This window comes from Dasypus novemcinctus, chromosome 13, assembly GCF_030445035.2.
Source record: "Dasypus novemcinctus isolate mDasNov1 chromosome 13, mDasNov1.1.hap2, whole genome shotgun sequence".
Classification (NCBI taxonomy): domain Eukaryota; kingdom Metazoa; phylum Chordata; class Mammalia; order Cingulata; family Dasypodidae; genus Dasypus; species Dasypus novemcinctus.
In genome coordinates, this window is record NC_080685.1 from 106,188,573 (window position 1) to 106,260,661 (window position 72,089).

At 39.4% G+C, this 72,089-nt stretch overlaps 1 long non-coding RNA gene across 1 annotated transcript; it reads right to left on the bottom strand.

Annotated features, from left to right (window-relative positions):
* Positions 1 to 30,612: 30,612 nt before the first annotated feature.
* Positions 30,613 to 59,734, bottom strand: LOC131273101 (uncharacterized). The gene is made up of 4 exons (XR_009180251.2): positions 58,601 to 59,734; positions 51,247 to 54,506; positions 32,886 to 32,969; positions 30,613 to 31,266 (listed from the first exon to the last, which is right to left on the bottom strand). It is a non-coding gene; the product is annotated as an uncharacterized lncRNA (long non-coding RNA).
* Positions 59,735 to 72,089: the final 12,355 nt, after the last annotated feature.

Consider the following 72,089-nt stretch of genomic DNA (forward strand, 5'->3'; position numbering starts at 1 on the left):
ACCTCTGCTGATCTCGGTGGCTTACCTGGCAGCATGAGCCAGACCCTCATCTCTGAGGGATCTGAGTACCACGTCACCATGTTCTTCTCAGGTTAGGGTTGCTTCACTTGTCCATTTTCCATCACAGTTGAGCAAGGGAGTTACAAAAAGCATCCAAGGGGAATCTCCAGATGTCATACTATTCCTGACCGCCCCCATTGTGTAACTAAAGCCCTTCCTCCTCCTGCTGGTCAAGGTCAGTTACCCCTGCCAAGATGATGACTCGATTTCTTGCCAGTTGGTCCCTCAACACAAGAAAGCCAAAGCATTCAGACAGCATCTATAGCATACAGTGAAATTAGACACTTGCTGTGACCTTGGCAGAGGTGTCCCCTTTGAAGGGATTAGATATTCTAACTCTGCAGAACCCAGAAATGTTTGATGGGACATGCGAATTGGCAGGAGGTTCTTTCTGTCTACTCAAATATTAACTTTAGCACACTGATTCCCATAACCTGTTCTCCATTGCAACCAAAACCCCTGTGTTTTTTTGCCTTCTGTTCATGACTTGCCTACCTTCTGAGTCCTTCTACTTGATGTTTCCCCATTATGGGCTACTCTTCTACATCCTTCAATCCATCAACATTTCTCCCCAAATTTGTTAGGAATGGTTAAAATGGTATCAGGCTAGTAGTATGTATTAGCGATGGTTGTCTTCACAAAATTCCCTTTAAAACACCCATGCAGCCACAATAAGTTAAGAAGTAAGCAGGTAGAGAGGCAGATATTCGAGCTCCCTTTCATTGACTGTACATAGCTTACACTTTACTGGTTGGCATAAACACCCAACCAGAAAGCTAAGCTGCCAATTCTCTGTTCCAGAAACTGCTTTGGGAGTTTAGAGTCAACTCCCTTAGTAGATCAGTTCCATTCCTTTTCCATCCAACCATTCATGTATCCATATCATTCATTCAACAAATATTTATTGAATGCCTGCTATAAGCCAGTTCAGATAATGTTCCATAATTATACAAGAGCAGTTTTGTTCTTTACTGTAATAAAGAAACATAATTCAACAATCTCTTATCTTTTTTTTCTTAAAAAAAAATAAGAGAAATAAGGCCAAGTATGAGGACAAAAGATAGATTTCAGCTCCCCTATTCAGTTAAGAACAAAACCCAACTATATTTTATGAAAGAGTGACATAAAATGTTTTAAAATAAAAATATATAAATCATGTAAATATACACCAATAAAATGAGAAAGTTATCATTAATATCTGCCAAAAAAATAGAACCCACAACAAGAATATGTTATCTGGGTCAGTGTAGCAGCCTCCAGGATAACCCCAATGACCCCCACCTCCAAGTATTCACACCCTTGCGCAGTCCCCTCCTACCGTGTGCCAGGATCCATCTGTGTACCCAGAGTAGGGCACAACACACGCCATGTCACTTCTAAGATTAGGCTGTAAACCCCTACAGTTTCCATCTTGGACGTTCTCTCTGTCTCTCTCAGAAATCTTGCTAGGGGTGGACATGTGGGAAAAGCAGTGGAAAGCAAGCTGCCATATTGAGAACAGTTCTCTGGAGTGGCCTAAGTGGCAAGATAAACTGATCTCAACCAGCAGCCAGCAAGAATGGAGGGCTCCCAGCAACCACACGAGTGACGTTGGAAATGGATTCTCCAGCCCCAGGTGAGCCTAGAGATGATAGCCCAGGACTCATGCTAGGCTGGATCCTCAAGAGAAATCCTGAGCCAGAAGCAGCCAGCTAAGCTATATTCAGATTCCTGCCCTCATAAAATGTTCAGAATAATTTGTTACATATCAACAGGTAACAGGATCAAAGACCTTCATTTATGACAATAAAACATCAGATAATAATAGAAAAAAAAGATTATACTACAGTTAGAAATAGAAGTATTTAACAATAGTTCAAACACTTTTAAAAAATATTAAATATAACTCTGCTAGTAAAATTGAAAGTTTTTGAAATGTATGATTTGCTGAAGAATATGAATTACTAAAATTGACTGCAGAAGAAAAACTGAATAGAGTAGTAACCAAAAGATAAATTTCATTACAATATTAAACAGCTATTACTGATTTTTTTAAATTACCATGAAAAAAGACCCAGGTTTAGTTGCTCCAACCAATCAGTTCTTTCAAATGTTTAAGGTAAAATAAATGCTTTGATGTATAAATTTTAAGATGAAATGCTTTCTGAATCATCTTTAAAAGGATAGATTAATAATATAACCCAATTTTAAAATATTACAGAGACAATACACAGAAACCATAGTTATGAATATAGATGCAATATTTATAATAAAACATTTCCAAATTGAAAATCTACAGAAGAGATGATCTTTTCAATAAATGGCACTAAATCAATTATATATCCATATTTTAAGATGGAATTTGAACTTTACCTCACACCATACACGAAAATCCATTCCGGATCAGTTATAGATCTAAATGTAGAAGAAAAAATGAATAAAATAATCAGAAGATAGCCTGGAAATATAGTATAGAAAGATAATATCTTCATAACTTAAGGATAGTAAAAAATTTGATAAACAGGACCAAAAATGACTAGCAATAAGAAAAGATACATTGGACCATATTAAAATTTAAAATTTCTTTTCAACAAAAACATCATTTAGAGAATGTAAAAACAAAATGGTCAATAAATATACAAAGAGGTACAAATTAGAACCTCAATGATACTACTATATACCCATAAAAATGATTAAAATAAAAAAGACAGATAATGCGAAGTGTAAACTAGGATATGGGGAGTACTTCTTAAACACTACTGTTGAGAGGTAAATTGGTACAATAACCTTGAGAAACTGTGCATAATTTACTTAACTTGAACATAAGACATCCCAGGACCCAGCAATTTCAATCCAAACTATATACTCAACAGCATAGGGGCCACATAAACAAAAAAAAAAACATTTACAAGAATGCCCAGAACAGCATGATTTGTAAAAATAAAAAACAAGAAATAAGTTGTGGTAAATGCACACAGTGGAATACTATAAAGCGATAATAGTGAATGCAGTCCAGCTATATTAGCAACCTGGATTAATTTCACAAATGTAAGATGGAGCAAATGACACAAGACAGAAGAATGCATGTAGAATGGCTTCATTTATATAAAGCTGGAAAAACGGACAACTAGACTACAGTGTTAGAAATGAGGACAGTGGCTTCCTTTGAGGAAGAGGTTAGCCAAGAGGGAATAGGGATTGGAAGGGGTCATCAAGGAACTTTTGAGTGCTGGGAATATTCTATTACTTGACCTGAATAATATTGTATCTATGCTCACTCTGTGATTAATCATTGAGCTGAATGCATTGGTGTTTTATGCAGTTTTCTGTATGTATTTTATAATTCAGTATAAGCAAAAGGTATCTGAGATACCACATATATTCACTGTCCTAGTATTTGAGGGGAAAAGACAGATAAAAATAGCATGTTAACAGACTGACCAATTCTGAATTAAAATAGCCCAGTACACTGAACCCCAGGTTCAATTTGCAATAGACAACCACCAAGGGTTGATTTTCAGTTAAGTATGAGCTATGGGTATAGACAGCAAAGAGATGGCAAGTCCAGTGGGATTCCATCCATTTGAAAGGCTTTAGTGTATCTCTGCAAGTTCTGCTACTGTCCAGAGTGAATACAAAGCATTTTGGTGATATCACTTGCTTTAACTAGAGTTCTTATTTAATTTGGTCAAACGAGACAAAATTACCTCTGACAAGACTTTGGAGAACTATAAAGTATAGTTATATATTTTATACATATACATATAGAGTATGACCCTCTAAGGTATGGGATCTTTAGTTGATACAGGACTGAAGTTATCCCCTAATGAATAGACCTTAAGAAATTTATTTAGGGAACATAAAAGTATAATAGTAAGTGAGTGACCACAGATCTGGAAATTTCCATCATCACTGCTGGCTTTGTCCCACCCTTGGCACTGCATGAAAGATCTTTGGGGAGTTCAGTAGCTAGAATATGAGTTTTATGAAGAGCTATCCACAACTATCTTAATAACCTGACTCAGGGATATTAGATTTTAGCTGAAAGGAAATAAAAAGTCCTTAAGGGGAAGGCCAAAGAGGAGAGGTAAACACTGAATACTCTAAACCTTTAAGAACTGCTGAGGAGATATGTTAAACCAATGTTTAAGATTTTATTATCCTGTTTCATTTATTCCACAAATATGTATTGAATGCCTCTCTTGTGCCACTGAAAACATAACAGTGCTCAAAACAGATAAAAATTCTCTGATTCGTGGGACCTATATTTTAATTGGGGTAAACCCAAAATAAAAAAAAAACTGATGTAAATGTTTAAGTTATAGATAATAAACTCTATGGAGAAAAATAAAAACAATTTTTTAAATTTTGTTAAATAAGGAGTCTTAAAAGGGGTTGCAATTTTAAATAGAGTGAAAAATGACAAGATGGAATTTGAGAAAATACCTAAAGGAGGTGAGGGAGCATGCTAAGCCAACAAATAAACAAACAAACAAGTGAGCAAAGCAAGGGCAATACACGCAGGCAGAGGGGGAAAAAAAGCAAGTGGAAAAGTCCAGAATAAGGAGCACGCTGGCTTGTCTGAATTACAGCCAGGAGGTTGGCATGGCTGCAACAGAGAGAAAATATTAGACAATAAAGTCAGATACATAACAGGAGGTCAAATCAGGTACTGCTCTGCAAGTCATTATAGACATTTGGCTTTTACTCTGAATGAGGTGGGGTTCCCTTACAGGGTTTTGAGCAGAGGATAGGATGCTGTCACTTATGCATCGAAAGGACCACTCTGGCTGCTATATTAAGAGACTAAAGCTGGATGATGAGAGAAGCAGGGAGACCAGTTAGAAGGCAACTGTAATACCAAGTAAAAGATGAGGTGGTTTAGACCAGGTGTTAGCAGTAAAGATGGTGAGAAGTCAGCAAATTCTGGGTCTATTTTGAAGCTCAAGACAAAGATTATGGAGTAGATATACTTTAATTTAGATAGTTTGAACATGGGGTGTGAGATCAATGGTCAACTGTGATATCAGAACCTGTAGGAAGGAGCCCACAGCCTGTGCAGTATTAGTATATATTTGACTAGCACAAAATGGCTGACTAGTAAAAGCTATCCCCATTTAACTGATAGAAAGAAGTATGGAAACACTGCTGGTGTGAATAGGCAGCATGCTCAGTAGTGCAATATTCTACTTTGCCCCCAGTATTTCAGGAAGATACAATAATTTGCAACTGGAAGTGTGTTAACCAGTCAAAAATGCATAAAGCAGTCCAGATAAATTGTGAAATTTAAATCATCGATGTATTTGTTCAACTGGGTAAAATTAAGATAGAAAATAGAGTTAAGTGTAGGGAAGTGGATGTGGCTCAAGCATTTGGGCTCCCAACTACCATATAGGAGGTCCAGGGTTCAATACCCAGGGCCTCCTAGTGAAGGCAAGCTGGCCCACGCAGCAAGCTGGCCCACGCAGGAGTACCAGCCAATGCAAGATGATGCAACGAAAAGAGACACAGAGGAGAAACAACAAGAGACTTAGCAAAACCAGGGAGCTGAGGTGGCACAAGAGAATGATCACCTCTCTCCTACTCTTCAAGGTCCCAGAATCAGTTCCCAGAGCTGCCTAATGAGAATACAAGCAGACACAGAAGAACACACAGCAAATGCACACAGAGAGCAGACAATGGGGGGAAAGGGGAGAAATAAATAAACAAACAAATCTTTAAAAAAAAAAAAAACAAAACCTAAGTGCCAGTTCAGCTAGAGAGACCAGTACCATGTCCAAATATTTTGTGTACATCTGAATCATTTTAGTCATATAAGGTTTATAAAGAGATTAATTAATTAATATTTTAATACTTCATATTCTTCAGAGTATTTATACATATGCATATGTTCTCTTATTCCTTCTATACAAAAGCTAAAAGGTAATATTTTATCATCATTTAAAATTTATTTATTCATTTGATATTTACTGGGTATTCATTAAGTGTTTGGATTACAGTAGTGAACAAGGTCCCTGTCCTTATGGAACTTACCTTCTAGTAAGGAGGAAAAAATATTAAACAAATCATAAAATTTGAGGAGGTAACATTTGAGCAAGACATAGAGTTTATATAATAAGAAACCAGCCATATAGAACTGGAGGAAAAGAATCCCTTGAAGAAGATATGACCGTAGCAAGTATCCAAAACATCAGGAACTGAGTGGCTGTCACAGAGTGAGTGGGATGTAGAAGAAGCCAAGAGTCAAATGTGACTGGAGACAAGGCGGGAAGACATTTAGTACAGTGCACTGGGAAATAGCAGGAAGGTCTAGAGCAAGGAACTGATAACAATCAATGCAAACATAAAGGATCAGTCTGGCTATTCTGCTAAGACCGGATTGAGTAGGGTTTGAGGGGAGGAAGACAAAAGTGGAAGTATTTGGAGGCTAATGTAATTGTCTAGGCAAGAGAAGTTGGTGCCTTGGACTTGGATGACAGCAGTGAAAGTGGAGGGAAGTGGTCCCACCTATTTGAAAGTAGCGCTAACAGGACTCGCTGCGAAATGAGATGTAAAGGACAAGGGGAAAGGAGGCATGAAGGATAACTCCTAGACTGTTTCCCTGAAAGGCTGGATGCTGATATAGGGAGTGAGACCCATTAAAATTAAAACCTATTTTCATGATCATATTTTAAGTAATGGAGCCAGAATTCAAATTCATTTGCTCCAGCATTTTTGGATGGGTGAAATGATCATGTACTTTTTTTCCTTGCTTATATATATACATAAAGTTTCCCTTTAAAACTATTAAGTTCCTCAGTGGCAAGGATCTGGTACTACCTGATATCTAACCATAGGAATCAAAGGCATACTGATGCTTTGGGGTGAGGGGGGTGAGAACATTTTTAACAAAATATGACAAGTCTATCCCTCCCCCTATTTCCCACCGTCCTTGGCTGATTCACCAATTTGATTCTTTCCAAAGGCTACAGATGCTTCCTATCTTGTTGGCTGTGGAAGCACAAATCTCATTTCAGAGGCCTGCAAACTTTTGCCTCCTGAGAAAGTGTATGGGTACAATTACAAACATATGTTCATGGAGATAAAACAAATGCTGTTTATTGTCCTCCAGGCAAGTTTTCTTGATCGGATGAACAGCAGCCTTTTTTGATTTGAGAAAAGCAAGCATAAGAATATCTCCTCAGCTGTCTGATGATAATCTGAATTGATTACCAGCTGAAATACTCTAAACTCAATGTTTCTTAAAAAATTTTTTTTAAAAACTTACAGGTTCCCATAGGAATGCAATTATTAGTAAATCTCTGCATGATTTTGTTCTTCCTATAAATGATTAGGAGCTACCTGATTCCATGGATTTCCCAATCATCCTTTTGGAGAACATTTAAAATTGACATATCGAAAGTTTAATTAACCCAAACATTACTTTACATTGTTTAACTGCTTTTCCCATCTCAGATCTTAAGGAACATCTTCCTTAGAAAATCAAAAGAAATTTTCTTTGCATACTTCATGTAATACAATTACTCTGTAATATTGACTTGAGGCCTTCTTCAAAGCTATCTTGAACTGATTTATCAAAAGAATTATTAGTTACCAACCTGCTCTTGCAATGACCAAATATTGCTAAAACATTATCAGTCTATAAATTCCAGCTTTCCTAAGTATACTTCACAAAAATTCAAAGGGGTGGGGAGATAAGGGAGATAGTAAAGAAAACCTATTCCCCTTGGCACCCATTCTTACAATGGAGTACTCTGCCCACGGTATATAGCGCAATCTGAGGAATCTGGCATGCCTGATAAATAGGAGGCCATTGTTCTGAGAGGACTGATGAAAATAGAGATCATTTCCTGTCTAGATACTGATCAACTTAAAGCACCTTAGGAAAAATCCTTTTCTGAGAAATGCTAAGATCTTCCTGTGTCATTAAATTCATTGATTTCACCACTAAATACTGAGTAAAAAATGCCCATTGAGACATATCCTAAGTGAAGCTTTTTGGAGATTTTTGCTATGGCTTATCTGATGAGAAAGTAGCATTTAACTTGTTAGGCAAAACATGATCTAAAATATATTCTTTTTTCAGTAAACACATGTACATAAACACACACATACACACACACACAGAGGAGGTAAAGCAGAGGAATGAAAAAAGAGAGATTCCAAAATTATATAGGATCTGTTGGGCAACATTAGGTATTGTAATGCTTATGATTTTATCCTACTAAAGGAGAGAAAAATTGAGCTTTTTGTTCTTCCCACCAAAGCCATAGTCTCAGACAAACATGGCCTACAAATTTAGGGAGTGATGATGACAATAAGCTGAAGAGGAATATTCTTTGTATGCCATATTAAAATATTCCCAGTGCTTTGTGTGTATATTTGAGAAGAAATGGATTGAAGCTCCTCAAAGCTACAAAGAGAAACTGAGGAAGGAAACAGCAATTGTTCTATTTACATCCAAACATTTTTAGAATGAGTTTCAGGACTACCATTTCTGAATATGATTGAAAATCTGGTACCAAATGTGCCCTCATCCCATAAACAATCAGAAAACTAGATAAAATATATGAAAGAACTATTTTCAGACACTGGAAAAAAGACGTAGCACAGAGTCCTGAGAGAAGGGAAAGGAAAGAGGTAAGCCCTACAATCAACATGACTTTCTGGCTGGAAGGACGTCTCAAAAGAAAGTGGAACTCTAACAAAGTACATTCATCTTGAGTTGAAGTTTCAAGTTCCACCTGAAACATTTGGGGCAGAGTACCAGAGAGCAAGGAGCTACAAAGCAAAAAAACTCCAGAAATCTATATAGGTGTTACCTTGAGACCTTTGCTGAATATTAAGGTACATATGCCTAAGACAAAATTCTATGAAGCTAGTCACGAAACAGCTACTAGGATCTGTGAACTGGGAGTTAAGTTGTAGTCAGACAAGATGGAGAGACCTTTCTTAATACCATGGGAATTCAGTTGAGTTCCCTGAATGAGCATGAATAAAAGGGTCAACTCAGACCAGCAGAATATCTCAATCTACATATAATACCAGGAGTTAAAAATGCTTTTTGACCTGAATAAAAGGGGGAAATGGAAAGGACAAATGAGTTTATATGGCTATGAGTCTTCAAAAAGAGCTGGGAGGTTATCAGAAGGGTTGTCCTTATGCACACCTCAGCAGAATCCCAGAGACAGATAAAGTAGATACAACCCCAGGTATTGGTTCTTCTGAGGGCTACAGAGACACCCAGGTTCTATGGTCATGGCAGATGGCATTCAGTGCCATGTCAGTTGGCCCTACTTTGGAGCTTGTGTTTCTGTGTGATGGAGTTGGACTCAGATGTGATCTTTGTTCACAAGTCTCTCCCATTACTTTTACCGAAACTGTAGTTGGTGCTAGGGTTTAATGTATATGCAGGGAACATGAATCTCTGGACTGACCATGTGATAGCCAGGCCCTGAGCCTCGACAGACTTGCAACTCTTATACTCTGGTTTATCGAACTTACCCCAGTCAGCTAACATGGAGTTGAAAAAGGTCAACCACCACACCAGGGAGCCAAGAGTCACTACAACTGAAAGCAGGAGACTTGCATCCAGCATCCATGTGGAACCTAAGCCCCCTCTTGATGTAGATGTGGAGTGGACACAACCATTCCAAGGTCCACAGGATGGAGGAACAGAGTATGGAATAGAATGGACTTACTGATATTCTATTCATGAACTATTGTGATTAGTAATCAAAGAAAATGTGGCATTGTGTAGAGAAAATGGCCATGATGGCTGCTAGGGGTAGGGAGTGGGAGGAAGAGATGAGATGTGGGGGTGTTTTCCGGACTTGAAGTTGTCCTGGCTGGTGCTACAGGGACAGTTATCAGACATTGTATGTCCTCCCATGACCCACTGGGTGGACTGTGGGAGAGTGTGGGCTATGATGTGGACCATTGACCATGAGGTACAGTGGTGCTCAGAGATGTATTCACCAAGTGCAATGAATGTCTCAGGATGATGGAGGAAATTGTTGTTATGGGGGGAGGAGTGGAGTGAGGGGGGTAGGGTGTATATGGGGACCTCATATTTTTTAATGTAATATTAAAACATAAATAAAGACAAAAATAAATAAAAAATTAAATTTTTTTTTTAAATTTAAAAAAAGATTAAAGCAAATTAGCCCAAAAGTAAACTCTAGACTCAGCCTGAGAAAGCTTAAAAACAGGCTTCAAAAGGATCAACCTGAATGGCAAATAACTGATTCCAAAAATAAATAAATTGAACTTTCAAAAGAAAGACTACCAAATCCAGATTTCAACAATATAGCATTTATAATGTCCAGCAAGCTAATACAAATATTTAAAGTGAAAAGAAGCCGAAAATGTGACCCATACCCAGGAGAAAAATAAGTCAATACAAATAGATGCAGAAATGACAGAGATAATGGAATTAGCCCACATGAACTTTAAACAACTATTATAAATATGCACAAGGATTTCAAGGAAAACATGAATATACAGAAGATATAAATGAAATATATATTAATAACACCATGAAAGCAAAAGCCGGTTCTTTGAAAAAAATAATAAAAATAACAAGCCTGTTGCAAAAATGAAAATAAAAAGAGAAGATACAAACTACCAAAACAGGAATAACATCAGGTATATCTGCAGACACCGAGAATTAATAAGGGAATACTATTATAAACAACTCCACACACATCAGTTTGAGAACTTAGACAAAATAGACCAACCCCTCAAAATACACAAAATACTCACCTAATATAAATAGATAATTTTAATAGTCCTATCTCTTCTAAGGAGATTAAATTTGTAATTAAAAACTCCTAAAAAATATATCTCCAGGAATGGAGGATTTTGCTGGAGAATTCTACCAAATTTTTAAAGCAGAGTTAACACCAGTTCTACACATTTTTTTCCACAAACTAGAAGAGGGAACACTTCTGTATTACTCAGGTTTCTCTAGGGAAAGAGAGTCAACAGGATATATCTGTAAATAGTATGAGATTTTATAAAATTCTCTCACGTGACCGTGGGGATGCACAAGTCCATATTCCACAGATAGGCTGAAAACCAGGGGCTCCAATCATGGTCCAATGAAGGTCCTTGATGAGCCCCCAGGAGACATTGACTGTCCAAAGATGAGCTGGGAAATTTTCTCTGGATCCTGAAATCACTTCCCTTTTAAGGCATTCAATTGGTCGAATAAAACATCACTCATTGAGGACAGCAATCTCCCTGGTTGATTGTAGATGTTATCAGCCATCTATGCAGTAAACTTACTGATGCCTAAAATCCATAAATGTCCTTGTATTACAATTAGCCCAATGTTTGCTTGGACAAACAACTGGGCACAATTGCCTGACCAAGTTGACACTTTAGCCTAACAACTTCCTAATTCATATTATGACTTAGTATTACTCTAATGCCAAAGTAGGCAAAAATATTATGAAAAAAGAAAACTATGGCCTAGTATCCCTCGTAAGTATGGATACATAAATTCTTAACAAAATATTAGCAAGAAACTTCAAGAATATATAAAAAGAATTATACACCATGACCAAATGGGATTTATTCCAGGGATGCAGGGCTGATTCAATATTAGAAAATCAACGAATGTAATCTACCACATCAACCAATAGGCTAAAGAGGAAAACTCTCATGACCATATCAACTGGTGCAGCAAAATACCATATTCATGGATTGCAATACTCAATATAATAAAGATGCCAATTATCCCTAAATTGATATTCAGGTTTAATGTAATTCCCATCAAAATCTTGGCAACAGTTTTTGCAGATTTGGGAAGCATTATTCTAAAATGTATAGGGAAAGACCAATTTATATGTTCATCTTTTATTCTCTACTCTAAGAAAAAGCGAAGGAACTAGTTTGCTAAAACAATTTTGAAAAAGAGTAAACTGGGAGAAGTAAATCTATCAGATTTCAAAACATTATATATCTACAGCAATCAGAACTGTGTGGTTTTGGCAGAGGGATAGACACATAAATAAATGGAAAGAGTAGAAAACCCAGACATAGACCCACAAAAATATGCCCAACTGATTTATAAAACTTTTTGTTTTTAAATAACTTCAATGCCCATTTGATATTTGAAAAACGTGCAAAAGCCTTTCAATGGAGGAATGACTGCCTTTTCAATAAATGTTACTTGAGCAACTGGGTATCTGAGACCAAAACTTTGATCTAAGTCTCATGCTTTCCACAAAATTTGATTCAAAATGGATCATGGAATTAAGTGTAAAACATAAAGTCATAAAACTTTTTGAAAAGGAAAAAAATCATAGGAGAAAACCTTCAGGATTGAGGGCTAGGCAAAAAGTTCTTAGATTTGACACCAAATGCATGGTCTATTAAAGGAAAAATTGATAAACTAGGCCTCACAAGTTAAAAACTTCTGGTCTGTGAAGACCCTGTTAATAGAAAAAAACAATAAGCTACAGACTGGGAGGAAATATTTGCAAACCACCTATCTAACAAAGGATTAGTATTCAGTACATATAAAGCACTCTCAAAGTTCAGTGGCAAAAATGACAATCTAATTAGAAAATGGGCAGAAAACATGAAGGCACATTTCACTGAGGAGTGTATACAGATTGCAAATGAGCATGTAAAAAGATATGCAAAGTCACAATGAGACATCACTACACACCTATCAGAAAGACAAAGAAAAATTTTTTAAACAATGAAAACACTAAATGCTGAGAAAAATGTGGAAAAACTGAATCACTAATGCATTGCTAGTGGGAATGTAAAATGATCCAGCAACTCTGAAAAACATTTTGGCAGTTTCCTGGAAAACTAAATATGCAACTATTATTTGACTCAGAAATTGCACTCCTGGATATTTATCCCAGAGAAATAAAAACTTATGTTCACACAAAAATTTGTACATGGATACTTGCAGCAATTTTATCCATAACAGTCCAAAACTGGAAATAACTCTCTCAAAGAGTGAATGGTTGAACAAACTGTGGTACATCCTTGCAATGGTATACCTTTCAGCAATAAAAAGGAAAAAATTATTGATACATGCAACAACCTAGATAAATCTCCAGAAAATCATGCTGAGTAAAAGAATCAAAACCTACTAGGTTACATACTTTGTGATTCCATTTATATAACATTCTTGGTATTATAAAACTTTAGAACTGAAGAACATAATAACAATTGCTAGAGGTTAAGAGAGGTGAGGGGTGGTCAGGAAGTGGAGGGGGCTATAAAAGAGTAACATGAGGGGTCTTTGTGGTAATGGAAATGCTTTGTATCTTTACTGTATCAATGTCAATATCCTGGTTGTGATATTGTACTATTGTTTTACAGTATGTTACTATTAGGGGAAACTGGATAAAGGCTACATGGGATTCCTCTGGATTTCTTACAACTACATACCAATCTACACTTAACTCCAAATAAAAAGTTTAATTTAAAAAAAAATGGAATTTATAGAGTTACTACAACATCTGAAGTAAGAAAGTATACTGAATGGGCTTAATAGCTAATTACCCATTGTAGAAGAAATTATCTGAATGTGAAGACATAGCAATGAGAACTGCCAAATTGAAGAACAGAGTATAAACCAAGTGAAGAAAAAAACAAAATCTTAATGACCTAAAAGAAAATATCCAGCAGTCTAAATACTTGTCACTGAATTTCATTGAAAGATGTTAAATAAGACCTAAATATGTGACAGATACATGTGACTGAAGTCCAAGGAGAGGAAAAGAAAAATATTTGAAAAATTAATGGTTGATTTTTTCCAGTATTATGAAAATTATAAACCTAAAAATCCAAGAAATGCATAAACAGTAAGATACACCAAGATAACAATAATCAAATTGCTGAAAACCTGTGATGAAATAAAATCTTCAGATCAGCCAGAGAAAAGACATATTGCATACATTGAATGAATGAGAATTATCAGAGTCATTTCATTAGCAACTGTGACAGTTTTAAGTTGTTTTTGTGAAACCCAGGAAAGATCATGTTCTTAAACTAATCCATTCCTGTGGGGATGGGGCCCTTTGATTACATTAAGGGATCTTTTAATTAGATTTCTTGATTAGATCATTTTAGGGCCTTTGATTGGACTAAATCAATGAGGTATGACAGAGAGTGAGTCTCCACCCTCTTGCTGGGGTCTTATATAAACAAAACTGAAGTAGAAACACAGAGAAAGACAGCTGCCTTTTTGACGCTGCTATGTGAGAGAAGATTACCTACAGTTGCAGAAAGACAAAGAAGCATCAAGAGTCTAACAGAGTCCCTAGGCTGAAGGCTGTGTATGCTCTAAATCTGTAGAGTACAGAATGGAAAGAGGCCCTTGAGAAGCTAGGTCCAAGGAGCAACTCAAAGCTGAACAGATGAACCTTGCCATGTGCTTGATTGCCCACAGTTGAGCTCCAAGAGAAAGAGACCTGGAAGAAAAGCAAGGACCCAGATGGAAAACTACCATCTTGCCTTGCCATGTGGCAGGAGCCCAGGTTTCAATCAGCAGCTGACCTGTAGTAAGAAAACATCTCTGATGATGCCTAGATTTGAACATTTTCACAGCCTTGGACCTATAAGCTTTTCCCCTAATAAATCCCAATTATAAAATCCAACACATTTCTAGTATTTTGTATTGGCAGCCTTAAGCAAACTAAAACAGCAACTATGTATGTGATAAGACAATGGATGAAAAATTTTAATGTACTAAAAGAAAAATATAAATTTCTTTTCTAAATTCTCCATCCTTCAAAAGTTAAGATGAAATAAAGACATTTTCATATAAACAAAAGCTGAAAGAATTCATTGACAGCAGGTCTGTACTATAAAAAATGTTAAAGGAAGCTTTTATGGCGAAAAGAAAATGATTCTAGATGAAAAATTTGATCTACACAAGGGAAAAGAAGTGTCAGAAATGATAGATATGTATGTTTATATAAAAATTCTCCCATTTAAAAATTTCTATAAAAGATAAGTATTCCAACTTTAAAAAATATTAACAATATATTATGGGGATTATAATACATAGATGTTATAACATAAAATCTACAACAGCAATTGTACAAAAAGGAGTAGAGAACAGAAATACGTTCTTCTAAGTTACATTATATTATTATCTGACGGTGGACCATTAATCTAGGGTTTGCTTATTATAAACCCTAGAGAAATTACAAAAAATTTAAAAGGAGGTGTAATTAATAAACCAATAGTGTAGATAAAATGGAATGCTAAAAAATAATTAATCCAAAGAATGTGAGGAAGAGGAAAAATAGGAACAGAGAAAAGATGAGAAAACTTGAAATAAATAAGAATAATATGGTAGATTTAAAGCACAGCTATCATGATAATTATATTAAATGTTAATGAACTAAACACTCCAAATAAAAGGCAGGGAATATCAAACTGGATAAAGAAGGAAGACTCAGACAATGCTGTCTATAAAAAAACACATTTTAAATATAAAGGCATAGGTTAAAAGTCAAATGAAGAAAAATATAAATATGCAACACCAATCAAAAGAAACCTGAAGTGTTTATGCTAATATCAGGCAAAGTAAACTTCAGGACATAGAATACTACCACAATTAAGAGGACACTTCATAATGATAAAACCAGCAACTCATCAGGAAAATGTGTTACTATTAAATGTTAATGCACCTAATCATAGAGTGTAAACATACACAAAACAAAATCTGATAGAACTGAAATAAAGACAAATTCATAGTTTCACAGCAATTGATAAAACACATAAATAAAAAATCAGTAAGAATATAGAAGATTTGAACAAATAAACCAATTTGACCTAATTGGTATTAATAAACACTATACCGAAACTTGGCAGATTTTACATTCTTCTTAAAGTACATATGAAACATATACTATAACAGACTAAATACTGAGCCATAAAATAAATATCAATAAACTTAAAAGAATTAAAATTATACACAGTAAATTTTCTGAGCACAATGGAAGTAAATTAAAATAAATTATAAATATTTTGAAATTAAACAACTTCTAAATAACCCACAGGTCAAAGAAGAAATCACAGGAGAAATAGAAAATATTTTTTAACTGAATGATGAAAACACAGCATATGAAAATTTGTGGATTTACCTTAAAGCGGTATTGGCAGGAAATTTCCAGCATTAAGAAAAAATATTAGAAAAATAGAAAGTTCTAACATCAGTTATCTATGCTTCCACCTGGAGAGACTAGTAAAAGAGAAGTAAGTTAATCCTTAGGGGAAGAAAGAAAATAATAAAGGTAAGTATGTAGATAAATTAAGTAAAAAATGGTAAAGACTAGAAAAAAATCAAAGAACCAAATGGTGTTTCTTTCAAAATATCCATAAAGTTGATAAATCTCTAACTAGACTGGTCAAGAAAAAAATAGAAAAGACACAGAATACTAATATGAAGAATGAGAGAGAAAACGTAACTATAAAAGATAACAAGGACATACTATGAAACCCTTTATGACAATGAATTTAACCAACTTATATGAAGTAGGCACATTCCTTGAGAAACACAAATTACCAAATCTGATGGAAAAAAAATTAAGTAGACACCTGAGTAGCCCAATATTTAGTAAAGAAAATTGAATTCATAATTAAAGTTTTCCCACAAAAAAACTCCAGGTCCACATGGTTGCACTGGTGATTCCCATCATACTTTAAAGAAGAAATAATACCAATCCTAGAAACTCTTTCAGAAAATACAAAAGGAGAGACCAACTCAACTTACTTTAGAAACCAGCATTACCTTGATAGCAAATCATACAGAAATATTACCAAAAACCTAAGCCACAAATCTATATTCATTGTGAACATACATATAAAAGTATTTAACAAGATGTTAGCCAACTAATCAGTAAGGCAGACAAAGAATGCTACCTAATGACAAAGTGAAATTTATTCCAAGAATTTAACATAGATTTAGCATTCAAAAAGAGTTAAATCACATTAATAAAATAAAGGAGGACTATCTATACGACCATTTCAATTGATTCAGGAAAAGCATTTGACAAAATTCAACTAAAAACTTGTATGAAAACAATTATAGTAATAGTATTAAAAGATCAAAAGTGGAAACAGTCTAAATAACTCTCAGCTGATGAATGGATAAACAAATTGAACATTCAAACAATGCAACAGCACTCAACAATAAAAAGGTACACATTACTGATAGATATAATAACATGGGTGAATCTCAAAAGCATTATGCTTAAACCAGACACAAAGCATTAAACCAGACACAAAGGTCTACATATGGTATGATTTTATTTATATAACATTCTGGAAAAATCAGAATTATAGAAACAGAAATCAGATCATTGGTTGCCAGGGGTAGACAGAAGGAGTTAACTACAAAGGGGCACAAGAGAACTTTTGGAGGTGATAAAATGTTCCATATCTTTATTGCAGTAGTACTTACAAAACTACACACATTTGTCTAAACTAATCAAATTGCGCATTTATAAGAGTTAAAATTTGATATATGTAAATCTTACTATATGTAATATAACTGACAAAACTTAAAAAATGAGATGAGACTAAAAAACAATAGAATGACTAAAAACAAAAACTAACAATACCAAGTGTTGGAAAGGATAAACAATTTTTTTATATTACTGGTTGAAGAATAAAATGGTACAATCACTTTGGAAAACAATTTGGCAGTTTCTTAGAAAGTTAAGCTTACACCTACCATATAACTCTGCAATTCCACTCCTATGTATTTACCCAAGAGAAATGAAAAATATGTTGACACAAAAACTTGTACACAAATGTTCATAGGAGCTCTATTCATAATAGCCAAATTCAAAGTGATCCAACTGTCCTCAAACAGATAAATGAATAAAAAGATTGAGGTATAGACATGCAATGAAACATTACTCAGTAAGAAAAGTAATAATACAACATGCTACAAGACACAACAACATGGATAAATCTTAAAAACATTATGCTGAATTAAAGAAGATATGTGCAAAAGAATCCATATTGGATAATTCCATTTGAACAAAATTCCAGAACAGGCAAAACCAGAGTGATATTGGGGATTGAATCATGTCCCCCACAAAAGGCATGTTCAGGTTTCAATCCCTGTGATTTCTCGTGGGTTTGTAAACAGGACCTTTGAGGATAGTTTTGGTCCAAGGGTCCCCACCATGAATGGCGGTGAGCCTTAATCCAATATGGATAAATTTCTTACAAAGGAAATTGGACAAGGAGAAAGATGTCATGGAAGAAACTAGAAACTAGAAGTCAACAGCACCTGGAATAGAAGTGAGAAGGTATCACCCCATGCCCTACCATGTGAAGGAACCAAGGAACCATAAAGATTGCCGACCAGCCAGAAGACTCCAACCCTGGGAAGAATGGCTCAACCCACTCCAGCTAGGAAACTAAAATACCAATTTAAGCAAATTAATAATTGCCTAAAATTAAGGTGAGGTGTAGCTGAAGGGTGACTGCAGAGAGACCTGAGGAATATTTAGAAGGTGGATCTTGACTGTGGAGTTAGTGGTTACAAAGGCGATAACAATTGTCAAAACTCATCCAGTTAGAGTAAGTTGTTTTTTCTTAAATAAAATGTTATTGATGTATATCATTCATACATGAAGATACATAAACAATAGGTGTATAGTAAAATTTGTGAGTTTACAAAACAAACATGCATATCATCATGCAGGGCTCCCATACATCTCCCCATCACCAACAGCTTGCCTTGTTGTGAAACATTTGTTACAAAGAATGAAAGAGCACTGTCAAAATATTACTACTAACTATAGCCCATATTTTAAAGTTGGTGTGTTTTCCCCCAGCCCACCCGATTATTAATACCCTATATTAGTATTATGTGTTCGTTATCATTCAGGAGAAAACATTCTGATATTTATCCTGTTAACCACAGTCCATCTCCCACCACATGGTTCGTTGTGTTATGCAGTACCATGCTTTGAACAATCTATTCAAAGTATACACTCAGTGGCTTTCATTTTCCTCACAGAGTTGTGCTGTCATCACCTCAGTCAATTTTAGAATGTTTTCATTACTCCAAAAGGAAAAATCCCATTCCCGTTTTACACCTCTATTGTTGTCTCTTCATACTGAAATAATATCTTCTTGCCATTGCTTCAAAATATTACAATATTACTGCTAACTATTGCCCATAAGTTCCATCACTTGCAATTTTCCCATGTATTACCATATTCTTAGCACTTTGTAAAAGCATTCTTATGTTTATACCATTAACCACAACATTTATCCACCATTGAAATCACTATATTATAAAGTCCATAGATTATTCTCTAGTTTCCTTTCAATTGGTATTTATAGCCACAGACTACCCTTTCAGCTACAATATTTATAAAGCAGCAGGCTTAGTTATACTCACAATAATGTGTTATCACAAATTCTTCATTTCTACACTTTTACGATTAACCATATTAAAAATTCTACATACATCAAGCATCAGATCCCATTCTCAACCTCTACTCTATTTTCTAGGAGTTCTATTTTCTAGAGTTTACTTCCATAAGTTTACTCATCATATTTAGTTCATATTAGTAAGACTGTACAATATTTGTCCTTTCGTGTCTGGCTTATTTCACTCAACACAATACCCTCTAAGTTCATCCAGGTTATTCTATGCATCCTGATTTTATTTTTTCTTACAGCTAAATAGTATGCTGGAATAAGTTTTATATGTAAAATTTGCCAAAATAAAGTTGATAAAAAATAAATTCCAAAGCATCCAACAAGTTTAAATACCTAGGAACGTATTTCTATCACAAAGCAAATTAAATTCTGTGAGATTCATGTCGCAAAGCAACTAAAGCTAAGTTTTAAGAGTATGACATAGCTGAATTTTTAATATACCATATGCACTTTTCCTGTGGAAAATAAAACCGTACACTTGGAATTTTTAAAATATGACCTTGTTGCTTATAAAGTCCACACTGTAGAAAGGAAAAAAGGGGTACCTACTAGCCAGAGGCTGGGGACTACCCATCCCTTAATTCCTGAAAATTACAGATTTTCTTTTATTCAAAAGTTCAAATTAGGAGCCTCCCAAGAATGGTGTGTGTATGTGTGTGTGTGTGTGTGTGTGTGTGTGTGTGTGTGTGTGTGGTCAGGAGGATCCTGCTGCAAGTCAGGCACAGAACGGAGATCTCAAGACAGTGAGCAGTGGGGAGGAGGGTAGACTTATTAGTCCCAGAAGAGGAAATTTCAAGAAGGCTATTTTAAAGGGGGTGTCTGTAACACACTAGAGAGAGCTCTGATTATCTGTCCAGAAAGCACGGAAGATCTATAAAGGGGTCACACTGTTTGCCAAGGATGTAAGACATTAAGGATATCTATGTTTTTTGAGATGGTACCTTCCTTGGTAACTACAGGTATTTAGTGCTCTCTTGTTATAAAGAGGCCGATTACTTCATCTGAGGCCATCATCCCACAAAGTTTGGTCAGAAACATTTTCAGAAATAAAAAATAATGTTTTGTTTTGTTTTCAGAGAAAACACAGGGGAAAAATTACCAAATTCTAAAGCTGGTCAGCTTTAAATGATAAAAAATATGGATATATTTTCACTAATTATCTGTATTTCCAAATATTGTTTTATATAAGTATTACTTTTGCAATGGAAAAAAACAGTAAACATGTTATTATGGTCTGCATTTATTGGGAATGAAAAAAAACTTTTAGGTCCACAAATTGTTCTGTTGTATCTTCTAAGGTTGACAAAATTCTGTTACTTTTGCAAGAAAATTGCTGCGTATTCCAGTCTTTTCTATTAATAAACAAAATGTACCTTCCTATACCACAAACTATTTTATCCCTTGTTGGTGACTTTCCACTGCTTGTTCCAATACGTCAGCATTGCCTCCTACACACTGCAAGCCACAGACCACAGTCAGCTGGGGAAAGCAGAAGGAGGATCCTCTGGTTTTGTCCACTTAGGGAAGGAATTCATTCTTCATCCCAGGCTAGAGCAGTAGCTAATATGATCAGGCTTTAGAGGCCAAGGTATTTCTACTCAGGAGGAAATCAAGTAATCCAACGAAGTTGAAATACAAGTAAGAACTGTATACAATGAAATGCCTCCCTGGATTCAGTTCATCCTTTAAACTGCTGACAATTTAAGATGGCACTTGATATCAAACAAAGGACTGAACACAGAAGGCATAATGTGCAGCCATTTGCTGACAAGGAAGGTTTTTCCATGGTTCCTCCTGAAAGGTTACTGAGGTTAAACCAAAACCAGCATGCTGTCATGCCACAACTCAAACAGATGGGCCCAGGAGTAGAAATCACATTCCATTTTTAAAGTGTTGTCCTTCTCCTCTCAAAAGACCATAAAGGAAAAATTGTTGTCCAAAGTATAACTGGTGGATGGCTCTATGCCATCGTGTACAGTGCTCTTGTAATATCTCCATGTGTGTTATGGCTATCCCATTATTTTAAAAAAACAACTCTCAAATATCTTTTAAACTATTTTGCCATGCCCTCTACTTAAGTCTTAGCTCCATGAAGATGAAGTTGGTTGTTTGGGGAACCTGAAATCATTCATCCCCTCTGGCCTGGTTTTTTGTTTTTTGTTTTTTCACTTTTGTGGTGCTGGTGCCATATTACTGAGAGTAAGAATTCAAACATGAGAACAGTATGCCCTCCACTGGATTCAAAGAAGACCATAGGAGGTGGTTTTTGTTTTGTTCTGTTTTTTTAAATGCCCTTTTAATGTTTATTCTATGTTATTTCTGACTCTGTGCCAAAAAGCAAGTGGAGCAAATTTATTTTGTATTCCAAAATCAAATGGAGAGAAAAGATGGACTATTCCAGAGAGTAAAGGAAAATGATACCTATTGAATGCCCACAGTGTGCCAGGCAGTCAACATGCCTTATATCCTTGTTACCCACAGTTGACCCTCAAACCATCAGCAGCCACACCTGGGAGCTAGTTAGAAATACAGGGTCTCGGGTGCCATCCCAGACTTGCATTTTAACAAGATCCTCAGCATTGCTTTATATCACTGAATGTCCACCAAAATCCTTGCTGGAGATATTATCTCCATCAAAAAGGTTAAAAAATTTATAGAAAAGTCACAAAACAGTAATGAGTAAAGCTGAATTTGGGCCTAAAATTGATTAAAACATCTCCACGCATCTAAGCTATGGCCTAGACCAGCGTGAAGTCATAAGATTTGGGTTTCCATCCAGTCTCCACTCTCACTGTCTTTCTGACCTCACACAAGTCCGTGAACCTATTCGGGCCTCACTTTTTTCCCTGCTTATTTCATGGAATTGCTACAAAACAAATGAAATTAATATATGGAAAAACACTCTGTGAAGTATATAACAGCGGCCAAAATTAATCTGTTAACAGAATCTTAGATGTGAATTTCTGACTCTGTTTTTGCCAAGCCATAAAGACCAAGAACAAAACACTGGAATGTCAAGCACAGCCACACAATGCAGTGTGAGGCTAAACCACCCACGTGGTTTTGAAACTGGCTAGGTCAGCATTAGTCTATCATCCACCTCAAAGATGTAAATGCTTTGAAGTGAAAGGAAAAGAAAAGAGGTTTTTCTCTAGAAATTGTTTCTGTCAATATGTAGGGAATGGAGATAATTTCTCCCTCATCTTAACCCTAGTGAGAGGGGCTCTTAGAAGACCCATAGAGAATTTGAAAGAAGGCAACCCAATCTGGAAGGAAAAAATCTACCATAAACCTCCCCTTCAGACAAAAGCAATACATCTAACACTAATAAGTTTTGGTAATTGCTATGCTAATTATTAAACTCCTCATCTTGGGACTAAAAGTGAGCAACTAGTGGACTTTAAATTATGTAAGAGTGTCTAAAAAAGTTAGTAACTTGCTCAAGATTTCGACCAAAAAGCAGGGGAAAACTAGTCCACAGATTTGGTTTAAAGGGACAGTGAGAAGAAAACAATAATGTAGTTCGCTACTTGCACTCTTTGGAGAGCTACTCTTCCAAAATCTGGATTACCCTATTATTATTATCACCTTAAATACCAACAATAGACCAGCAGAAATTTTGTTTTCAAAGTCAAAATCTACTTTTAAAGATAAAAGTCAGAGGAGAGATGTAGAGAAGGCAGGTTGGCTTTCCCCAAATTACTTGTTCAAACCCTAAATCCAAAACCCAAAAAGATACCCTAGTCTAGACTCTTAACAGCTACGAATCATGCTGTGGTTAGTAAAACTTCCCACCAAGAAGACCTAACCCTGTTTTTCTGTAGAAAATCACAGAGGATTACAGAAGTAGAAAACTATTCTCCCCAGCCAAGTGCCAGTCCAGCCCACATGACAATGTAAGAAGGCCTTGATGCCTTACAGAAATGCTCCATTTGGGATCAAGATATTAGTACTCAAGGTACAGAAGACTGGAGGCTGGAGTTTAAACAGACCCAGAGAGTTGGACAGGAGCTGGAGACCTCAACAAAGGAGCAGGGCCACAGACTGTTGGTTCTAGATACAATTGCACATGGGTAGCTGAGAAACCAGGAGATCAACATATGTTGGAAAGAGGAAATTGGAAAGATCCAAATTGGCCAGATGATCAATTCCCATGTGTGTCATGATAACCTCAAATGTATATCTCCATCTCAAACCTCTGTTGGAAACTCAACACCCATGGGCATCTCCTTTTCTTCTCTATCCTCTAATACCATCTCCCAACCTGCCCATCTCCTAGCCATCCAATCAATCAATCACCAATTCTGGTAACTTCTCCTCCTTGCAATGACAGCACCTCCTTTCACCTCATTACTGGAACAAATTTCTCACTTGTTTCTAATCTCATTCCCTTACAATCTCTCCTCCACCATGCAGCCCAGGTAGTCATTTAAAGGTAATCATACCATTGACCAATAAAATGCTTCACTGGCTCCCCACAGCCTTCAGACAAAAGCAACTCCATAGCTGGCATCCAAGATCCCTCACAATCTGGCTCCAGCTGACCTCCTACCTCATCCCTCACCAATTCCCCATCTCATACTCCCCAATCCAGCCAGATAGATCTGCTCACAGTTTCTAAGCATATCCTACATTTCAGCCTTAGCATTTCAAAGGCTGAAGTGGTTTCCAAACTTGCTGACAATAAGAATCACCTGGAATGCTTGTTAAACTAAATATTCCCAAATCTCACTACGGACTACTGATTCACAATCTCCAGGGAAGGGAACTGGGAATCTGTGTTTTTAACAAGCTCTCCAGGTGAAATTTATCATCTGTCAGATTTGGGAAACACAACTCTAGCATAAGCCCTGGGAGGGTGAGTATTTCGTCTGCCATTTTCATATGAATAGTTTTATATCCAGAATCTAGACCAAAGATCCCTTGCATTCCTTTCAACCCACTTTTCATGTGGCTAAATGCTGTTTTGTTCATGTAACCCAGTACAGTTCATGTAACAAAATAGATGGAAGATAATTATTGCATAAAAAATTAACCAAAAAAAGGGTGAAAGCATCCCACAAGTGGAGTAGGAACTTTGGGGGTTGAAGAGGGAGGTTACAAGTGACAGGCAGTAGAGGAGTGTCCCCACATTGGGTAGAGCATCCAGGAGGACTGGACATAGGAATCCTGTTTCAGGAGCATTCCATTCAGATCTGGGGCCTGGGCTATCAGAGAAGTAACTGGTCACTAGAAGGACTAGGGTCATAGTGCAAAAATCCCATCCTTATGAAAATGGGGAAGAGTTTGGGGAATCTGTTTACTAGAAAGGTAATTAGAGGACAGAGGCCCAGCCACACTGGGATAAGAACGCAACAACTGGAGAAATTATTGCTAAAATTCAACTGGGACCAGCCACAAGATGTTCTTAAAGATGAATTCCTGAGAACCCATAGAAGGCAGGATTGAGGCTGGTCTGGCACAGAGTTGCATATATGGGAGAATGTTACAACACAGCGCTGAAGACTAGGAGACAACCCTAGGTCCAAGAGCCTGGCAACCACTTCTACCTGCCACCTTCCTCCCATCCCAATTGCAAAAGGAATAGTCAACTTTACTGAGTTTTTCCTGCACTCTTATCAAATAAGCAAGAACTACCTTTCTAGAGTTGTAGGTTATAAAAAGGAAATAGCAAAGTTGATTTAATTCTGTTTGGGAGTATGTAAGGACATAAGAGATTTTTTTTCAAGTTCAGGAAAATCTGAAAGCTGGATAAATAGAGAAACAAGAAAGAAATCAATAAGACCTCAGCCTGTGCTCTTTTGACATCAGACCCACCTGGTGTAGCTGGGAATGTTTATTAGTTTTCCACAGCTACATTTATTTATGTAATAAAACTTCATCCATAAAGTCTTCAATGGTGGTAACAAGACCAGAGAGAAGAAAGCCAGATGTATTTGAGGTTTTGTGAAGCTCTCAAATTCTCTTTTGTCATTCTCAGACTTAAGGGAAGGGACTAGGAAAATCAGAAAGAGAGAAAACTGAACCTTAAAAGAGGGAACCACTTTTCCATTCATGTTTAAACCATGTGTACTTGAGCAGTAGTGTAACCCATGTGATCCTGATTCATTTACACCATAATCATCAAAATATTGTTTGCCAGGCACAATTTAACATGCACAAAGATATTTGAACCTTTTCAAAAAAAGGTTTTTCAAACAATTTTCTCCCTCAAAACAGGAAGCTGCATTCTGCCAGTTGTCGACTGACTTAACCATGAGGAAAAGTTCAGGTTCACTTCAAGCATTCAAGGCTGTGAATTTTAATAGATTCCCATTATGACATATTACGCCCCCTAATCCCACCAAGAAAAGCGAGGGCTGCCCAGCTAGAGAGCAGAGTTACCTCAGGTGTTACCAGAAGCTGAGCTTGCCCAGCAGCTGTAGTTCCTGCCTTTCAAACACCGCCTGTGTCCTTTCTTTTTCTATCGTAATCTTGCTCTCTCTTTCTTCCTCCCCTGTATTTATTCCCTTCCTTCCCACCTTTATGGCCATGAAGAAGTATATCTGATATTTAGTTTATGTCAGGCTCTGTTCTGTTCAACTTAATAAAATATAAGATAGCTCCAATGCTTATAAAGTATGAGATAACATCAAGATAAGGAAACAGGCTGATAATACTAGATGATAAAGATGGCTGGTGCTAATGATACATAACAAGTTGGAAAGGAAAAACGAAAGTACTGTTGATATAAACATCTATATAGAGATATATAGATGCAAAGATAAGAAAGCAGTTTTTATTCAGAGATCACAGCTTAAGAGGACCCACTACAAGCTAAAGGAGAGAAATTTATGAAGGGAAAGAATCTAGACATCTTGATATTTTATAGTGTTTAGGACCATTTATCCTGTAGATGAAGACAACTTTGGGGGAGTGGGCTAAGACCACTATGCAAAAAAATTAGAAAGCAGATGATCAACTGCCAAGACATCTTATAGAGACTGATAGACTAGAAGATCCTCAAAATCCATTCTGGATCTGAGTTTTTACTTTTCCTGCCAAGGCCTATCCAGCCCTTTTCCAACGGATTACTTCAGCTGGCTTAGATATTTATGAATATTAGCAAGTAGTTTGGGAAGCCCCAACATAAATTTCCAACTTCAGAAATGACACAGGCTTTTTCATCAATTTCTTGACTGTTGTTTCTGTTTCTGGGGGGCTCTGTAGAGAAGTTACCTTCTGTAAGATTAAAAGACATCACGAAATCCATGCCTGAACTTGAAGGATCTCATCAGTTTGTAATTAGCTCCCTTTAATATAGGCACATTCCCCAATTCTTTCTTCAAATGTCTAAAAGCCAATCTTTCCCCTTATTTCAAGATTTTTAATTATTTAATTTAGTAGCTAGAAATAGGAAATGTTTTCAAGGATGGAAGAAACTAACAGTCATGGTTTCTTATGACATTTGAAAATAAGTAAAAGTAGGATAAATCTATTTTAAACTATTCTAAAGGTTGAGTATTTGGCCAGTGTTTCCCCCTTCCTCTCCTCCCACCCTGCACCTAACCATTAACAGTTGTGACCTGAAGAGCTGCGGGACATAAGGCTGGGCATTTGGATGAGGAATTAAGAGTGCTTGGAGGTGAGCATTCATTGTGTGCTCTATCCAAAATGTTCATTTGGGAAAACTAAGCCAGGCAAGACAATTAACTTTACAAGAGAAAAGGAAAGGAGGGAGGAAAAAAAACCAAAAATAACTCCATTTTTCTTTTCATTTACCACTATAAGAACTGAAAAGACTCCACTTCCAAGAAAACTATTAATTTTTACAGTGTCAGCATGCTTTTTATAAACTGCATTTTTATGATACTATGCTCAGTGTTGGAAACATTTTATACTTAAGAGGAAAGTCTGAGCTTTTGCAAAGTGGAGGAACAGTATCATATTTAAACCATTTGGTCTATTTTTAAAAACGCTGTATTTAAGCCTATGGAACACATCTTTAAAAATCTTTAGATGCAGGGCATCTCATAAATGCTGTAGCCTGCTCTGTCCTGCCCCTGCCCCCTTGCCTGACTCCCACCATACTTTGCATGTTCCAAGAGTGTGTGCTGTTCATGAAGTCAGATTGCTGGGTGTCCAGTGAACAAAACCCACATATCAACAGAGACTCCTCAAACTTCAGCATGAATTAATCTGCTGCCTCCCACATCCGGTTTTGTCAAGAGAAGAACAGTCAATGTAATAAAAAGGGATGGGAAAGAGTTCCTATAAGGAAAGGTTAAAGAAACGAGAGGTATTTTACCTACAGAAGAGAAAGAGTGACAGACATAGTTCTAAAGTCCATGGAGATTTCTTTTATAAGGGCAATACTAAATAACTGCGCTCCATGTCCACAGAGAAACATCCAAAAGAAATATGTTTAAATTGTATCCGGAGAGTTTGCCATTGGACAAACGAAGGTCTTTTCAAGGTTTGGATGATAAAGCAGGAAAATGATCTATCTATTCTGGGGGTTGTTGAACCTCTCTTCCTGCAAACCTTCCATAAGAGAAGAGTTGTCTTTTTGTTCTGGGTGATTTAAACAAAGAGGGTCTGTGGCTAAAAGGCAGAATTGTAGCCTTGTGAACCAAGAATCCCAGACAGAGATGAATCCATTCGTTTATAAAGGCCTGTGGGAAAGTGTTCTCAGAGCTTGCCTTGGGACTCAATTCTAGTATTGAGGAACCTTCACTCTCAAGGAAGGTTCAAAGTCCATAAATCAAGTTCAGATCTTTCTCCATGAGGAGTGAGGACACACACCAAACCCTTAAGTTGTCCTTGATTTCCTTGCTGATAAGGTGCTGGATTTTGCCCTGGTATAATGGTGGTCTATTCAGGCTATTCTCTAATGTACCCTTCAAAGGACCACAAGTAGAAGAGCTCTTCATGAAACACCCACATGACGCTTTTGACAGTGGTAAAAGAGGCAGACAGGTTCTTGGGTGATCCCAGAGAATATCAGCCTCAAATTCAACTGACTTCAACAAGTACATTTTCAGTGACTCTTCTTTGCCCAGCCCTGACCCACGGACTGGACAGATACACAGTAAGGATGGAAGTCATGGTATCTGCCATAAATTGCTATATTTTGGGTAAAAATGAGGCATCTGCTTATTAAAGCAATCTAGTGAAATAGTTTTTGTTAAACTACAATGTGAGAGAGTAAATAACTGCTAAAGAAATCAGAGAAGATGGGGGCATCTGTGGATTAAAGTAGGTGGGAAAGGCTTCATGCATGAGGTGTATTATGGTCTTCTCCATCTAACTGCCTTCCCAGATTAACCCATACTCTGTAAAATATGCTGACTGTAATCCACAACCAGTGGTCACTTTCTTACTTTTAAATGTGAACATTTTTACACCAGTTGAATTTGTTTCTACACAATTTAGCAAAATATTATATAAACTGATGTAATAGTTCAAAAATTAAGGCCATCTCTAGGAAATGTAAATTACATGTCTTTAAAATAGCTGATACCAGAAGAGTTGCTTAAAAATGTCTTTCCATTTAGAATCCGTGAAACAAATGTAAAAGATTGGGGACTTTACTGAAATTTGAAGAATTCTGTGCATAGATTGCATAAAGAATTTATCTTTCTGTTCTTGACCTGCTTTAATGAAATACAACCAGAAATTGTGACTTCTATAATGAAGAAAATATGAGCTCTAATTCCCAGACTCATACTTTGAAAAAAATTAATTAGTTTAGCCATAAGTTTAAAAAGTCAATATAAGTTCAGTTATATCTTTTTGAGATAATATAAAATGTTAAAATATACATGTCATCATCTTAATGATTCTCTGCTTTAAATGACTTGATTAATCTGTTAGCTATTTATCATTGGATAACAGGGCTTATTTTGCCAAAAGTAATGTAAAACTTACTCGACCAGAGGGGCAAGGAAGTAGATTCCAGATTTCACTCTCCATAGGAACACGGTCAAGACAATTCCTTCCCTGGCTCCAGTTTTCTCTTCCATAAAATGATTGAAGTAAATGAGGTTGCTCTATGGCTCCTTCCAGCCTTGTTGTTATACAACGTGATGATACCAGCTTTCATGTGTGCTCTGTGCATTGCAATCCTGTAATGCATTCTTATTAACTAACACTCCTTAACACTTCTCTATCCCAATGAAGCACACCTTTAAAAATTTCAGGGATCCAGTATCCTTAGATCTGGTCTAATTTCTCTACATACTGTTTTTTTTCAGCAGTGTTATATCCTAATTTGGATCACCATTGAGTTTGAAACAGAATGGAAGAGCAAGATACATAGAAAAAGGCACTTCCTACAAACGGACAAAAAAATCAGAAAAAGTTATTATGGGGCATTGTCTTTGGGTAAAAGTAAATCTTTGATGCTCTTGGTATGTGCCCAGAGAAGAGCTCTGAGAAATATAGTCAACCCTATTTATAGAAAACCAGGGTGCATCTGACCCAACAAAGAAGCACTGTTACATCCTCAGCTAAGAAAAAAAAGAAAAAAGGACCCAAACATGTAAAATGAATAAGAGGCATATACTAAGTGCATTACGGTATCCTGGATTGAGTCCAGGAACATAAATAGGATATTGGCACAAAAACTGGTAGAACATTTCTGTGGGTCAATTAGTAATTAGGTACCAAGGTTAATTTCTTAGATTTGACAAATGTACATTAGGAGAAGCTAGGTGAAGAGTGTATAAGAACACTCTGTACTTCTTTTGTAACATTTCTGTAAATCCAAAATTGATCCAGAAATAAAATGATAATTCAAAAAAAAAGTGAGACTTCACACAGAGAGAGACCCACAGAGAGAGTTTCCTAGGGAGAGACGGCAAAAGCAAAGATTCAGAAAAGGAGACAAATGGAAAGGGAAGGGACAGAGAAAGCGGGGAAGTGGTGACTACATGATATAGAGTCACCGCTCACTCTTAGCTTTCAGCTGTGTCCTTTATGACTGTGTTGGTCTGTGCCTCTTGGGTTGCACAGCGGTGGGCAGTGGGCTGGGAGGGCTCAGCAGTTCTCCCCTACGATGCTACACTGTCCAAAGCAGTTCCTCCCCTGCCCACTTACTACTATATCACACGCCCCTCAGATGGGCAGACAAACGTCGTGGTTTATATTTTATTTGCATAAAAACAAAATTGAGTAGCCTTGAAGACCCATGCTATTACTCCAGCCCAAGCTCTCACCAAAGGAAATTATCTTATTTTTCCAGAAAAACTGGAAATCTCCCTGTTTCTCCCCCACTATTTCCTTTCTCTGAAATTGAGTTTTCCCTGGTGGGTAGGGGTGGGAGGCAAATGCCATTTTGCCATGAGCCTGTCACCCTTGCACTTGGAGATTAAGACCCTGCAACTCAGGGGAGGAAATGTTCAGACCATGCCCCCACTGTGACAGACAGAATCTTGTAACTGGAATGTCTTTGCTGTACTTTCATAGGAAGGATTCACTTCCAGGCGGCCTGGATTACTCTTAGGGCCAAAGTGCATTCCTGTAAAGCATCAGAGCTAAATTCAGGACACAAAATATTTGCCAAGGCCTGCATCGTGGCATGGTCATCAGCCCAGGAATGCAGTGACCAAGTAACTCACACATGGGCAAATTACAGGGTATGTATTTTCCACTGAAGAGCAAGGAGAGATGCACGGATGAGTTTGTATGGTCTTTTGCTGATATTGAGTGATATGCATAGTCTGTTCAATTGCTTTTTTCCTTTTATATCTGAGTCTCTTCTTTCATCAAGGGCCAGTAGAGCCAAAGGTGGGGCTAAGGAAAAAAGGAAAAAGTTGTCTAAGAAAATACAATCTTGAGAGGCTCTCAAGGGAATATGATTTCTTTTTTTTTTTTTTTTTTTTTCATTTTTTTATTTTTTATTGACTTTGTAATAATATTACATTAAAAATATATATGTGAGGTCCCATTCAACCCCACCCCCCCACCCCCCCTCTCCCCCCCCCCAACAACACTCGTTCCCAGAATCATGACACATCCATTGGATTTGGTAAGTACATCTTTGGGCACCTCTGCACCTCATATACATTGGTTCACATCATGGCCCATACTCGGAATATGATTTCTTGAGCAGCTATTCTTCATCTTTTATGTCCCAAGGTCTTATACATGATAATATTGCATATTCTGTAATATTGGTTGAATTAAATCAAATAGAATCAGCTGATAATAAATTAATTCGCGCCAGAGTTTATCATCTCGCCTAATTTGTTCATTATTTGAACACTTTGCCACAAAGATAAAATGAGAAGGATGAGGACATGCCAGGCTGGAGGAGTCAGCGAAGCAGAACTGCCCCTCTCGTGCCTGGTCATATCACCTACAAATGGATATTGGCTAGGACCCCTGGTTGCACGGAGCCTGGGAATTGGGCAGAATGTTTACGGTAAGGGATGCCAAGCAGAATGTCAGTGCTTCTCCACAAGGGTGTCGTGACAACTTGGAGTAAGATGGCCATTGGCAGAAAAGATATACTGCATCATACTCTCAGGAAACATGCAGTGGCCACAACCAGCAAGACAATTATGTTATAAAACATCGATTTAATGTCAATTCAATCTCAGAATATTCACTTCAAAGGAACTAAGAAAGCTTATGCAATTCAAATTCCAATAAAGACTTTCAAGACTCTTATGATGGTACATGAGTTACTAGACACAGGATCTGCTGCTGAACTCTACATGTGTCTTTTATATAATAGTTTTCTTCTCTGGGAATGAAAACGTGATTAATGGTGCAAAGCGATCACATGTTATCAGCCCCTAAGAGTCACAAGAGGACAAGGGCAATTCGAAAGAGAGAAAACAAGAGAAACCTCCCTTTTCCAAAGCTTTCAAAACCATGCCCCAGGAAGCAGATTTGGCTCAACTGATAAGAGTGTCCACCTACCACATGGAAGGTCCAGGGTTCAAACCCATGACCTCCTGACCCATGTGGTGAGTTGAGCCACACGCAGTGCTGATGCGCGCAAGGAGTGCTGTGCCACGCAGGGGTGTCCCCCACGTAAGGGAGCCCCACACGCAAGGAGTGCGCCCTGCAAGGACAGCCACCCCACACATAAAAAGTGCAGCCTGCCCAGGAGTGGTGCCGCACACACGAAGAGCTGATGCAGCAAGATGACGCAACAAAAAGAGACACAGATTCCTGGTGCCACTGACAAGAATACAAGTGGACACAGAAGAACACACAGCAAATGGACACAAAGAGCTGACAACTGGTGGGGGGGGTGGCAGGAAATAAACTAAATAAATAAATCTTTTTTAAAAAAACATATGTATAACCCAAAAAATAAATTTAAAAAAAGCCATGCCCCATCTGTAGGGAAAGTTGCGTCTCACTTTCAGTGAGGTATCTGTGGCAGAAAGAACACATACCTGTTGCAGGAAAAGCACCAGGGACAGCATCATGAGTTACTGATCTCCTAGAAAGCATCCAGAGGCCCAACTACTCCGCAGGAGCTGAGGAGGAAAGTAGGCAGGGTTAGTCCCATCCCTAAGGGCTAAATGAAAATAAGAGACAGATGCTCTGCTATGGGGCATAGAGGAAACCACTCAATCACCTGTGTAGGTGAAGTCCAGGCATTATAGGCTGACTGCAGATCAGGAAATATAAAGTGGTCTATTCCTTTTCCACCCAAAAACACTTGAAAGAAAAATACTGTGTTCCTCAAGTATTATCCCCCCCAAGAAAAATAGCCCTCAACGTTAAAACATCTTTACTTAAGAAAAATGCCTTTGCGGTCCATGCCTGATAAGACCACCTTATAATAAGGTATTGCTGGCCCTTTGGTTCCTAACTGCCTTGGAATGGCATCCAAAATCAGACTGCCTCAGCCTGAGTTCACTTCGACATTAGGAAATCATAGTGAAGTTTTGGCATTTGGTTGAAAGCTAAGAGAACAAAACAGCCCAGCACCTCCAGTAACATTTTACAAATTCTGTCATTCATAATCAGAAAGCAAGTACTTTGGCCACTTTATGACACGTAGCCACTTCAACCAATATAATAAACTAGAAAAAAAATTAATTAAACCTAGCCCAGACTCTAAGGAGATAATTTCATTAAAATAGTAGGAAATATTTAGCATCAGCCAGGGGTCAGCAAGCTGTGACTCATGGTTCAGTCCACTGCCTCTTTTTATAAATAAAGTCATATTGGAAAACACGTATGCCCATTCATGTACTTATTGTCGATGGCTCTGTTTCTACTACACTGGCAAAATTAAGTAGTTGTGACAGAGATCGTATACCCAGAAAGCTCAAAATATTTACCATCTGGCCCCTTACAGAAAGAGTTTACTGTTTCTTGGGTAAATCATAACTTAACCTCTAACCAACATCACCTTCACCCTGAATCTGAAAAAGTTACCCCATCGAAGCCAAAATAGTTTCCTCTGAATGATCATGAGGGAAATACATGGCCACAAGTACGTGCATTATACCACACAATAGAATCATCATTCTACATGATATAACCGGTTTTTAGTTTCTTGTAGAAGTCTGCCAATCTGCCAGAGATAGGATGATGTCAGGAAGCCATTCAGTCTTTTCAGTAAATAAAACTAAAAAAATATCAGTTCTACAAGGACTTTTGAAAAATATTTGAAGACTTCATGGCCTACTTTCATGGTTGTGGATTTTTCTTCCTAACTGAATAAAAATCTCATTAATGATATTCATTTATTTAGAAGTTGTGATGGTTAAGTTCATCTGTCAACTTGGTCAGGTTATGGTGTGCAGTTGTTTGGTCAAGCAAGCACTGGTCTGATTGTTACTGTAAGGATATTTCATGGATTTAAATCATCAGTAAGCTGATTGTATCTATGCCTGAATACATCTACAATAAATGAGGGGATTGCCTTCAACAATGAGAGATGTCTCATCCAATCAGATGAAGGCCTTAAAAGAAGAAGTGTTGATTTCAGTGTTCAGAAGGGAAAATTTCCATCTCTACTTCAGCCAGCCAGCTTCTCCTGGGAAATTCATCAAAAACCTTCCCTGGGTTCCCAGCTTGCAGTCTGCCCTACAGAATTTGGACTTGCCAGTCCCCACAGTTGCATGAGCCAGTTCTTATTTTTAAAATTCTCATAATATTTACATAATATATGTATATATGTTTATCTCCTACAGGTTCTGTTTTCCTAGAGAACGCTTTTTGATACAGAAGTTATTATGAGATTGTAGAAAGGTCATCGTGATTTTTAATGTCTATTTTTTCTCTATTTCAAACAGTCTTCATAATAAAGAGGGAAAGTAAAGTGAATTATATTCCAGCCCTTTTCAATGTAGTTCCTTGAAGACCAAATGTCCTAACTGGCTCTCCTCTTTAACTCAAAACCATTTTATGTGTTTCTCAATACAGTATTATCTATTCAGCTAAAAGGAATGAAGAAAAATGAATAAAATTATGATCCAGTTCAACAGTTTCTTGTCAGTTGTTTTTATTTTGTTTAACCAAGTCACTTGGCCTCAGTTACCCCAGTCATGGGAGCTTTGTTCATGCTGGATACCCTTCACGTTATTCCCCAAAGCCTCATATCCTGTTTTTCACTCTTTCTTTTGATTTTAGCAGATGTTGCCTATTAATGTGTCTGAAAGCTTACGATGTTTCAATTAGGGACTGAAGAAGCAGTCTGTTTTCACCCTTGTGCTTCTGCATAGTTACTGTCCAGTTGTCACTTTCAAGAGTATGGCTATCAGAATAAATAAATTATAAATCAAAAGATGTGGAATGAAAAGCCTATTCAAATTCAGATTTGGATTGTGGGCCAGAAAGCAGAAATGCTACAGTTGTCCCATTTTACACATCACAACTTATAAGTCTCACTTGTCTAAGTGGATCCAGGCAAAGCTTCATTGTTTTTAAAAACAAAAACAAAAACAAAAATCCTGTCATCCATCTGCCTCTCCTTGTTTTGGGGTCAAAACACAGGGTGAATCAAGAGTTAAATTGAATGTATATTGAGTATATAAAAAAGTGACATGTGATCTGGTCTGGGAAAATTTGTGAAAGATGAGGCTTGAAGAGTCCTGATCACCTTGTTAAAACATTTGTGCTTACTCTCAAGGCCACAGAGAGTCAATGAAGACAGTTGACTAGTCGAGAGCTGAGTCCTGGAGCCCCATTCATTTCTCATTAGCTATTCAACTTTTGACATTATCTAACTAGTTTGTCTTTTAGTTTTACCAGCAATTGAAGAAATTAATTGAAACCTACTTCATATGAGTGACGGTACTGTTGTAAGGAGCAAAGGAGATATGTTTGCTAAATATGTACAGTGGTAGGGTTTTATGATTATCATCACATTCATCATAGTGCTCAAAGCCACTCCACCAACTTCACTTCAATGAAACCAATTTAACAGAGTAGACTCAAAATACCTATGCTTTAATATTTGCTCCACTACTTACTGTATGACTTGCCTAAACCTCAACTTCCTCTTCTATAAAATGGAGATAATAGTAGTTCTAATTTAAAACCTACTAAAAAAGAAATATTTAGGGTGAGAATTAAATAAGGTTATTCATGCAAAGCATATAGAACAAGATTTGACACATAGTAAGAAGAGCTAGCTTTATATTCATCATCATCATTAATAGTTTAAAAAGAAAATGTAAGAATGTGTATGAAGGACAGAGCAAAAACTTAGCCCATATCACTATGGAGTGTGTGCAGAGTCACTCCAATGGAGGAATTTACCATTTGAGAGGTGCTTTTCTTAGCTTTATAAGTAATGCACATAATAAATGCTCAACAAATTTAATTCCTTCATTCAATAAGCATTAAAAAATACGTTTTGAGCACCTACTACAAGTCATGCAATGTGGAATATAACGCTGGGCAAGACAATCTGAAGTTCGGACTTTATGAGCCAAACATTAAGCAGAATGGTAAGTGGAGGTGCTAAAGAAATGCACTGCAGGGCCTCCTAATGAAGTCCACAGAGGGGAGGGTCAAGGAGGGAGTCCTGGAGAAAATGATTTTTTAAAAGATTTATTTATTCCCCACTCCCACCCCATTCCCCCCATTGTCTGTTCTCTGTGTCCATTCACTATGTGTTCTTCTGTGTCTGCTTATATTCTCATTAAGCAGCTCCAGGAACCAATCCTGGGAATTTCCAGAGTGGGAGAGAGTGCTTACTCTCTTGTACCACCTCAACTCCCTGTTCCACTATGTCTCTGTATTTTCTCTCCACTGTGCCTCCTGTTGAATCATCTTGCTGTGCCAGTTCTCAGTGTTGGCTGGCACTCCTGTGCGAGGTGGATTTCCCATGCTGGGCAACATTCCCATGCAGGGGAGCACTCCTGAATGGGGTGGTATTCCAGCATGGGCCGGCACTCCACATGGGCCAGCTCACCATGTGGGCCAGTTTTGCCCTCACCAGGAGGCCCTAGGCATCAAACGCTGGTCCTCCTATATGGTAGATGGGAACCCAATTGGTTGAGCCATATCTGCTTCCCAGAAAATGATTTCTAAGCCATGATTTGACGTAGGAAAAGAACTTGGCAATGTGAAGGGGGTGGGGAATGAAGAATGTCTTATCAGCAAGACCAACATGTGGGAAGTCTAAGAGGTAAGAGAAAGTAGGGCAATCCATGGCTGAAAGGAAATTAAAATGACTAGAGAGCAGAGGACAATAGAGAAATACCATCAGAAAGAATCTGATGGTAGAGTACATCAAAAGTTGGTTGATGTGTTTGGACATCATTCCAAAGGCAACAGGAAGCAATGAAAGAGTTTAAGCAAGAGTGTGTGAGATCATGTTTACGATTGAGAGGAATTTGAACAATAAAATCACTCCAGCTATAGTATGGAGAGTGAAGTTATCTCATCGAGGGTTGATGATGGCCTGGACTAATGCACAGAGATTTGAGATGTCCAGGAAGAGGAATTGATGGGCTTTTTTTATTGAATATATAGAGGAACATTTGGGGATTTGTAAGGGATTAAGAATTAAACCACAAATTTCTAGTAGTGGAAAGAGTCCTTGTCTCTAAATTTCAGTGGTTCTTGGTAATCAAGAACCATACAGTACTGATGACTATGCTTATGAGCCTGTGTGCTTGAAATTTCAGCTAGGCCAAGAGGAACAGGGTGCCTAAGAGTTACCCCCTGAAAGCCTCCCTGTTTCTCAAATGTGGCTACTCTCTAAGCCAAACTCAGCATGTAAATGCATTACCTTCCTCCCAGTGTGGGACATGGCTCCCAGGGATGAACCTCTCTGGCACCAAAGGATTACTACCATGCACCAGCTGGTGATGCAACTAGAAAAAGACCTTGAATAAAAGGGGAAATGGCAAAGACAAATGAGTTTATATGGCTAAGAGACTTCAAAATGAGTTGGGAGGTCAGCAGAGGGGTCATGCTTATGCACATCTCTGTAGGATCCCAGAGATAGCCAAAGTAGATAGAACCCCAGGTAGTGGTGCTCCTGAGGGCTACTGAGATACCCAGGTCCTACAGTCATGACAGATGGCTCTGGAGTTCAGTGCCTTGCCAGTAGGCCCTACTTTGGAATTTGTGCCCCTGAATGTGATAGAGTTGGACTCAGATGTGACCTTGCTACACATACCTCTTCTGTCACTTTTACAGAACCTGTGGTTGGAGCTGGGGTTGTTATATGCTCAGGAGACTTGAATCTCTGGACTATCAATGTGCCAGCTGGGCCCTGAGCCTCAGCAGAGTTGCAACACCTACTCTCTGGTTTGTTGGACTTACCCAGGTCAGTTAACAGGGAGGTGAGGATGGTCAACCACCATGCCAGAGAACCAAGAGAGTCCTCAACTGCAAGCAGTAGAATAGAATTATTGTAACTCTAGCAATGCAAGAGATTGCATTATTGATGTAGAGACAGTGGCCATAGGAGTTGCCGAGGGCAGGGTGAGGAAAGAAGAGGTGTGATATGGAGACATTTTCAGGACTTGGAGTTGTCCTGAATGATACTGCAGAGACAGAAGCAGGGCATTACGTATCCTGCCATAAGCCACTGAATCGACTAGAGGAGAGTGTAAACTATAGTTTACAATGTAAACTGTAGTCCATGTATTGTAGCAGTGTTCCAAAATGTATTCATCAAATGCAATGAATGTGCCACACTAATGAAAGAGGTTGTTGGTGTGGGAGGAGTGAGGGTGGTGGTGGGGAGTGGGGTATATGGGAACCTCTTATATTTTTTAATGTAACATTTTGTGTGATCTATGTATCTTTAAAAAAAGGACAAAATTTTTTTTAAAAAGACCATACTATTACCATTTTATAAATACTACATGATGGGGATAAAAGAAAAAAAGTATTAAGTTACATGTTTGCAACCCTCACCTGCCTTCTAAGAAAGGATTCTTGCTATAGAGTTCAGGTTTTACATCCTCTTTTGCTGCAAGGACTACAGAAAAAATATTTCCAGCTGAAAAAATAAAAAGACATCAGGGAGACTAAATTGATCTACCTAATAAGGCAGTGAGTCAGGAAGAGGAGCAAAGAAGCAAGAGAAGTAGGCTATGTAAGAGTTTGGGAAAGCTTGGAGTAGTTGCTGAGAAATATTTAAGGGTTCTCTTCGTTTCCAAGCTGCTATGACAAATACCACACAATGGGTTGCCTTAAACAACAAGAATTTATTAACTCACGGTTTTGAAACTAGGAGAATTACAAAATAGAGGTGTTGGCAAGGTGATGTTTTCTCCCCATTCTTGTGCTTGCAGCTAGTGATCTTTGGCATTCTCTGGCTTAAATTCCTGCCTCATGCCACACTGCAATGTCCTCCTCTTTCTCTTAAGGTTTCCTTGCCTGCCAACTTCCTGCTTCCAGCTCGCTGGTTCCTCCTCATGGCTTCCTCTCTATAAGGCCTCAAGTTATAGAATTAAAGTCCAACCTGATTCAGTTGACCATATCTTACTAAAAATAATCTCTTCAAAAGCTCCTATTACAATGGGTTCACAGCCAAGGAATGGGATTAAGATTAAAACATGTTTTTCTCCCTGAGGTACAAAATTCATGCCGCAGGGGTGCCGTAAAGTATGAGGGCTATTAAGAGTGAAGTAAATGGGAGAAAACATTTCAAGAACTGTTCCTAAGTTGTAAATAATGTGATCACATAAACCTGCAGTAATATTTAAATTGCTTTTGAATAATTTTAAGTGCAGGACTTATTGCAACACCATGCTGAAGTGAGACCACAGCTTCCAAGCTACGTGAGGGTTACCTATAGAATGATGAGGTTCCCCAGAACTTTGGAGATCCATTTCCAAAAAAGGTCTGCTTAGAATTCTTGCCAGGGAGGAGAGAAAAAAGAAGGGGAAAATATATATAGCTGTTTTCTTCACATCCAAATACAAAGGCTATAAAGTAAGAATGTTGGCAGATGCTGATCTTTCCCTTCTAATTTATGCACACATAAGAGCAATAATAGAAGAGATCTTAGGAAAGATGAATGAAAAAGAAGCTGCAAGGAAAAAGTGCTGTCCTGGAATATCTCAAGCAGCTACATAGGAGGGGGCAGAGCTGTTATGGTATAATCATTATCTGCTCAGAAGAAAGGAGAGTTGAGATTTGTATCCTGTTACTTCTTACAATATTCCCCATAAATGAATCAACCAAAGTGGAAATTGAATCAAACTATTGAGCAGATTAGGGTAGGCGTCTAAGACCTCCAAAGTGACAGAATACAACTGCTCTAATTAACAGCATTGAAAATGTGACTTATGAGATATCTACACGTTTTTAACCTTTTCTTATCAGATTGTAACCATTTTAGGCAAACAATTTTTAGAAGGCAAGGAATGTCTGGGAGCTCAAGCAAGTAAGCAATCCAAGGGGTACATGGCCAGGACATCTGGATAGGGTAGGGCAAGAAGAGGGTTCTTCTTTGCAAAATTTTGTCTTTCTATCTGAAATTTAAGCTTAAACGTTGTTTACATAGGATGATCAGAGCTTGGGATATTTTGTTATTTTCGTTCTAAAAGCAATGATGAGTTTGTCTCAGAATGAACACAGTATCCAGCTTATCATACAGGGAATACAAAATTTGTTGTAATTGAGAATGCTATAGACAGTTCTCATGCAGTCACCCAAATAGCTAAAAGGCTATGGCTTCATTCTAGTCCCAGATTTATGTCAGAAGAGGAAACCGTATGTGAGAAAAATCTATACTTGGGTATTAGATCTTCATTTAGCTTTTACGTAGAAAAGCTGAATTAGTATATTTTTAAGCATTAACATTTGGCCATAAAGGAAAACCTACTCTGAAAAAGCTTAACTGGAATGGTTTCCTCAATTTGTCCCATATGCTAAGCACCAATTACCAACTCTACACTGTTTGGCAGTTCCCATTAAAATGCCACAGCAAGACACTTACACTATTCTACAAGTGCCAAAACAGTAGAGTGTGTGGTCTTGCTTTATCAGTAGAATATACCAATACATGAACACATAGGGAACTTTTCCTCCCCTTAGTGCCCCAAAGTAGAATGGAAAGAATAGGATTTAATCCCTGCATGGTTGTGACCCTGTTGATCAAATGAACTGTCAGAAAGAAGAATGCTGGAGCAATTACCAATTACTCAATCCATACATCACCAAAAGAAGACGCATATCATCATTCATCCATATGTGTTAAAGATGAACAATACATTCTCCACTACTTGCCCAGTTCATATGTCAGTATCAAAATCACTGATAGAGTCACATGAAGTGTAAAATCACTCCATTTTTATATCTGCATGATTATCTCACCTTTGTAAGGCAACAATGGCCAATAAGCTACCCCTTTATAAACAAGTGAACTAAGTTAAGCTCTCCTCCCACAAATTTCAGGCTATTAACAAACATGCAAACCAAAAGTCCAAAATCCTAGTCCAATGCTTATCCCATTAGACTATAAAGATTACTGTGGTCATGCCTCTACTGGGGCAGTGTTTCTAAACCTTGATACTATTAACATTTTGAACCAGATAATTCTTTCTTGAGAGGTAGGAGAGGTAAATTGCATTGTAGGATGTTCAGAGGCATCACTGGCCTCTACCCACTGGATGCCAATTGCACCTCTTAGTAATGACAAACTTGCTTCAAGACATTGCCAAATGTCCCCTAGAAGGCACAACTACCCAGTTGAGGACCCCGGGATAAAACAATATAAAATTATCTCCTAAATCACTAATGAAGTATGTAAGTCCATCTTAGGAATTTAATCACACTTTTTTAAAAACAAATGACATTTGCAATTATAAACAGTGTCATAAACCCTATAAAAAAGTTATCTCCTACACTGCAGATTAGTAATGAGTTAAACCATTTCCTTGGGGGCCATTAAGTAGTAGAGAATATCCCTCTCACACTAATGCAGGTACTACTTTTAAGTCCAGGAGAAAATATATATTAATAGTCTACATGTTTATTAGAAGCTGTAAAAAAATATATACATCTCATCGGTCACTGAGCCATGGTGGTACTTCATGGACATTCTCAAAATGTTGGCATTCATCCTATCATATGATGTTATGTGTGGATAAAGTGGGACCTCAGAGAGTTTTGAGGATGCACTAAATTCTGGGGACCTCTAGATTTACAGAGGTAACAACCAGGGAAAGTTGGATTATTCTTGAGTCAGAGCATATTTATAATTGCCCATTGAAGCCAAATCTAAATTCCAAATCAGTAAGCCTAAACTTTCAGCTGTTCTTGAATCCATTAATAATTATTTTCCTGGACCCATCAAATAGCTGGAAAAGATTTTCCATCATAGATAAGTTATAGACCATATGGTTCTCTACTTAGATATTTAAACCTGAATTTTACAATCTTTGCAAAAGTGGGCCATGTCTACTCATAAAAGGTTGCTGAAATATGACACTATCACTGGTCCACAATTTGGATCATATTGATATGAAGATACTAGAAGAAGCCTATCATGGTGCTCCCCTCTTGTGATGGGTCTTTTTTAAATGATGTCTTCATTATGGATGTAAGAATGTAAGAAACGTCACTCTAAATTTGGGTAAAGAATCTGCCAAAGATAGCATGATGAAAGGATATATATTGGGACAGTGGCATTGTTTCCTCAACAGTATGATTGTTTGGGGATTAGAAGCATACGAATGGAGTATTTTAAAAGTTACTCAAAGCCATGACATCTTGATTTCAAACAGAATCATTCATTCAGAAATTGATGAACACTGATTCCAAGGGGAAAAAATATAGGGGGGTTGAAAATCAGAATAGCTGAATACTTTTGGAGGAGTGGCAGGTTAGCTTGTCTTCACTCATATGCCTTTAGTTATAAGATCCTGTTTTTGAGTGACCACTCAGTGTAAATTCATTCTGATTCCTGGAAAGAAAGAGTGATATGTAATAACACACCTTCACACCTGAAAGAACTTTCTTCCAGCAGCCATAGCTCTTGGTGATCAATCAGCTAGAAAACTTGCAGCTACTTTTCTGAAAGGGACCAGAGCTGTGACACAGTCAAACTGGGAAAATAGCCATCAATGTATAAACATCATCACCACCCTTACCACAATCTGCAAGTAGTAGAGTTAAGCACTGGGATCAGACAGTATCAAATGATAATTCCAAAGACCCTCTTCAGCTTGTGCATGGTAGAAATTATAATGGATGATCCCAAACCTAAAATAAAGAACTGCTTCAGTGCATTGGTGAACTTGGAAATCACGGGCTTACATAAAAAATTATAATTCAGCCCCATTGGAATGAAGATCTTAAGCTTGAAGGGGAAAAAAGATGAAATGCATTTGCAACATAGAAATGTCATATTTCTATAGGATAATTTTATAGTCCCAATTTAGTCTCAAACAAGTCATTTTCCTAATAAACACATGGCAACCAGGTTGGAAATGGTAGTGTGAGAAGTTCCCTAATTTTACCTGGTTTTGCCTGTTAAAATGATTTTCCTTTATAGGGAAGAGAAGTGGGTAAAAAGTATGGGAATTTGGTTGGGTTGGACCCCTGCCCCAAGCACATTTTGCAAAGAAAAGCCATTTGTGTGTGGAAAAATAATAAACTAGTCAGGAGCAAGGTCCTGTGTGTTTCGCAGTCAAAGGAATAGTTGTGGAACTCTAACTCGCTTGCCAATATTACAAGGAGTCTTTAAAAAGTTAAAGCAGCAGAGATGATAAGCCCACATGTTGGCTGACCTGCTTGATCCTTGTCCTTGAAGAGCAATTAAAGGCAACAGTAGGCAGAAGGTGGTGACTGGGGCAGGCTAGTCACAGAGTATTGGATTTGCACTCCATTTTTATGTTTTGTTTTTTGGGTTTTTTGTTTGTTTGTTTGTTTGTTTTTTGCACTTTCATTAAGCAAGAACTGATGGAATCCCTGGGATAATGTTAGAAACATCATCCTGGCATTTCTGAACACAAGTCATTTGACTGAAAACTATCCCATGACACAAGCATGGAAATAAAAAGATCAAGGCACGTAATAATGAAGTATAGGAAAACCTGGATTATAAAATTAATTTAAGTTGGTTAGTCAAAATATGAACATAATCCTAAGGAATGTTTTGGGGTTCTTTTCCTTCAGAAGAAAGAGAAAAAATTATTTGAGCCCCATAAGGAAGCACTTGAAGAAATTATTTATTAGTCAAAACAGCACAGTGAGATATCGGTTCTTCAAAGATTGGCTGCACAAGACAGTTTCTCTCTGGAGAAAGTAAATCAAGCATTTATGCCCAATAGCAAACAACTCCAACACATAGTTAGAAAACATTTTTTTAAATTTCTCATGACCCTATGGGGTGATTGGGCCAAGCTGGATAATTCTTCCCCACTAGGTGTATCTGAGGTCACTCATGTGTCTTCACTCATCTGGGTTGTCAGCTGATGCTGGAATGTCCAAGATGGTCTCCCAAGCTGCACAGCCTCTCTCCACACGGCCACTTGTCGTTCAGTGTTCTAGCCTGAGCATCTTTATCATATAGGAAGTAGCTTCCAAAAAGAAGAATTCTAAAAGGATAAAATTCACTGTGCAAGCACTTTTCAAGTCTCTGCTTGCATTATGCTTGCTGTTATGGTTAATTTTGTGTGTCAACTTATCTAGGTTATGGTGCCCAGTTGTTTGGTCAAACACTGACCCAGATGTTGCTGTAGAGATATTTTGTAGATGTGATTAGCATCTACAGTCCATTGCCTTCAAGTAAAAATTACCCGCAATAATATGGGCAGGCATCATCCAATCAATTGATGGTCTTAAGAAGAAAGAACTGGGAAGCAGATGTGGCTTAAGAATTGGGCTCCTGTCTACCATATAAGAGGTCCAGGGTTTGGGAAACGGACTTGGCCCAGCGGTTAGGGTGTCCGTCTACCACATGGGAGGTCCGCGGTTCAAACCCCGGGCCTCCTTGACCTGTGTGGAGCTGGCCCATGCTCAGCGCTGATGCGCGCAAAGAGTGCCGTGCCACACAGGAGTGTCCCCCGCATGGGGGAGCCCCACGCGCAAGGAGTGCGCCCTGTAAGGAGAGCTGCCCAGCGCAAAAGAAAGTGCAGCCTGCCCAGGAATGGTGCCGCCCACACTTCCCGTGCCGCTGACGACAACAGAAGCGGACAAAGAAACAAGATGCAGCAAATAGACACAGAGAACAGACAACGGGGGAGGTGGGGGGTGGGGGGTGGGGGGAGAATTAAATAAATAAATAAATCTTTAAAAAAAAAAAAGAGGTCCAGGGTTTGATGCCCATGGTCTCCTGGTGAAGGCAAGCTGGCCCGTGTGGTGAGCTGGCCCACACAGAGTGTTGGCCCACGCAGAGTACTGCCCCCATACAGGAGTGCTGCCCCGCGCAGAGTGCTGACCCACAGGGAGAGCTGGTGCAGCAAGATGATGCAACAAAAAGAGGCACAGAAGGCACAGAGAAGAGCCAATAAGAGATGCAGAAGATCAGGGGGCTGAGGTGGCACAAAAGAATGATTGACTCTCTCCCACTCCAGAAGGTCCCAAGATAGGTTCCTGAGCTACCTAATGAGAAGACAAGCAGACACAGAAGAACATAGAGTGAATGGACAGAGAGAGCAGACAATGGGAGGGAGGAGAAATAAATAAAATAAATCTTTAAAAAAAAAAAAAAGATCTGAGGTTCAAGAAAGAAGAAGGAATTCTGCTTCAAGACTACACCATCTATCCCCTGAGTTTCCAGCCTGCTGGGCTGCCCTATAGATTTTGGACTCAAGACTGCAACATCACTCTTATTAATTTCCAGCCTGGCAGCCCCTTCAAACACGTGAGCCAATTCCTTAATATATAAATCTCTCTCTTGTGCATGTATGTGTGCATGCATGTGTGAATACATACACACACATATTCTGCTGGTTCTGCTTCTCTGGACAACCCTGACTGATACAGCTGATAATACCACAGTCATTGTGAGATGATGCTAGAAATGGCACAAATACCAGGAGGAACGGATCATTAGAAATACCATATAACAGACTACTGCAAACTCCTCATATGGAACTTGCATCCATTATATTTGTGGTATTGAATTGACTGAGAAACTGAAAATCAGACCATGATTTCATTAGGTCAAAACAACTAGCTGAAAAGAAAATCCTTCCAACTCCTTGGTATTTTTGGTGTTATTAAATAACAATTTAATCTAACTTTTCCACCACTAATGTAATTCTCCACTTTTCATATTACTAAATATGAGTTATATTTTGAAGAACTGATACCAAACTAATTGAGGGGTCAAGATAGTCATCATCAGATATCCAAATTATTTAGTTGTGTACAGATATTATTATTATGAATTAATTGTTATAATGTATCTACTTGCTACAATTTTCTAACACATTTATGAAGACCAAAACTCATTTGGATCCTCTTGACTGCTTGGCAAACCTAATGCAGATCCAGAGTCAGGTCCTCACCATTCCTCTAAGACTGGGCTACATGCTACTGCCTGGGATCCTTTGTCAATTTTGGCACCAGAACATTACGTGTCCAAGTCAGACATTCAAGGCTAATCATTTCCAGCCAGGCTTTCATCCTCCAACTAATGAAAGACAACTCTACCCTATCTCGTCTCTTTCCCTTACCTTCTCAGTCTCCTCATTCCTTACTTGTTCTTGACTTTTTCACTACCTGTTCCACGTGTTCGGTTTAGCATGGACACCACCTCCTTGTTGTTGTAAACATAGCTTCAAAAGTCCCTTCATTGAATGCTGCCTCCTTGATTAGCAGTTTCCTCTCCACTACTTCCAGTGGAGATTATTATGGGTGAAATGTTGAGATTTTTCTTACCTTCTCACTCCTGCTTTGAAAGAATTATATTCTCATGTAAATGTTCATCTTTCTGTGAGACTGGGACCATTTGACAAAACCGCTTTTGAACCCTGCTATGACGAACTACTGAATGCTGTTGACACCAAATTCTATTTCTCAATCCAAGTCCTTCCTTGGCCCAGTGGTTCAACTTACAGTTACAAGTCTGGTGCTAAATATCTCTAAGATGGGTGTCTGAATCTCAAGGGTTTGAAAACTAGACCCACTCTTCCTCATAAATTGGTACTTATACCAGTATCATGTTATTAGTATCATCCATGATAAGTTAAGTTAAAAATTTGGAAGTCATCCTTGATGCTTTCTGCTTCTTTAGTCATTGTGTCCCCTCAGTTTTCCAGCTGAATTATTTTTTTTAATGCATCATGTACTCTCCATTCGCCACTGCCTGTATCAGCCCTCAGCATCTCTTACCAACATCTCCTAATTGGTCTACCTGTTTCCAATCTTGTTACTCTTTAAAATCCTTCCTGCACACAGCCACCACCATAAGGACTGACAAATATAACACTGTCACTTCTCTGCTTAAAAAATTCAAGGACTCCCCATTCATTTATTTCACAAACATTGAGAATTTACCATATGCCAGGCACTGTTCAAGTCCTGGGTATACAATTTTGAACAAAATACAACAAGTTCTTGTCTTCATAGAACTACATTATGCTGGAGAAGATGATAATAAAACAATTTAAACATTACTAAAATAGATTTGTAATATTAGGTCAGATAATGATAGAGGCTATGGGAAAAAAGCCAGGTTAATGAATAGAAATTGACAGAAAGTACCACTGTAGAGAGGATGTTCAGGGATGGCTTTTTTGAGGTGACATTTAAAGAAAGGAAAATGAGAGAAAGCCATATGGATATTTGGGAGAAGAAAATCCTCATAAACTTTGTGATAAGCCTAAGTTCTCTGCTGAGATCTTCTCCCCATTCTTCCCTCCATCTCAAACTTAACCAGATTCAGGTAGTTCCCCCTTATTACCTCAACTAGACACACACATAAAGACAGACAGGTCCCCAGAGCATCTTGAGCTTACCTTGTCATTGACTTCACCACATTGTTTTATAAGGTGATCACATTGGAAGTTAATTTTAAAGTGTGCAAGTTTGAAAGGTTGTAACCTAAAAACAGTAAAATTTTACCAACCAGCATTAATTTAAATTAATTCATCAAGTGTTCTCTAATTTCTTTGTGGTTCTGCCATTAGCATATGGCAGTGCCACTTTGCCTAGTAAACAGAAAGAGCCACAATCTTCAATTTTGGGGGAATTTTGTCGTTTTTAATTAGAAGAGCTTGTCAGGAATGCATCCTTCACAGTTTAAGTTTAAACATCTATTTTCCACAGCAGCCTCTGGGTTCCTTGAGGATAGAGACTGAGTCTTGCAAAGTTGTATATTGACAGTATCTAGTACAGTGCCAGACATATAGTCAGCCCCCACCAGTAAGCATATCCTGAAGGAATTCGACTATTGAATTAAATTTGATTGTGAGACTGCAAGATCAGCTGTTAAAAGAACTGAAGCCCTGATTCTCACATTAGCAATGTGATTCTCACATTAGCAACTGGGAGGAATGGATTGAGCTCACCTGTTAAAGGAGGAAGGTTTTGTGCCCCTTCTGCCTCTGGCTCATCCCTCATTTCACTCTTGAAGCTATCTATTCATAGGTTGTTTTGTTTTTGACCTTTTCAATAATTTTTAAAAGTAGCTGTATTTTTAACTTGAGGATAGACAGTTGAAGAATAATTGTTAAAATACTACTTGATTGCAGAATAGATAAAATGATAGCTGATAGATTGGGTGGACAGATATACATGATGTTAGATAGACACAGCTTGAATATGTGCTCCTTTCTCTCTGTGACCATATAAGTAGCCCATCCTCACATAGTGACTCATTATTGTCCCCCAAAGTATTATGGTAAAAGTTCACTGGGCACAGAAAATCCATTGTATTTAGAATAATTTTTTAAACTTTATTGTATTCAGAATACATTTTTTAAATCATGGTCTTTGGAAGGAGACAAACTGGGATTTGAATCTCAGCTCCACCAATATATGCCTTTGAGCACAACCTAACCTCTCTTCCCTTCAGTTTTTCTGTAAAGAATAATGAAACCTATTTTGGGAGTTTTCATGAATGATAAATGGCATATGTCAAATGCAAAGTAAGTGCTCAGTGAATGATAAAAAACTATCGTTAAAAAGCACAAAATGTGTATTCTTAGTTGGAAGGCCAAATCCTGGACTAGGAAAAGCCTAGACTTTAGAGTCAGAAAAATTTGGATAGTTTTGCCATTTTTTCATTCTGTCACCTTTAGTAATTTACCTAACCTCACTAAAACTCAGTTCCTTCCTTTGTAAGATGGTAACAATGAGATACCTTACAGGTTTAACAGAGAGGAGTAAATGAAATGATGCTGGCACAGCACTTGACATATAGGGATGCCATCCATTTTAGTTCTCCCTTCTTCTCATTTTGGCAATAATATTTATTATAATATTTTTCTCTTATATTCTGTGTACATACAGCTAGTCTCCTAACTTTCTTGAGGTGTGTAACTGCCATTTGCTGGAAGTGACTTCAGTTCAGCGTATCCTCTGAGAAGCGAACTACAGCTATCCACATGCTCCATTCTTACATGCATCTGGGAAGCCCAGCTCCTGTTCCTCAGGCCAGACCATGCTTTTCTTCAGTAATGATCGCATCCAGATCTTCTCTCTTCTTTCTCTTCTACTTCCCTCTTACGGAGCCCATCTATTTCCATTATTCTGAATACTTTGTCTAGTACTCTATGGAGCCAGCCCTTCCTAAGTAATCATCAGACCTAGAACTTGCTCTTCCCCAAATTATTTATTTGATTAAAGCAAACCAAAGGATTCTCAAGTTCACCCAAACAGCTGGTGTCTGTTTTGGCCAAGAATGCTCCTTTCCTCATAAAGACATTGTTTCAGGCTCCAGAAACATAAACAATGGAAAAGCTGAGTTGAGGGCTGTATGGTTCCATTAGGTTTAGGTTACCACTGGAAACTAAGCCAAGAGCAGGAAACTGGGTAATTTGCTATCCTTCCCCACTCTTATGGCGGCTTGGAAAATAAAAATATCTTCAAATCAAGAATATTAGAAGTTTAGAGCTATACTCCTTACTCTTTGCTTGGCTGCTATGTGAATTTTGAACACCACAATTTTGGATTCAAGCTGCAACCCCAAAATTTAAAAATAAAGAAGAGGATATCATTGGGGAGATATTTTTTTGAATGGTGGTTAGGTAACAGTGAAAAAGAAAATGCTGCTTACTCCCAGTGTAAAACTCTGTGAGGAACAGAACCAAAGACCCAAGAAGATATAGAATAAATCGTGAATGGTGCCTACTAGTTACTTAGACTTCTAAATCTAGAGTTGACATTATTTTTTAAATGCCCAGAGGACCTTGAAATGAAGATGCCCTATAAATTTCACTCTATATGACCATATTAATTATACAGTCTCTGAATTCCTGATAATCATCTCTTACTCATAATTGTTTCATGTTTGCTGGTCCCTAAATTAGAGAGCAGTCAGCTCTGAAGAATAATACCCCATTTCTTCTATCTCCCACTACATCTATCATAATGCCAGAAGTTTGTTGGTGGAGCAGATAAGTAAATGAGTGGGTGATGGATAATGTAATGTTATATCAATATCCTAAAACACATTTGTGTTGATGATATTGTAATAAGTATTGGTAACTTTTACTATGAAGATGATACTTTAAAATGCTGACAAAATGCCCTAATAAAAAAGAAAGCTGGGGAGCTGGTGTAGCTCAGTGGTTGAGCACCTACCCTCCATGTACTAGTTTCCAGGTTCAATCCCTGGTACCTCTTGGGGGAAAAAAAAAAAAGAGGGAACCTGACTTATCATTCAAGGAGAGATGAAAGTTATAAGAAAACTTTAGAGAAAAATAGACAATTATTATTTCTCATCTATCTTACTCCATAGAGTATACAAGGTAGGTAAATTCTGTTTTTGGTCTCACAGATTGATAGCCCAAGGATAAGATCACATTGCCCTTGCCAGTACTTTACAGTTTAGAAAGCCCTCTCCTATATTTTATCTCATTTCAATTATAGAGCAACTCTGTAAGGAAGGTACAATTGTTTGTTTTACTGATAAGAAAAAGTAAGTTCAGAGAATAAATTGCCTTTCACAAGGTCATAGAGCTGGTAAGTTTTGGAGCCAAGACTCACATCCTGTTTCCTGACCTCAGGCTCTGTGTTTTTCCCCTGATCTCTGGGCAAAGCTAATTATAGATTTGGGAAGAGGTTAAATGGACAGAATATTGAATGGACAGATTCCCATCCAGGCGGGGGAAGGAAATGTATCTTTTAAACATGTGACAAACGGTATCCTGGTCTGGGAATGACTAAAAGGACAATTAGAGCTTGAAAATCTAGCCAGATACTTACCCAAGATCTTCAAGAATCCCTAAATTCAAGAAGAGCATTTAATCTACCTTATTAAAAATCCACATGGCAATTGGCAAGAATAAAACTCATTGAGAGGCTAGTGTGGGGCAGTGAGCGTGGCCATTGGCTGCATGACTAACTGCAGAGAGACCAGTGCTCCAGCTTTACCAACCACAAGCCAACATCTACTAGAGCTCCAGATTTCAGATTGTTGGGTCACAATGCCTGCCTGCTTTATGAACTAACTCTGAATGAGCTCAGAATAGCCACTGACAATTTCACATCACCATGCCTATTTATACATTCTTTAAAACATCAACCAAAAGTCAAGGTAGTTTTGCCTACACATATTTGGTACCCCACAAAGTGATAAAATTGTTGCTAAAAACAGTCCTTACAGGACATGCCAGCAGGTATTACTTATGCTCACATTTTAATATCACATTTTCTAATATCGACAACTTCATGAAATTTGAAACAGCATTTTCTCCCTAGATTTCTTCAATTGCCTTAGCTATTTGGGGTGAGGAAGGTGGTATTTGGGGAATTTCAAAGCTTCTATATTGCCAGGTACTTCTCAATAGGTCAAGGTCTCTTGCTTGTTGTTGTTATTGTTGTTTTCCTCTAAACCAGTAATATACTATCTACTTAAAAGGATGTTAAAAAAAACACCTACAGTAAATAACATGCCATAATGAGAAAAACTACTATATTTGTTATCTGAAGACTTAAGACTGAATACCAATTCTACAACTCATTATCTGTGTGATCCTGGATATGTCGTTTAATCTCACTAAGTCTCTGTTTTATAATCTGTAAAATGGGGACAATACCTACCTCACACAATTGGTGTGGGGCTGAAATGACTTAATATACATACACGTGAGCAATTTTTTTAAAAAAGCTGTTTTATAAACTATGAAGTGTGCCACATGTGTTGGTTGTTATGATTATATATTGGCTAGAGAAGACTTGAGAATCACTGTCCCACCAGGTTCTAAGCACAAGAGTCTTCAAAATCCCAACATGCCATTTAGGAGATGCCATACTTGGTTAAAGCATTTACCCACCTAGTCAAGATTTCACCTCTGGTTAGTGTGCACAGAGGAATATTTTGGTGCAAACATTGAAGTTTTTCTTAACAACATCATCTAAGAAGATAGCCAGGGGTGCCCTGAAGCATGCAAGAAGTCATCTCTAAAACCACATAGCTAAATGAAGTCAGTCTTTCAGAGCTGGTAGAACAGTTACATAGCAGCAAATGGGTATGGGCAGATGCTGGATTCTGGGGGATAGAAAAGGATGCAAAAACCTAGTTCATGGAATGAGAACTCCAGTAAGAAGGGGGGTGGGCCAGGGTTATGGCCAAATGCCAGGTCAATAGAGTATTCCATGCTTAAATCTGGTACTAGAAAGAGGAAGAGTGAGACCACAAAGATGAAGTCAGCTCAAAGAGAGCCATGAGTAACCCACACCAAATTTAAGTCCTCGGTTGGCCACAAGCCACATCCTCAAGTAACTCTCCTTGAGGGCAGGGCCAGAACTTCCGTAAGAGGAATCTATAAATATCAATTGACCATAATGAAATGAGATAAAGAATACTTTACTCTAATGAATATACAAATATCATTTGAAAAACACTTTATTTCAGAGAAATAACATTTTTTTTCTAGCCTTTCCCTCTGCTTTCTAAGAAGACATCCCCCAAAGTAGCACCTTTGGTGCTGCTTAATGATGGTGTGAGGGGCAAAATGGAGAAGCTCAGAGAAGATTCTATTCCTTTATATGGGGTGAGGGGCGATGGATGCTCCAGAAGGCAAGAAAAGGCAGTGTAAGTGAAGCTCCAATGACTACAGATTAGGGGCGTCTTACGGTGGAAAGAAGCAGCTGATGACTGAAGATGCCTGGAGTGGGGAAGTTATTTGATGGAAATTTTTATAAAGTTCTGCTCTATGTTGTTACTATCTCCTCACAACATCTGCAGTAAAATTCACATTATCCTCTAGTGTTCCATAGACCTTGATTGGCTTTTGTAGACTTGACCAAGTGAAAAATCCTGCTTCAAAGGGAGAGAAAGTATGTAACCCTGGAGGCAGAGTCACATTTGGAATATACAAGAAAAGATCTTTTATTTTTCAGTCACAATTACAGGGAACACAATGATAGAGAGAGTTATCTGGATTGTAAATGACCTGAAAAAAAATCCAAGTCACTACTTTTCAGGTAGCTTCAAAATTGTAAAACAGACCAACAACAGCAAAAAAACATTTTCACCTTCAAATGTACTTATTTTGAAATAAGTAACAAAATAATCCAATTTAAAATAAGAATTGGGGGAGTCAATTTCTAATAACACTCTAAAGATTGTCAGAATCACTATCACCATTACCAAGCTATGATTTGATCTTAAGCAAATCACTTGCCAACTCTGGTTCCAAGTTTGCTCACCTGAAAGACGAAGGGGATGGGCTCATAAATACACAGACCCCTTCTGGCTCTCACCTCCTGTGAGGCCACATGTCCAACCCCATCTCATTTTGTCTCCTCAACCTCAGTCTCTCACAGATTCTAAGTCAGATCCAAGTCCTTGGTCTAAACCACCAGAAACACAAGTGATATTAATGTGACGTTGAAGACTTCTATCAATTTGTTTATTTGACAGCCTCATCTCAGTGGGAGTTATCAATGCATACTCATTTTTCTTTATTCTCCACTTAGTGGAGTGCTCTGTTGAAGCTCCCTTTCTAATCCTCGGTGCCTTCAGAAGATTCCATCCATTTCCTGTGCTTTTATCATCAGAATCCAGTTGCCTTTCAAATTCAAAGCTTCTCTTCCCTTATGTCTGGGGGTGGAGAAGGCATGATCTGCTCTTTCATTCCTTTCCCCCTCCCTCTCCTTAGAGTAGAGCAGCATGTATTCCGGATTTGACATTCCTCTTCCAGCTCCCTTGTCAGGTCCTTACTCCTCTGGTGTTTTGGCATCGAAGGGGCAATGAGTAAGGAAGAACCAATCTTCTCTCTGTTGGGTTTTGTCATCTATATGCCTGTTGCTTACCAGTATCAATGCCCCCTGAGTGATCAGAACTTCAGTGTTGGCTCTGTCCCCACACACATGTGAAGGTTCTTTGGAGCATTTCTGCAAGGCCATATGCACCGCACACTTCTCTGAAGTAAGATTTTTGGCTGTCTAGACATCCTCCCGTTCCTCATAGCTCCTGGTCCTGGCACACATTCCACAGCTTTACTGCTAGGTCCATTTACCTTGAGGAGGTAATGAGGAAGTGATAAATTATTGAGTAAGGAAGTGATAAATTATTTAAATAGAACTACTTTTTGCTAGACCCATTTGGACCATGGGGAGATCCTTCATTTTCAACCTTCCAGCCATTGTGGCTGTGGCATCTCTATTGCCATCTCCTCTCTTTGCCCTGCCTTCACTCAATACTTTTCTTTTTTCTACTCAGATATAGACAGAGGGTACTTCAATAAGTCTTATAGCCCCCAATCAGGGACAATCTTCCCTCCTTTCAGTTACCGCCAATCTCTTCCTTGGTGCCCCCATTCAGTTGGTTTTGAGAAGGTGGGGGAAGCCACTGCATTTGTAATGACTGCTAATGTTCACTCATTTCCATACACTTTTCTATATTTCTAGACTCCTGGCAGTTAAGTTAGCCATGAGACTAATTCTGGTCAATGGAATATGAGTGGAAGTGTTATGTCTTGCCAAGATGAACTTGAAAATACAAAATGGCAGAGTCACAAGATAGAAGTAGCAGGATCTGTAAGCCCTAAGGAGGTTTCTGGTCCCAATTGTTTTTCTTTTTAGAGTTTGAAATGCTTAATGTCTCTTTGACCTTATCTTTGAGACCTATTTGAAGGCAATATGGAAAGTCATTCCACTACAGATGTTATTGCCTTTGTTTCATTTCGTGATCTGAACAGAAGACCAATCACCTCAATAAGTCCCTGCAGCCACACAAAAAAAAAAGCCTTGGAAGACTGTAATGTGTATGCATACTTCCTACCTTGATAGCTCCCTTCAATTCACCCTCCATGTATCCCTCTCCATAACGCTGAGCAACTGCAATATCTCAAGTATGGACAATACATCTCACAATCACGTACTTAAGTGCAAAGTTTATTATTTTATTAACTGAAATACACAAAGCAAGAGACATTTGACAATAACTGCAACTTAAATTTTGAGAGATTCCCACATATGTAAGTACTACCTGAGTGATAAACTTCCTTCACTTTTCATCAGTTCACTCCTTCTGTATCTGCTTTATCAAAGTAAGTGAGATGTTCACAATACTTAGCAAAGAGGCACATGACTTTAAAAGTAATATCTGTCAAAGAACTGCAGACAATTTGATCCTATAGTGTTTTGAGTTCTTGAGTTCCACAATATTTGCTGTTTCCTATTTGCATTGCTTCTTGGGGTTTCAGAAAGTAATAAAGTGAGCACCAAAGGCATAAGCTCTGAGAAAGGGACATTTGCTGGAGTTTCTGTGTTTTTCTTTAACTGAGGCTTCCTAACACAAAACCATATAAGCCAACTTATAACAGTTTCACCCACAAACTATATTTAAGCACATCATAGTTATCAAATAAAATAAGACTACAGAAATGACTTTACTGCTTGGGGGGTGGGGGTAGGGGTGAATATATGCTCTCAGCACAGTTAACCCACGTAGCACAGCTGACAACTTCAAATAAAGGCCACAATCTTGTGAGCCTGAAACAGTTTTACGTAGGCTTGGCCTAGTGTTTCCTGTCACAAACAGAGTTTCTTTACTGCTTTGAATGGTGGACTTCAGAAGGCTTCTTCCTGCAGTTAGTATAGTGGAGGATATAAAGGTAGAAACAGTAGAATTTTATTCCTGCTCACCCAGGGACTGAAAAAGGTCAAAATCATAAATAGTCCCAAGGTTAAACAGAGGTCATCCAGACTATATCCCCCAGACTCCATGATTATGCTTATGTTTTGAGAGACTCCCCTGCTTAAACAATCATTCTGGGCAGGCCATATCTTTAAAAGAAAGACCCAGTCCATTGCTCACCCACAAATACATGGCCCTGGAGGAAACTCTCAGCTGTCCAGAATATACCTGGCATGGTTGGGCAGCCTTCTAATGGCAGTGAGAGGCAGCAGGCTTGCCAAAGACGTTGGAGGCCAGTGCAGGCCTCTAGACAGCCTTCCTTTTCATCACCCCACTCTGCCTCCAGATTATCAATGCTTTTGTGACCCCCTGTTGGTCTAGCTCACCCTGGGCTGTGAGCTCCGTGCACAAGGTTGGCACCTCAGGTCTCTGACTCCCCGTTGTAACTGAGCACTTAAAAATATCGAATAAATGAATGAATGATGCCTGTCTCTGTTTCTTTCCTTTTGGCCTTTCAAGATAACTAATTAATATGATAAATTCTTTCATCTAAACATTCTAATGGTTTCATAAATTATATGTTCCATGCATTAGCAGCCACCAGTGAATTTAATTTCAAGAGTCTAGTACTCTGAAAAATACCTTTCCCCAAGTTAGCCAAGGCTTGACCCCCATTCAACATTTTATTTCTTAGTTCACAGATTTGTTCTCTGTTAATAAGCAAATATTTTAGGGAAGAGTAGCATGTTTAATTGTTATCACTCATAAAAGTATGAATGAAGAATCTTGAAGACAGTGGGTGTGAAAACAGAATTTGGAAAACAGACTTGTGGGAAGTGCAGTGAAAGGAGGGGGAGAGGGAGAGAAAAGTTTGAGAGCACAAAAGTAGTCCATCCATTTGATTTTTAAGTGAGAAGTTAGGTTTTCTGTCCCAATAACTCCAGAGAGGCCCAAATATCATTTAAAATTAAATGTATTTTTAGCAGCTCCCTGGAAAGATATTTGGGGAGAAGAAGGCTTTCTAGAACATATCTCAGCTACTAAAAATAGCCTACTACTTAATGACCTCCATGCCTAGGCACTTTACATATATATTGTCTCATTTAACTTGCATTCTCTATCATGAACTCCCATTTTACAGACAAAGAATTAAAAGCTTGAAGAGATTAAACAACAAAGGAAAGAATAGGGATTCAAGCACATCACGTGCTGGAACATCTACTCCAACACCATCATCATCACCACCACCTCAAATGAGCAAACCCCAAATGCAGCACTGCCCCATAACTGTAGACATGATTCTGTATGTCTGTGAGCCTACTAAGCACTCTGCCATGCTGCTGCTGGCCCTGACCCTGTAATGCCACAGAACTATATTCCACACAGCCCTAGCTCAGAACTCCTTTTCAGAAATTACCCAAATAGAAAGTGGCCTTCATTAATATTAATATTAATACATTTATAAAAATATAAATGATAACTGTGGTACTAGTACAAATGCAAGAATGCTCTTTTAGAAACTATAACAAATGTACATCACTCTTACAAGATGTTAGTAAAAGGATGGTATATGGGAAAAAATATACCTAATGCAAACTATGGGTTATAGTTTACAGTAGTGTTTTAATAATCTTCATCAACTGTAACAAAGGCACCACACCAATGCTAAGTGCCAAAAATGGGGGGTGGGGGGTGTATGGGGTATGGGGTGTTTTTTTTGGAGTAATGAGAATGTTCTAAAATTGACTGTGGTGATGAATGCACAACTCTGCTTACACTGAGACCCACTGACTGTACAATTTGGATAGATTGTGTGGAGTGTGAATATATCCCAATAAAACTGCTTAAAACAAAACAAAACCTTAAAAGCTAGATCTAAGGAACAGCCAAAGGCTTGTACTAAATTAAGAGTTTTGGTGTTTAGTACAGTCATGCCTAATGATCCGAGCAATATGTGAGCAATATGAAATCTCGGCTCTCAACTGGGACAGCCCATTCTCAGCAGCCCAGATCAAGTTGGGAAAAACAATGGTGGCTCTCTAGTTTCCAGAGCTGGAAATACACTTACCACCTAGTACCAACCAAATGATGATTTCATGCAAGGACCTTTTTATATGTTTCTTTGCTTGTTTCTGTAACTGCAATGATACATTTAAGAAGATAAAATTAATGGGAACATTCAGTTCAATAACTACTTTTCAGCACCTCTTATTGCAAAAGCACCGTGCAAAGTAGGTACTGTGGGAGGTGAATAGATTTCACAATATACCCTCAAGGAGTTTATCAAGTTTTAGGTACAAATATTTACAGGGAGAGGGGCAAAAGTGACTTTGAGAAGAAAACTGTAAGAGCATTCCACTTCTGAGTGAAAGTGAAGACTCTTATTCATACTGAAATAATGTGTTGATCTTTTTTTGAAGACTAATAAACTTTTCCTTTATTTTACAAGATTGGCTTTGTATCCATTCCTACCTGCTACATAGGGAGCCTCCGTAGAAATGAGGTCAAGAAGCTTCTGTCCCACACGTCACAGCTAAGCCTCTCTCCACATACTGCTTCACAGCGTCTTTACACTCTGTTTGAAGACAATGTAAGCACATGCGTAATTTTTTAAATAATTTAATATCTACTTTCAATATCTCTGACCTATCAGGACTCCTCTTTGTATCTACATCTGTCCATTTATTCCAGTCAAAGTACAACTATGCCCATTATTGAGGCTGATTACTGTGACACATATTGACATTTTTCTTTTTTATCCTCCTAAGCAATCTGGTTCTCATTAGCACCTGTTAAACTAGAACATCAAAGACGTATATTTAAAGTTCCAAGAACAGAAGAACAATTATAAGTGAAATACGTCAGCTTATCAACTAATATTTTGTTGGGTTTATAACCCATGATGAAGAAAAGGTTAGCTTGTACAAATAAGCCATTAGCCAAAAGAAAACTGCCCGTTAAGGTCTTGTCTCCTGATCTGCTCCTGCTCATTTCGACTGTAGAGTAAAAGCTCGCTCAGTACCTGTTTATCACCCCGCCACAACTGAAATCCGGTCATTCAAACTCGGGGGGTGGGGGCCAACTTTTGCCTCAATTACCTTAAAATCGGCATTAACTGTCTTGTCTGGGGATTGACCTTTGTGGCTTATTGCCTCAACCTCTCACTTGTTATTTCAGGACTAGACGTAACCTCAGCGCTTAGACGCACCCTTTAGCCCAATCCCTTCATTTTACAAAAGAAGAACAGAGCCCCGGGGAGGTCGGGTGGGGGCCCTAACGCGTAGAGCTGGGCTGGGAACTGTGCCCTAACTCCAGCTCCCCCCCACCCCTCCTCACGCGCGGCCCCGAGGCCCCCTCTGCTCCAGGGCGCCGGGACCTCCCCTAGCGCCACCCGGGGGTGTTCAAGGAAGCCTGCTCCTGCTGAGCGTGAGGATGTCCGCGGGGCCGAGAGCCTTCCGCGGGAAGTCTTCAGGGCTGGCAGGCACGGCCGAATCACAGAGGGCCAAATTCGGACAGGGGAGAGGTGGCGGTGTGGCTGGGGAAGAGGAGCAGCCGCGCAGGACGGCGCGAAATGGCTGATGGCGGCGCGAAATGACCGATGGCGGCGCGGCGGCACGTGCGGCGCGGGGGGACGTGCGGCGCGGGGGGACGTGCGGCGCGGCGGCACGTGCGGCGCGGAGGTTCCTCCCCTGAGTCCTCTGACAGACTTTTTTCAGTTCCTCAGCTGCATGTATTTGGTTCTCTGGCGTCCTTTGTTTTTCTGCCTGAGGATTCTTTTTTTTTTTTTTTTCCTTTCCTACGTTCGGGAAGGAGAGGGAGCGGGCTGGGGACAGTGGATAACCGTTCCACAGGCTCTTTGTCCTCCCGCCGAGCTGCAGCCGGTCTGAGAGCGCCGCCTGCCGTTTCCTCACAGTACTTTCGTTTCAGACGATCTTTCTAGAACTTGAAGGAAGTTCTGAAGATTACTGCTCTGTGGGTCTAGTTCTAATAACAGAAGATTGCGGCAGGAACTCTGCATACACTGTGTTTCTGTATGCTCAGTCGGAAAAAGCTTGGAAACCATCAAAATGAAGCCTATAAAAACTGTTTCCTGTAGGAGTATCTCCTATTCCAGTGGAAGGTTGTTTACCAGGCCTTAATAAACCCTTCACCTTACACAGCCACTTTGTCATGAAAACAGCACTCTTCATTCGGCTGGTAACAGTTTGTGTCAAACTCTGAACAGTATTTCTCCTCTAATGAGAGTGAGACAGAAAGCTCTGCCGATCAAACGGAAGGAAAGCCTGGGGGAGGCAGCAGGCCGCTGTTCTCAGGGGTAAAACCCCGCAGTCATCGCACAGGAGCACTGCAACTTTAGATACAACGTCAAGAGGAAAAGAAGTCTGAGTGGCAAAAGAAGGTTCTCTGGGTGCTTTTCTGTTTGTCTCTTTTTTCTCTCACTTTCTTCCCTTAAGAAAAAGAGTAAAAGCTGCTATAATTTCTGGGTTGGTTACAAGCTAATGTATATTTACAGAAGCATCCAAGCCATGCGTGGCTTTGAATTTAGTAGTTCTTAGATACACAATAGAGCTATTGTGTTTCAAAGGATTTGGCCACCCTTCACGACCCCACTACTCGGTCTGTCATCCGTTAGTCTAAACACAGGCTGACTCAGAAACATCCAGAAGACCAACAATCTCTTACTTTTTTTCAATGCTACCCAACTTTGGTTACTGTACCTAGGTGGAAAATCTTGCTGAGTGCTGTTCCAATGTGTCGTCTAAAAGATTTTTAAGCAAGTTCTCCTGCACTTGACAAAAGCACTCAAAAAAGACAGGCCTTCTTCTCCCTTGTCAAGTATCCGTTTCGATGTCAGGTAGATGTCTATCAAGTTCTGATTTAAAAGAATGGTTTGTTTTTTCTTGTTACTGCTAAAAGCTGATACAATTAAAATGAAGCGACACAGAGTGGGAAAAGTTTTCTAATGGCAGTGAAATTTGATGAGGATTTGGTTTGAAAAGTTAACTCCTTTTTAGAGAATACAGCTTCTACTACAACAGTGATAAGCAAAGACCATAGAACTTTAGAACAGCAATAAAAATTTTAAAAAAAACAAGTTGATCAACTCCTGAATAATTTTGCCAATTAACAAGTCTATAGCTACTTCTTTAGTTCCTTCCCTTTGCCTGGCTAACAAATGCATGTCGCCAGGCAAGGTTTCCCACAGGACCCCCGATATTCCCCCATCGGTTCAGATGATTCAGTTGCCATCAAACTTTATCCAACCACAAAGCCATGTGGTGCCAGAATGCATGTGGAATCTTCTCCAGCTCACGTTCCTTGTCGAAGTTCCACTGACTTGAAACAATGTAGGACCTATTCTGCCTGGAATTCACTTATTTATCTATAATACAGAAGCTTTGCCTGGGCTACTATATTCAAAAGTTTACTTGGGCTGACAAAAAGGGCAAGCAGGAACATTTGTGTTCCCCAAGATCCCATCTCAATTTGTGAAGTACAAGGAGTTTTGAGGCCTTATCTAATTAACTCCCCAAACATCCAAAATATCTAAAAAGCTTATCTTGTTTTGGAGGATATCCACAGGAGGAAGGAGAGACTCCACATCCTTATTTTTTTCTCCCCCACCCTGCCCCTGCTGTTTGGCTGTCTGTGCCCTTTGCTGTGTGATCTTCTGTGTCTGTCTCTTTTTGTCTTCTCTTCTTGTTTTCTCCTCTAGACTTCACCAGGATTCAATCCTGGAGACCTCCAATGTGGGAGAGAGATTACCTGTCGCTTGCACCACCTCGGTTCCTGGTTTCTGTTGTGTCTCACCTTGACCCTCCCCTGCGTCTCTTTTTTGTTGCGTCATCATCTTGCTGCATCGCTTGCCGCCTGCCTGGCTCACCATGTGGACATTCCTTCGCCAAGAGGCCCCAGGGATTAAACCCAGGTCCTCCCATATGGTAGGCAGAAGCCCAATCGCTTGAGCCGCATCTGCTTCCCCACATCCTTATATTTAATTCATTGATGTGTCTAAGTAGCCCTCACTACTAGCATCTAAGCTGAAGTCTTCCTAGAAATGTTCAGCCCTGGGTATCAGAGCAGAATTAACTAGCCTGAGGTACATATCTAGACTAGCAGTGACTGTTTCTATTAAACACAACTAACTGCAAAATTTAACTTGCACTCAATCTTTCATAACAGGAAACAATTTGGCCCATTTGTTCCCTGAAATTATTTAATTAGATGGTCAGTTGCTATCCAGAAATTACTCTTCTCTCCCTAACTCCATCACCAGCTTCCAACCATCTACTCACTCTTTTAACACACCAGTGACATGGAAAAACTAATGCCCCAAACATATGATAATCCACAACTCTCTCTTTGTACGTTACTCTCTCTTCTTGTTGAAGTCCTATTCATCCTTCAAAAACCAGAGTTCATAACATGACTTCCACTGTGAAGCCTACACAAAGGTAATTCTGCACAGATGAAGCATTGCCTCACCAATCTCTTCTCCCCTCCTACCTCCTGGTAACCTGTCTTCCGTACTCTACCTCCATGACTCTGCTCACTATCCCTAGTTCATATCAGTGAGATCATGCAATATCGTCCTTTTGTGTCTGGCTTACCTCACTCAGCATCAGGTCTTTAAGGTTCATCCGTGCTGTCACAGGTGTCAACGTTAACTTCTCCAAAAATAAAGTTTACTATTACAAAAAAATAAATAAGGTCATTTTGTTCCCTCCATGTTGTCCCTCCAAGGGTAGCCCTGAATGCTCCACATCAGATTTACCCAGGTGCTTGCTAAAATCCCAGGACGCCAGGCTCCACCCAGACCTCTTAAGGCAGACTCTCTAAGGAGGAGGTGCAGGAATCTGCATCTAGTAAGCTTCCTCCTGGGTGATTCTGATCAAATTCAAGTATTGCCTACACAATTCTGAGTAAAAGCAGTAGCACCTAACATTTATTAGGCTCTTATTTTATGCCGGACACAGCTCAAGCACTGTGAGTGTGTATACATTCATTTAATTCTCACAATAGCTTTGTAAGAAGGTACAATTTTCATCCCCATTTATATGTTACTTATCCTTTCTGAGATAAAGAGAGATTAAGAAAATTGCCCCAGAGCACAAAGTCAGTAAATGAGGAAGAAAAGATTCAGACCCAAGTAGTTTTGCCCCAGGTTCTGTCACTTAATCATGTTTTACAGTCTCTAAAACCATTATCTGTCACTAGGCATGATGTTCTTTCATCCTGGCAACTGCAGAACTTATCATAGTGCATCACATACTCAATGAATGTTTATTGAATGGTTTAAAATCTAGAATAAACCAAGATATGATGTTTTGTCTAGGGATCCTATCAGTGAGGGCCTCATGGACTACTAAAAAAGTAAAGAAATAAATCTGGTAGTGCTTTGGTGAAACACCAATGAGATTATGTCTGGTTTTCATAAAAAATAATAAGTGGTATAATAAATACAAATAAATTAATCCATACCAGAAACCAAAGCACACCCAGTGTCACGTAATAAACTTTAATACCTCAAAGGCAAGCTGCGGGACAAGCAAGAAGACTCAGAGAATTACTCATGATCCCCAAACCATATTTTGAGATTCCTTCCTCTAGGTGTAACCTCAAAAATATAAAAATAAAAATATGTACGATTTTACATTTTTAGGGATGGTATGAAACTGCCCTTCTTATCAAATACTGAGAAGATTCAACCAAACAGCTTGGTTAAGTCAACTTTACAAAATCCTTTAAGAAAGATCCAATTGTATGAGTATGGTAACTCCTTTCAAGCTGGGCTCCACTCCTCAAAGGCATGCACCCTTCCTCCCAGATGGGATATTGTCAGGTGTGCCCAGGTGCATTAGAAATGCCACAGAATCTACTAACTGCTTCCTAGACCATCAGCTATTAACAAGCAGCCTGTTATTTACAGAACTGATACCCGAATTCACATGCTATGTCTACATGGAGTCTAAAAATATAAATGAAAATGTAAAAAGCAATAAGCCAATCAACCAGATATTTAGCATTATATAGCATCATATATTACTAATATATTCTATGTATCTGGATAACAAAGGAGTGGTTTGTTTTGGGGGTTTTTTTTCACTTTTTTATCCCAATGTTTTGATGTATCCAATGTATCCGGAGTCCCCAAAATTCTAAGAAGTTGCTTAACTTTTCACATCTTCCAAGTTTTTGGCTATCAGCCAGGGTCATAGCTACCTGTTATCAGTGCACATGCACCTACTCACAATGTTAATCCTGATGGGATTTTTTGCTGTGTTTACATAGATCCCACATCCTGGTCAATCTGGAAACCCAGACAAAAGAAATTTCTAGCCCCAGAACTTAAATCCTTTCTTACTTCCAAATTTTCCTAAGAAACATTTTTCTCTTTAAAAAAAAAAGTGTATACATAATACCCCCAAAAGAGCATGTGTCATCTAAACTGTTCAAATGTACGGGACACATAGCTGTTGGTTAGACTTAGAAGTTCAGAACAAACACTCAGAACAAATGAAATATTTAAAGACAAGCTGTTGCCAGACATGTTTATAGCAGCACGCTACACGGTGGTGCTCTGCTGCAGAGAGCTTACTTCATAGGATGTAACTCCAGGACGGCCCAGCATTTCAGTCATATGGGGCCAAGACCAATTATCAGACCAGGTAAGAAAGGTCTTACTTGCATAGAGAGGTAGAGATGTCAGGACCCTGTTGCCTTTAGTTGTGGAATATTTGACTTCCCTTCATTTCTGTGTCTGGTTATGAAAAGGGTGGTGGAGGATGCAGCCGTTGTGGAGCTCCTCCAGAGCCTACAAACAAAAGGCAGAAATCTCACCCCGAAAGGAAGGTTGGATATGAGTTCTGTTTCCTCTTGTGATTTGCGTACATTTTCCCCCCACCACGGAATGCAACAGCTTTATACCCCATGCCTGGAGGACGCAGACTGACTGCACAATCTATGTCAAAAGTGGTTTGGTGTGGACTTGCTAAGGGAAGGCATTCCATGTTCAGCTTGATCGTTCACTCAGTCCTTCTAAGAAAGTCGTATCCCTCAACTTTCAGAACCACAAAACACGGAGCCCTTCATCTCTCACTTTAGAGCCTCGTGTGAGCCACTCAACACCCCTTACTGAGGCATGTGTCTCTCCATTCACGGAAGCTTGTTGCTCAGAGCCAAACATATTTCTATAAATGCTTCACATGGGAAGGAGCAAAACCAATAAGTCAGAAAGCTGACTCAGAAGCATTTCCCAGCAGATTCTGTGCTCCATGGAGATTTTCCGGGTGATCACGATGCAAGGCTTGGCAGCCTATCAGTGGAGGGGAGGGTATTTGGTGACCACTAACCACGACTTTGATATCTGTGGCAATTACTTTTAATCAATGCAAATGTGTCAGATGTTCGGGAACCTGTAACCTGGCCTCATTCATCTTTCTGGACAATGGAAGCCGCAGTGGTCATCGCCTCAACACCTGGAATCTGCCAGCCACTAGCGTCGGCAGTTGCCGATGGCACTCAGGACTCGTGGGCCACAGGTGCCGTGCCAATCGATCAGCAGAGACGTATTGATCCCCTGCCCGTGGACCAAAGGGACACCAAGTTTTTCACTAGTAATGGCCATCACTGATGATAATTTTCGCATTCTGAAAAAGCGCCCCCTACAGAACACTTTCAGATGCGTTACGCTCCTTCAGTGCTCACGACAGACCCCTGAGGTAACCATTACTCTTGTGTGCTTTGCCCGGATGAGAAGACTCCACCTCCAAGGAGTTCAACGCTGTGTCCCAAATCACGGAGCAGGGGCCAGGCAGATGCTCGGGTCTGGTCTCTCTTCATTACCCCTCACCTGTGAACACTAATGAGAAATTCCAGCCTGGTGCTTTCCCTCAGATTCCTACATCCCCAGGAGAGCTACAAAGTTCCTTGAAAACCACAGAGTGAATTAGAGGCAGGAAAAATCCCCGCAGTTGCCCGCTTACCTTCCTTGTTGCAACCCTTTCAGCCTCTGCCACCAGGTAGGTCCTGTCTTGGTTTCCCCATCAGGGAAAGGGAAAGCGAGAAGACTTGTTCCATGGAATAGCGGTTAGTTGCAAAAGTTCCAGATGGAATCGAAGAGACAGTTTTTTGTCTTTTTTTTTTTTTTTTTTGTCTTTTTTTAAAGATACATAGATCACAAAAAATGTTACATTATAAAATATAAGAGCTTCCAATATCTCCCACATCAACAACCTCTTTCATCATTGTGGCCCATTCATTGCATTTGGTAAATACATTTTGGAGCACTGCTGCACCAAAGGATTATAGTTTACATTGTAGTTTACACTCCCCTCCAGTCCATTCAGTGGGTTATGGCAGGATGTATAATGGCCTGCATCTGCCCTTGCAATATCATTTAGGACAACTCCAAGTCCTGAAAAAGCCCCCACATCACATCTCCTCTTCCCTCTCCATGCCCTCAGCAACTCCTATGGCCACTGTCTCCACATCAATGATACAATTATTTCTATTGCTAGAGTCACAATAGTTCTATAATTGAATACCAGTAAGTCCACTCTAATCCATATTTTATTCCTCCATCCTGTGGACCTTGGGATGGTGATGTCCACTCCACCTCTCAATGGAGAAGGGGCTTAGATCCCACATGGTTGATGGATGCAATTCTCCTGCGTGCAGTTTTAGACACTATTGTTTCCCTGGTGTGGTGGTTAACCATCTTCATCTCCCTGTTAGCTGACGTGGGTGGGTCCAATGAATAGGAGAATAGGTGTTGCAACTCTGCTGAGGCTCACAACCCAGCTGGCACATGACCAGTACAGAGATTCAAGTCTCCTGAGTATACACCAACCCCAGCACCAACCACAGTTTCAGTAAAAGTGACAGAAGAGGCAAGTGTAGAAAGGTCACATCTGAGTTCAACTCCATCACACTCAGGAGCACGAATTCCAAAGTAGGGCCCACTGGAAAGGCACTGAATTCCGGAGCCACCTGTGTAACAGTAGAACCCGTGTGGAAGAGACCAGCTTTGCATTTGAGCTCTGCACCACTTTACTATATGATCTTGGGGGAGGTTTCCTGTTTTGCTTTGGTTTGGTTTCGTGTTTTTTTTTTATAATTATCTTAGCTTTGGTTTCCTTCTCTTAAGATAGAAATAAGGAAAGAACCTACTTCAAAAAGTCATTAGAAGAATTAAATGACAATAAGAACAAAGCTACATATTGCAAGGCATATAGAATGCACTCAATAATCACTTTTTTAAATATATTTTTTATTTATTTTTAAAAGATACATAGATTACATACAATGTTACATAAAAAATATATAGGGAATTCCCATATGCCCCACTCCCCACACCTCCCACTTTTCCCATATTAACAATTTCTTTTATTAGTGTGTTACAGTCATTGCCATTGGTGAATACATTTTGGAGCATTTCCACACAGCAAGGATTATAGTCTACATTGTAGTTTACACTCTCTCCCAGTCCATTTTGTAGGTTATGGCAGGACGTATAATGGATTGTATCTGTCTTTGCAATGTCATTCAGACAATTCCAAGTCCCGAAAATGCCACCATGTTACACCTTTTTTTCCCTCTCCCTGTCTTCAGCAACTCCAGTGGCCACTGTCTCCATATCAATGATATAATTTCTTCCATTGCTTGAATCACTATAAGTCTATAGTAGAATACCAGTGAGTCCATTCTAGTCCATATTTCATTCCCCAATCCTGAGGATTCTGGGATGGTGATGTCCACTCCACCTCTAATTGAGACAGGGATCCAATTCCATATGGCTGATGGATGGGACTCTCTCACTTGCAGTGGTAGACTCTCTTGGTTCCTTTGTATGGTGGTTGTCCATCCTCACCTCCTTGTTAGTTGTCCTGGGTGAGTCCAATGAACTGGAGAGTAGGTATTACAACTCCACTGAGGCTCAGGGCCCATCAATTTTAAATGTATAAAATACTTATGGTCTAATTTTGTACCAAAATGTATCCATTTTTTTCCTGTATGAACACAGTTTAATAAATGTTAGTGGAGCTGGACTAGGCACCAGGAACACAGAGCAGGGTTTCTTAACCAGGTCTGTGAGCTTGAATTGAAATTCAAAAAAGCATTATTCTTGTGAGGATATGTTGGTGTAGGTGTGACAGATTTATTAAATAATACACAGTATGGTGTGGACTTAGTAAGGAGTCCATGGTTTTCACCTGACTGGTAAAGGGGTCCATAGAACAGAAAAGGTTAAAAACCCCAGATCTAGAGGATGTAAAGGAAGAGCTTGACTTACAGGAAAAGTAAGTAGGTGTTAATTGGGATTCCTTTAACTGTTCAAAATTTGGAAGAGGACATTTTATGCAGGTCCATGCTGGCATGTACTACCAACACGCAATACCCCCAAGTCCTGACCGCTCCTGATCCTTCCTCTTTTCCCCCAACATAACACCTTATTTCATTCTCTCAGAATGTTGCTAACTGCTGACCATTTAGTTTACAAAATGAATTCACACTGAAGTATTAGTAAATTTAATTTACTACTCAGAAAAAAATTTTTTTGAATTTTGATCGCCATTTAAAGCTTTAGGAGGTCCCGGCAATACCGTCTCAAGGAGTGTGTTTGTGGGGCCTGGCAGAAGGAGATTCACTCCTTCACTTACCGAGCCGGCCGTGGGCTCGACAGATGGGCCAGGGAGCTGGCACTGACCCTCCCAAACAAAGGCCTGCCTTCACTGTACTCCACTCTAGCAGGAACGGCAGGCATTAAATGAGTGAACTAAGAAGGAATTAATAGCAGTGACTGAGGGTAAAGAAATAAAAGTGAAATGATACAGAATAGGGCAGAGGACCTTCCTCCATAGAGAGAGGCCAGGAAAAACTCCTCTGAGGATCGTATTTAAATTGAGGCCGACCGAGGAGCCAGCCACTAAGAAGGGAGTAGGTGGGATGACAATGCAAAAGCCCCAGGCAAAGAAGAGCTGGAGTTCCAGGACTGGGAGGACTAGCAGGAGAACACTGGGGGACAGGATGGGGGGTCATGGGGGGAGCGGGCAGGGGTTGAAGCAGGGAGAGACCATGCATTCTATTGTAGATTCTAGAAGAGAGTTCGGATTTTACTGAAGGACTGGACCAAGAAAGCTTTTCCAGTTCCTTATACCTCTGGAATTCATATATATATTTCAAGGAAATGTAAATTCACGTTTAATTTAGGACAAAAACCTTAGCTCTCTCCATTCTTGGCCAGAGCCACCTCCTCCTCTGTAATTTCAGTCCCTTGCCTGTGCCCAGCTGCGCGAGAAGAGCACAGCTCGCCTTTGTTCTGGCACTGGCACTGCCGGAGTGGGGCCCTGAGCACACCACCTCCTTCGCAGGGCTTGCTTTCTTCATTCAAGAAGGAGGGCGGGGAGCGGGAGGAAGAGATGAGATGTGGGGGCGTTTTCAGGACTTGGAGTTGTCCTGGGTGATGCTGCAGGGACAGTAACTGGACATTGTATGTCCTGCCATGGCCCACTGGGTGGACGGGGGGAGAGTGTGGGCTATGATGTGGCCCCCTGACCATGTGGTGCAGCGGTGCTTGGAAACGTACTCACCAAGTGCAATGAATGTCTCATGATGATGGAGGCGGTTGTTGTTACGGTGGGAGGAGTGGGGGGAGGGGGAGGGAGTATATGGAGACCTCATATTTTTTTAATGTAACAATAAAGACAAATAAAAATAAAAAGGAGATGCGAACAGATGAGCCCAAAGGTGCTTTTCACTCTGCACTACTTTGATCGTGTGGGAGGGGAAGAGTAGTGGATCCCGTCCCCAGTCTCCCGGCCTCGGTGCAAATAAAACCCAGCACTGGGCGGGTAAAACCCAGGAGGGCTGCAGGGTGGAGGGCGGTGCCAGGCAGCACAGGGGGGCCGGGCACCCCGGGCAGGCTGGGTGCTGGGCATGCGCCCCCTTGGCCGCGCCCCCAGGCAGCTACCAAAGAGGGCAAAGGGCTGGGAGCCTAAGCGACGGGAATCAAGAGTCTCCCCGCCAGGACCTTCTCCAGACCCCGGCCAAGCCCGGGGGGCTTGGGGACCAGGGTCCCTGCGGCCCGGGCAGGCAGAGTTGTCCCTGATCCGGGCGGTAGAGACCCCAACGCGCAGGCTGCAAGTAGCTGGGGTGGAGAACAGCTCTCGCCGCAGAAACCAAGCCTGACTTCCCCCCATCCCCGCTGGCTGCCTCTGACACGTGCTTTACTCCAGCAGACAACCAGAACGCGCCCCCAAGTGGCGCTCGCGGCTAGAGGGGGCCCCCCGGGGGCGGGGCTCCGCGGCGCAGCACTGGGGGGTCCTTCCTCCCCCCCGCCCCCACCCGGGCCTGGGGCGCCTCCCGTGCACCGGGCGGGCCTCATGGCTGCCCCTTCCGCCCAGCCCTGGGGGCGCGGGGCCCTGGGACCAAGAAGGGTCCCCTGCCCGGTCTCTGGCCAGGGCCCATCTGGCCTGGGCCTGGCCTCCCCGCTCCCCTCCCGGCGGGGCCTGCGAGAACCGTCTCTTGGGGAGCCGGGCGGCCTGGGGGCCCTGCCTGAGCCCCCGCCTGAGGGACGCTTTGCCTCTACGCGCAGCCGGGGACAGGATGCCCCCAGCTCCCGGGAGAGGCCGCCTCGCAGCACCACGACGCTGGAAGCCAAGACCAAGAAAAGAAACACCTCCTCACGCTCCAGGTGAGCCTCTTCTCCAGTTGGGTGGCGTGCTTACACTCCGTTTCTAGAAACTTCTTGTATCTCCCAGTACACTGCTAAGATTTTAGAGACAACCTTAGGAAAGTATACTTTCAGGACTCCTTTCAGACAGTATTTCTTTTTTAAAAGAGAAAGAGACAGAGAAACAACAAAATCCCAAAACACCCTTTTTCTTTAAATGAGAAAAGGGCTTAGCTCTTACCCTTCCAACTTTAGAGACCAGATAGTGTGGGAATTAAAAGCCTACACTTTCCTGTTACAAACCTAGATTTAAATCATGGCTCTGCAGTCTAACTCTGCTACCTTGAGCAAGTGACTTAATCTCCATAAATTCATTTCCTCATCTGTAAAATGTGGGTAATAACTATACCTACCCCATAGGATCCTTAGGAAAATTAAATCAGATAAAATATCAATTACCAGGGACATAATTATTACTGTACCATTCATATTAATATTACCGGCACGTATAGAGTTTCCCGCAAGAAGATGGCACTGGGGGAAATAATGGGTGTAAAACTTAAAGCGTAATCCCAAGCAGTTCTTTGGAATGTGTTCTTATAAATCAGCATCTATTATGCCAGTATTAAGGGTGAACCAATATGAAGGAAGGCTGGATCTATTTGGGGCCCAGAGGTAAAGTATGGTCTGGAAACTTGAGGCCGTTGAAAGGTTTTCAGCTGCAAAGGTATTTGCTCACTTGATGTGAAACACATGGTCCACTGGGAACCTCAGGAAAACACCGGCTATCCACAGTCCCAATCTCATGTGTGTAAGGAATAAGAGGAGGAACTTGGACAAAGCTTTATTCTACTAGATACCGTCACCGCCAGCAAAAAAAAGAAGAAAAAAACAATTAAACTTCTAACATGAGCTAAATCAAATAAGCCCACCAACCTCGTAGTAAAATATACAGGCATTAAGCCTGGCAGTCTTGACACGTGTTTAAAGACTACCCAACATTTTCAGAAGGGATTGAATAAATAGACTTCAAGTTGTGCGGCTCTTGGGAAATTTTCAAAAGAGTAAATGCCATTTGATGGCATTGTTTTCCTCCTCCTGTTCATAAATATCACACAATCACAGAGTTGGAGGAGAAAGCGGAGGTCATCTTGCCCCAACCTGATTTCTAACATTCATTTCAGAGGCAAAACGAATCTGCCCAAAATGATCTCCAAGTTCAAGTTGCCACTTGACCAAATAAGAAGAGATCTCAAGTGGAAATGGAGACCAGGGAGGAAAAGGGTA